The following is a 61,677-nucleotide window of genomic DNA, read 5'->3' as shown; positions in this document are numbered from 1 at the left end:
TTCTACGGAAATGACTGAGACACAGAACTGGGCTGCCTGCTGTGCCTCTGTAGTGCCTGAAAAGCAAAGGCAGGACTGGGCAGAGTCTCTGAGCTGCAGAGGCTGCACAGAGCAATTTTTAAATTCAGGGGTGAGCTGCAGCCCAAGAACTAGGGTTTGAAGGCCAAAGTATTCAGGGCAGCTTGCAGGAGACAGCAAACCACGTAGAAAAGTTGACCTGAGAGTGAGGGGCCACAGAGCAGGGACACTGGCCAGAGCTGTGTTCAGCTAGAACAAACCACTTGCCTCACTGCCAGCCCTCCTCTGTGATAGAAGCAAGCAAGGGTGGGGAGAGAAGCCTTCAAAGGTTATTCTACAAATGATTTGAAATGAGGAATATTTACGTTAACTGGGGCTGAGGGGTGGAATTACAGAGAAGTCCCAGTGATCCTGGACATGGCTGGGCAGTCTGATGTACACCCATGCCTGCTATGTGGCATGCCTGCTTCAATGATTCGTGCCACCCTCCCTGTGCTCACAGAGCTATTGGCCTGAACAAAACCTGAGGGGCAAATTCTGCAGCAGGAAAAAAAAAAAAAAAAAGCATCTGTGGGACGAGCATGGGCTGGCATGAGGGTGCTGCAAGGCTGTGATTGCTGGTTGCCAAGCCCATCACATATTGAGCTGGGAAGTGTCACCCACCTTCAGCAAAAGGAGCAAGGAGACTTTGATCAGTGATGCCCTGCAAATATGACTCCAAGTTATCTCAGATCACATCCCTCCATAGCAGAGCACCGCATGTTTCTCTTCCATGTGTCCTGTCATCGGAGCAGTAATGCCCAGCCTGCACTTGGCAAATAGGAGTAAGGAGGAATGAAATATTCCTCTGTGCTGCTCTACCAGATGCAAAGTGAACAGAGGGAAGTAGACATGTGATTTTAGAAAGGGAATTCCCCCCTAAGAAAAAAAAAAGAGGTTTTTTTCTTTTTTAATCCTTTATGTATTGCCCATGAGCTTCTCTCCACTGAAGCTATCTCAGTGGTGTGTTTGAATGCTTGGACACTTGTCTTTAAAACTTTATTAGACTGAAGAATATGATTCCACTCCCCCTTTATGGAAAATACTTGCACTCCTTAATGTCTTCGATGCTTTTCTCAGAAAGCTTAAGCATCTCATTCCAACCTGAAAGCTTTGGGTGGAAAATTTTCATTTGAGAAGTCAAAACTTTCCAGTTATCTTCATACTATGAATCCACTGTGTGTATGTGTGTTGAGGGGAACATTTTCCAGCCAGTTCTCGCTCTTATGCTGTAGTTTCTCTCCCTTCTATGGATTGATTAGAGTCCAGTTTCAAAGGTTTTTGCTTATACCAGCTACTAATATGTTACTGCATAAAGCAAACATCCTAGCAAATGGTGAACTGTTAATTTGGTATTAGAGACAGACTCCTGAGATGAGAGTTGTTCTCAAACTCCACAAAAAACAGGAACTGAAACTGTATCTGCTGTTGCATTTTGGTCCTCAGGGGCAAATTGGTTTACCCTGGAAAGGAGTGTAGACTAAACTAGTGACAGTGTTTCTGGGAATAAATTAAAGAGTTTTCTTCTGTAGAAGTCTCGCTAGTGTGGAGTATCAGTGTGAAATGAATGATGCTTATCTGTGCCTTTTTGGAAGAGAATTTAGCAAATGAGCAAAGTGTGGCTCTTTCTCACCACCATCCTGCGAAGTAAGTGAATTTTAGAGCTGGGAGCCTGCAGTATCAGGGAAGGCAATGATGTGACTGGATGACATCCACATCAAGAGCAGAATCTGTAAGTGATCTTACTCTCACCTCATTGTTGTAAGAACTGGCATGCCCCTCTCTTCCTGAGGCAGCAGCTGTCAGTGCTCCTGCCAGTCTACTCTTCCAGCCCTCAGCTTGCGACCCCTTGTATGATTAGACATTGCAATGAATATTACTCCTGAAAATGGATTTAGGTCTGGTGCCTAAAAGGGAAGTCCGTAAGGCAAAATAAGGCGAGCATTGCTTGGGGACTGGTACGTGGAGGTAATGCTCATGTTACCATGCTTCACCCAATTCTCATGCCCGTGCCCTAATGGGCTGGACTGCAGCAAGATCCAAGCATCTGTCCATCCTTCCCTCCTCCCTCCCTCCACCCCCAGGGAGGCTGTCCTAGTTTTTTTCTTTTTTTTTTTTTTTCTCCTTTCTCTTTTTTTCCGCCCTCTCAGCTGTACTTGTAACCCTTAATCTAGCTGGCCTTGCAACAAACAACAGCTCAGGAGAGGCAGAGCAGGAACTTAAGCACCATGATAGCTCAAGGCTTCTCGGGGCTCATGCGACCCTTGCTCAGTGGACTGAGTGTAAGCAAAATTCGCTTTATTTATCTCTGTGGGGTGTCTGAGCAGCATCACCCACCAGCTAAGCACGGGTCAGAAAGAGGCTTCAGCTCCACGCACAAGCTCCAGGATGCCCCTGGGGAATCGAGGTGAGTAAAATGCTGAACCCTACCTCGCTGTGTCCAGAAGGGACTTTTCAAGAGGGACATGCGCTTACCTCTTCTCCCACAGAAGGAAGAAGAGAGAGGCCAGTGCAGAACATGGCCCGCAGGAGGTGGTGGGTGAGGAAGTGCGGGCTAAGCAGATGCTGACAGGAGGAAGGTGGTGCGGGGAGCCAGGCTGTGAGAGATGCTGCTCCCTGGTTCTGGAGCTGTGGGGGCCACAGCTCGTGGCCCGGATACCGAGCACATAGATGATGACGTGGCACAAGAGTCCATTGACCACTGGGGCTCAGTCAGCAGCCTTTGAGGAATGGGGATGGTGAGCAAGGTGTGTTGGACAGCTGGGCCACAAGCCTGCTGTATTCCTGCTGTGCAGAAGCTGGGATGACCACTGGGTTGCTCCGGGAATTGCAAGTTCTCTTAAGTTTCTTGTCGCTGCCGCTGTAAAGCCAGAGTAGGGAGCTGATGATGTCTGCAGCTCCAGGGAGCAAAATGCTCTCTTTAGGTTATGTGAAGCCACGCTGCAAGCTCTCGTGCCTTGCTGGTGTGCCCTTCTTAGGGAGACGGGGAGGTTGGCTCAAGGGCTGCGATGGTGGCTGTAGATGCGAGGGGCTGTACGAGCCCACGGCACCGGTGCCCTGCCGGGCTCCTGAGCCAGTGACTTGTGCTGGGATTTGCTGAGAGCGCTTGCTCAGGACAGGATGCACAGTTGTCGTGGTGGCTGAGTTTGTGAGTTGAACTCTGGTGGGAATTGGTCAGAAGCTTGTGTTTAGAAATGCCGCTAAATGCATTTGGTCCCTGCCAGGGTGGAGGACTCCTAGCTGGTCACCTGAAAGGGCAGGCTTTGGCCTGTTGAGGGGCCTGGTTGACAGAGCCCTTTGGGAGGCAGTCCTGAAGGGCAAAGAAGTGCAGGAAGGGTGGACATCCTTCAAAGATGGAATCGTAAAGGCACAGGAGCCGGCCGTCCCCATGTGCTGAAAGGATGGGGCTGACAGAAGAGATGCTGCCTGGCACAGATTACTCCTCTGTATTTCTACAGCAGGAACTACTGCAGACTCACTGCCAGTCTTTGCTCTGTCTGTTCTTTAGGGATAATTCAGAAGGAGATTGCATTTCTCTGAGCAAAATAAAGGGAATTTGTAGATCTCCTAGACCAGTATGATCTGGGTCAGACTGTAATCTGCTAGACATTGAGAAAAAGACCCAACCAACATCACAGAAAACACGATAAGCCATTTTGCTATCTGACCTTAGAGAAAAGTTATACTGATAACCCTGCTTAGTGGGGTTTATGAAGACTTGTTATCAATGGGTTTTCTTTCTAATTGGTTTGTTGCTTATGAAGTTATCTCTGGCAGTACTTGTAGGCATCTTGCTGTTTTGTATGGCCTTGGAAAGTATCTTTTAAGGAAAAACACTGACAGGGAGATTTTGTTTGAAAGAGAATAATCAGTTGGCATGTGTTGAACTTGCTGTGCTGAGTTTGTCATGTCCTGATAAGATCTTTCTAAAGCTCTGACGGTGTGTCCTGTGACAGTAATGCCATTGTAAGATAGTTCAGCCTAAATGAAGCAAAATTAGCCTGATCAATTTTGAGTTGGTTTTAAAATCCTGGTTCAAAATTATTTTCTTAATAAAACATGAAAGGATTTTTTTCATAGTTTCAAAAGATGACTGAACTGAACAGTGAAAACAGCGAGTAATCAGGCTGGGTTTATGCCCTCAGCAGAGGCACCTACACAAACAACTTAAATTTCCCCTACAGCCAGTGAAGAGAGAGAAGCTGCTTACAGATGCTCTCTATGTCATGGTCAGGAGCACTTGGCATCATCCCTGCTCTTGAGAAGGGTGAACTGCTGCACCCAGGTTTGTCTGAAGTCATGCAGGGGGTCTGTGGCAATACCATCTGTACTTCCTTATATCTAACTGGATACCCTGTGTGCAGGCTCTTGCTGCAACTCAGCTGTCTCAGGGCTCATTTAACTGGCAGCAACAGTCAAAGCAGGGCTGTGTCCAGGAGGAGCCACAGGGAACAAATCCTCCTAGTATTGGCGGGAGCCTGGTGCGGGGATCCTCCTGGGAATGATGTCAGCTGAAGCTCTAAGTGCCTCAAAGACAACATGAATGAAGTTTTCTGTCAATAATCATCTGTGCAGCTTTAGGGATTGTTGGATCCAGCAGTGTCTGCTTGCAGGCAGCCAGCTCTCATTATCCTGTTGAAGAATGCATTGAGTTGCAGCATTAAGTGAAGTCCGATGACTTTACCATTTCTATTGTGTTACGAATTATTTCACCCATAACTGTAAAACCAACATTGCCAGGAAACCTGCCTATTTGCCATAAAAATGGACTAAATGGGTCTAATCCATCAAAATATGGAGAGGGGTGTTTTGTTTTCTTTTGACATTTGAGAACTAGTCTTTAAATGCTTATTTACAAAGAAATGTCTGTGGGTGTCTCTATGAAGGAGACTAAAATGTCTTAAAGATGTTCTTTGGCTGTTTGCTTTGGGAAATAGGGTGGCCCTGCTCGGCTGTGCATGACTGCAACATGGTCTTTCCATTCTGCACGTGGGAAACTCTTCCCTCTGCCGCATGGTCTCGGTGCTAACTTCACAGCTGTTTTCATAACCAGGGGACCCTGTTGTAGACTAATGAGCCAGGCATTGTTTTCTGCTGAAGCTTTCTGAAAAACAGGAAGCTGGCCTCCTCAGATGAAGGTACAGTGGCCCCTCTGTTCTGCTCCTGCTGGCTGAATCAAGATGCAACTAAAAACAAAAGAGCAGAGAAGGCAAAAAATAGTTTCATCTCTTTCTCCACTTCCAAATTTTGATGGGATGTGGGGGTTGGCTTTTGAAAGCGGTAATTGTTTGGAATTTTCTGCACCTGAAGTCTTGCTGATGAAGTCCATATGACAATTGAAGGAACAGCATCCTTACTTAAGAGATGTACTGCAATGACTTGTCAGCAGGTAAATGGGGTTAGATCTAGATGATGATTATGATTCATGTGAAGCAGAATGAACAAGAGCTGCAAACCTGAAAGAGGAGAACGTTTCTTCCCCCTTTTCCACCACATTTCTACAGGGACTCTTTCCTATCTCCTATTCAGCTGGATACATCCCCTGTACTCCACCTCTGCCTCTTGTGAGTTAAAAAAGAGCAAGGGAAATTGTCTAAACTTGATCCTTGTATATTTCTGTGCTTAACATTAAAAGGAAATCAGCAGAGATCTCCACACTGTTCACTTTCATCTGCCACAGAGCAGAGAGGGATGAGCAGACAGGGCAAGTCCAAGTCCTTTCAGCAGCTGGTGTTGCTATCCCAGGGACAACTACCATTTACCCAGTTCTTCCTCCCAGTCTCTGTGACTTTCCAAGAGGATGCCTGGCATAGAGGAGTGTAGGCACTGCAGCGCTCCTGGGCTGGTGGGTTTGCTGTAATGTGTGACTCTGGGGCTGTGACAGTTTGTATTCAGGGTATATTGCAAATACATTGCAAGAAGTCAGGAGATAATATTAGAAATTCTCAGAGCTCTGAGCCATACTTGCTGTTTGTTTCACCAGCCCCAGGGCTTCCAGGAGAGGTGTTACCAAACTGTATAACAAACAGCACTTTTGTTGGAAGACGCTGGATGCTGCTTCACTCAGTCTTGTGTAAGTGAGGAAAAATCAGGGGATTGTGAGCTTGGCCAGTTCTCACTGCGAAACTCACTCTATCTTCAAGGCTGTGGTTCTTTCATCCTATGCCAGAACTGAGAGCAGCAAGGCCACAGGGCAGCGCTGACATTGCTAGTGCTCGGGAGTTTATCAGAGCTGTGGGAGACAGAGGTGGGTCTTTCCAGAGATCTGGGAGAGCAGTGTGCGCTGTTGGCCTGACGGAGGAGAAGCGGGTGGACCCAGCTTCTGCCACTGGAGAATGTCCTGGACTTTGAGATGATGGGCAGTTGGGCAGTGCCACATGGAGAGGTACTGCGCAAAATACCTACTGCCTCCAGGGTGCTGCCTTGTTTCAGCACAGGAGGTGGGACCTTTGGGTAACTGCGACCTCCTGCTTCTAAGTGACCATTTGGGTATGTACAATAAGAAAAAACACTGTTTGCTCATGTGCTTCCCCTGGCAAATATAATAGATGGTCTCAGAATATACTGTCTTGGTGAGAAATCCCTGACACTGCTGTCAGGGTGGCAGCCTTCTCCGTGCTGGTAGGGAGAGCCTGGTCTGGAGGAGATGAAGTAGATGCTGTTTCCTTCTTGTTTGTAGATGCGGTTTCCACAAGTCAGCACTAAGAGATGCTGATAGCCTTGTTCTTAACTCTCTACCAGAATAAATCTTGCAGGCTGTCAAAATAACTAGCAATTTCTCCTGAGCAAGGATCACATCAGCTCAGAGGACATTACTCAGCAGGGTTGCTCTGTACGCTGGAGCTGAGCATGTCTCATCACAAGGCTCCCTGTGATTGAGTTCAGGGAAGGAGTGGGCACTTTGTGAAAGAACAAGCAGCAGAAAGAGAACAGTCATCAAGTAATTGCCTTGGGAAGGGAAGGGGAAACAAAATGCGGATGACAACAGCCCTTATTGCATGATTAGTGTCTGATCCTGAGCACTTTTGTTGTTGTTATATCACTCCATCGAGGATTAATATCCCAAGCCTGGGACCTGCAAATTCTTTACCTGCCTACAAGCACTCTGTCTGCCAGCCAGCCCAAGGAGAGGCAGCGGATGCAGAGCATCTCCACTTGTTCATGTGCAGCTAAGCGTTTATTCTGAAGGATGTTCCATAAAGTGGGAAATATTTTGGGTCAACTCAGATTTGCCTGCCACTGAGAACTGATAATCTGAATCTTTTCTGACATGCATGGTGTAATCCTAGAAAGGTGTTTGCATGCACATTTCCCTCCAAGTCCCATGTCTCTAGTCCTCAGCCAAAAGACCTCAACAGTGGGTGTGCAGGAAATGGTGGGCTCCTCTGATTTTTGCAAACTTTTCTTACAGCTCTGCTGACCAGGTGACGGTGCATTTTATAAATCGGGATGGAGAGCGACTTACGGCCACAGCTAAAGAAGGGGAGAGTTTGCTGGAAGTGGTAGTCAATCAAAACTTGGCCATTGATGGATTTGGTAGGTGTTGCACAAGGGTATGTGCTCTTAGGATTTATGTGTCTGTGCTGTGACTAGTGGGTACCTGGGAATAGTGCAGCTGTAGACATGCCACTGTGTTCTGGTGAGACCATGAAGCAAGCTTCTCTTCCCCAACAGCTGCTTGCTGGGCTGGTTACCACACTCAGATGGCAGTGTGACTCCACACCATCACTGCTGGGATTCCAGTGGCCTGTGTTGATGTGTTTGGCTGGTTAGAGCTGACGTACAAATTTGAAAACTGACTATGATCCTCCCAGAGAAGAGGCAGGCTGAAATCTGCATCCATCTGCTGTGTTTTCTGGCATCTCTTTTGACATGCTCCAGATCTGTTAAAGGACATTTCCTCACGTCGTTCTGGAAGATGATCTCTTTCACCCCCTTGTTTTTTCTGATTTGCTGTCTCCCCTGTGTTTCTCCACCAGGTGCATGTGAAGGGACGTTAGCCTGCTCCACCTGTCACCTCATCTTTGAGAAGGATACCTTCCAAAAGCTGGATGCCATCTCAGATGAAGAGCTGGACATGCTGGACTTGGCGTATGGACTCACTGAGACGTAAGCCTCCCTGCTGATCGCAGTAGATTCTCGAGCCCCTGAGGCAGATTCTCAGCACCTGGCATCTGTTTCCAAGAGGATAGGACTTATTCTGTACTACAGTTGTACCTCTAGAGCTGCTTTCTCTTGGGGCACAGGAGACCTTTAATAGGAACTTTAGTGAAAACCCAGCCTGGACCAGGCATCCCAATGTGGGTGGGGAATTTCTTCCTTTACTGTGGGAACAGATGAGCCTCACTTAATGTTTCCTTCTCAGATCTCGCCTTGGCTGCCAGGTGTGCATTAAGAAGTCGATGGATGGTCTGACGGTGCGGGTCCCCATGGATGTATCAGACATCAGGAGGCAGCTGGAGGTTGGAAAGCAAAGCAAACAGTAACTGGAGATGACTCCTGCACAACTTGTGTCCTCATTTTAGGTGTGGCAGGGTACTTTGCTTTTGGTTAACACTATTGCTTTACGTGGGTGGCTTGACCGTAGAGGTCTGATTCGGTATAAATGCCTGTTTGGCATATCTCTTGTTTAAACAAAGCTTAATGCTAGGGTCTTTGGTACATGTTTTAAGTTTAAGTGCTTAAGTGCTCTGCTGAACGCAGCTGGACCAAAGCGTATGGCTTTATTTCCCTGGGTAGGTGACGGTACACATCTGTGCTGTTTGTAACTCACCCTCTCCTTTTGAAATTTAAGGAATTCTGCTATTCTAAGTAACTGCTGGGATTTTTGCAAGGCTTGGCTCTTTAACCGTAGAGCAGACTTTTCCCAATTTGGGAAGCTTAAGAAGAGAGCTGTTCCAAATACAAGACAGTGTCCTGATTGGCTTGATGACATAGGCTACCTGAGTTTGGTTAGCAAGAACATACTGATAACCATTTGAATGCTGACATTTCCTATAAGAGGGAACCATTTGCTATGAATTTGAGATGTTACATGTCACTGAATTGTTACGTGCCATAATCTGCTACTTTCTCCAAATACTAAATTTTCCCATTGCTGTACTACCACATATGTCAAATAAAATTCTAATAAACAGGCTTTTAGACCTGTGAGATGCACTTTTCTGGTAACATGAGCCTGGCTGGAATAGAATGAGTTTGATGGAAATTTAGGTATAATATCCTGTTGCCCCAGTTTACTTGACTGGATTTTCCCCTCGTGTTTGAGTGAATATGTCAAACTTGCCATCTAAATGTCATGGAGAATCCATGATCTGTAACTGAGTTTTACAAACAGAATTCTGCACAGAAACCTTTCCTATGGGTTTAGTTAAAACCCAGGCTATGTTTAGCAACCAATTTAAAGCAACAAGTTACTGTTCTTAGGCAAGGTATCAACCCCATAAAAGACATATACATTTAAAAAATGCTTTTCTTATATTAGAGCATTCACAGTTTTATTTGGCATAAATTGCAGAGTTTTGGTGGGGGGGTGGGAGGGATGGGATGGGACTGCCCTGTGTGGGAGGCCAGGAACTGTTCTATGACTGTCACAGCCCCTTCCAGCTGGCTCTGAAACCAGTGTAAAAACCCCTTTGCACACCAAAAGTTAAATCAGTCAGAGGAGCATGTGGCACTTGTGCTCAAATACATTTAAGAAGGAGTGATAGCCACTAGGAGTAGGAGAGACAAGGAACATGCACAAAGGGAGACATGGGAGGTGACATGGGAGGAGGGAGTGGAGGAGGCAGGTGGAAGGGGGACAGTTCAGTGACCCTGTCATGGAAGGAGGTGCTCTGTCCCAGAGGAGGCATATCTCTGAAGGGAAGTAGTTCATAGATGAGCCATGCTGGAGCAGGAACAACCCTGAGGGACTGCAGCCCATGGATGACCCATGCCAGGGCAGGGACACCCCTGGGGGACTTGTGGCCCCTGGAGGATCAACACTTGAGCAGATGTAGTAATTAAGAAACCAGGAGCACTGGAAGTGAATAAGAAGCCAGGACTGGCAGGAAGGAACTGTTATGCACATACCCTGACCTCCTGTGCCACCTCTTCCCTCACTGAAGGGATTGGGAGGTACTGGTGTGTCCCTGTTTGTTTAATTGTTTGTCGTATTCCCCCCCTCCTCCAGTTACTGAATCGGTAATTAAAAGGTTATGCTAATCGGCAATAAATTAAGTAAAATTCCACAAGTTGAGGTGTTTCAGCCTGTGACAATACTACCTGATTAGATGGGTGAAAAACAAATTTTGTACGGAGAGAGATAATGTGTCTCGTTAGACTGAATGCTGTAGCTGGGGGCAGAGGAGGGTAAACACTTTCAGACGTACGCGTCCTCCTTTAGATTTGAAATAAGAGCTGCAAACTCCAAGTTTAAGCATCCTGGTGCAAAGTGAGCGGAAAGGATCTTTCCGAGGCCAGGATCTCTGCAGGCATTTTGAATGGTTTTGCCCGGCACCACCTCGCACCTCCGCCTCCTCCTGGAGCTCGTTTCCCCCGTTCCCCGCTGGCTTTGACCTGCGGTTTGTGTCGGGTTCGCCAGCCAGGACCCGCCCGGCACAGTTCAGCAGGACGAGCCCGTCACCTCCGAGCTCTCGGAGCGGCAGCCGCCGGCATCAGCCGCCGCCCCCGGGCGCTGCTGGGGGCCGGGGGCTTCGCGGGGACGCGAGGTGGAGCTCGCGGTGCAGCGGCGGGAGGAGGACGCGGCTTCGTCGCGTCTCCCTCCCTCCTCTCCTCGTCTCTGCCCGCGGCCGGCTCTGTCCCGGGGAGCTGGGAGCTGCTGTCCGTCTTCGGCGACCTCGGTGCTGCCTCCCTCCACACCTTCCTTTCGGGGAGGGGTACTGCTGGCCCGAGCCCTGCCGCTCTCAGGGTGGTCCCGTGTCCGCGGGGGGCTCTCGGGCACAGGTGAAGAGTGACGCCCTGTAACTCCCCACTACAGGCTTTGGCTTCCTCTCCGGTCCATCACGCAAACACCCGTACAAAACTATCCGGGGAAAAGAGCAGGCAGCCGTCTACTGGGGGAGTTTTCTGGTGTGGGCCAGAACCACTCGCTGTAGGAGGTGGATGCAGTAGGGTGGGTTTTTGCGGGGTCCCAGCCCTGTTTTGGGACCGTGCCTGTGGTGGTGTACTGGGGCTTCAGAGGCTCTCGATTGGCATTTCACATAAGCTAGTGCAAGGCCAAACCTTCTACAGGGTAGCCCTTTGTTAAACCTCAGGAACCTCTTCCAGGGTGTGCCTGTGTCTCCCAAACCTCTTCTCCTCCGACTTGCCCCAGGTTGCTATAATAAAGCAAAGAGAATAAAAAGGGATTAAATGAAAGCAGTAAAGCCACCACCTTCAGCACCACTTCATGTCTCTCCCCGCTCCCGATGCTGCCACTATCCCTTTGCAAAGCAGAGATGATCCGGAGCTTTGCAGTCCCGCTCTTCAGCCCCCTCCTGTTTGTGAGTTTGAAGCTGGACCACAGGTTGCTGCTGAAAGATGTCAGTTCTCTACACAGAGGTGCAATGCCATATGCTGGTGGGATGGCGAGGGAGGGAATAGCTGCTGTCTTGAAAGGGTGGGTTGACTGTAGCATTCCTCTTCAGAGCATGGGCGACCTTTGAAGAAAAAGTTTCCAGGGCAAGCTGTTTGCTGTGATACGCAGGTAGCCAGAATAGCTGCTCTTTGGCAAGGCTCTGTCCCTTGAAGGTGCTATGGGACAGCAGAGAGGACTCTGCACAAAGGAGCTACCTGCAAAGGATGGGGGGAAATATGTCTTGAGAGACTGGCTTTCCTGACTCTGTTGGGATGTCAGAAATGGGATTGAGATGGTTGAAATGAACTACAGCTGCCCCAGGCACTTCCATCACTGTTTCTGTCAGCCTGCAGGGTAAGGGAACAAATTGTACATGCCAAGCAGAAATGAGAAGAGGCTGAAGTGCATCAGTCATTGTCTCTTCAAGGCAAATGAGCTGGACTTGTCTGGCCTTAGTCTATAATGGGAGCAGGTCATGAAGGCTCCTCACTTCCCAGATGGCAACCACATAACATGTCTTCCTGAGTGACTGTGTCTGGTGGGGCACCAAGTAGGGCTTTCAGTATGTGTCAGGCCAACTTGGACTAAATATCTCCTTTTGATCTGAAAAGGGGCAGAGGGAGAAGGGAAACCTATTTGTGTCTGAGGGCTATACATTAAAAGACAGTGTGGCCTTTCTGGGGCAGAAAGCCAACTGTCTGTGTATTTGGTATTTCTTGTTATGAGCAAGCTGGGTGCTGTGGAACTTTTTCAGGACTGCTTGGTGACTTCCAAATACACCTCTGCATCTCAGGGAGGGGCCCATCCCACTTGAGAGTTTTGAGAAAGGAATTTTGATAGCAGTTGGATATAGTAAGTGACAGGAAAATGACATCAAGCAGTACCCTAAGGCATCACAGATCACATTCTCAGCAGGTGTAAATCAGTGACAAAGGCAATGACTGTGAGGATGGGGTACTCTCCTGTTGAGGAAAGGGGCCCTTATTTGAATGTTTTGTAATTGTCTTCCTTGGACTTCCCAGGAGTGCTTGTCCAGAGACTCCACCACATGACAGAAGATGAACTAAACAGGTATTTACAAGGAAGATAAAGCTAAAACAGTTGCACCTTCCTTCTTTGCAGGAAGGCAAAGAGCGTTTCTCTTTTTCCTTATCTTGACTTGTCTGCCGCTGTGCAGCTTTCCCCTCTGTGACACTGCACGGATGGGAGCACTGACAGCACATCTGCAAGCTGCTGTGGGAGCGTGGGGTGAATCACAGCCCCAGGTGGCATGGTGACCCATTGCTGGGTGTCTCCTGCCAGGGACTGACAGGAAAGCAGGGTGTTCTCACAAGAACTAAGTCAGAATTTGTGTTTTGGGCAATTTATACTTGGGCCTTGAGTTTCCTGGGATTAAAAGCAGTAGTTTGGCATTATTGTTCAGCAGAAGCCAGGAGCTCCAGGACCTTTTTGTCTTTATGTCTTATGTCCCCATGGGGACTGTGGCCAGGATTTGGGAGGTTTAGAGGTGGGGCATTATTATTAAGGCACTTACATATTCCTCAACTACACTTAGAGAATGCTGGATGGTGGCACAGCTTGCAAGTTTCCTGGTCTGCTATGCCTAGGAAATCTACGACTAATTTGCTACATGTATTTTGATGGCCTGGAATAAAGTGGAACGCTTCTGCTAACTTACTGGATGTAGGATTGGGTGCCAAAATGCGGGGAGCATCTTGGTCTCCAGCAAGATGGACTCTCAGAATTGCATTATTGCCTGGGCTCATGGAAAAGGGGGGGTGCAGGTTTACATGCCCAGGCCTAGAGGTAGCAGGTACGCAAGGTCTCTGTGCCTTTGCAGAACTCATCTCCCTCTGTCTTGTGTAGCACCCTGCCTCTGCTGTGCAGCCACATGCTCCCAAAGGGACCAGTGGATTGTGCTGTCTTTTCTGATAAATTTTAGAGGATTTTGTTTTGGTTTAAATGAAAAAAAATTATTAATAGAGACCTGGCTTAGAGCAACTATGCAGGGAAATGCGCCCATATTAGGCAGCCTAAGATGAGAAGATGACAGTGTGTGTTTTGCCCCGCCTCTCCCAGTGTTTCTATAAACTAATCTCTTTCTAACTTGCTTGTAATTTTTTTAGGTGACGCAACTCGTGAGCTCTTACTCTGCATTTGGTCCAGGTCCCTCTTGTTTCAACTGAGACCAGCCCAGCCACTAAGCCAGTTTACAATCCATTAGCATGTTTAGAATATTCTCTCTTCCAAGTACAGACAGACTTTTCTCATAATATTTAGTGCTGTTTCACCTTCCTGAAAAGACACAAATAAGAGTAATGCCTGAGCCGATTTGCTGGAGCAGGGCTCCTTGTCAGCCTTGCAGATCTGGGGCGGGAAGCACGTGTGTCTCACAGCATGGTTTGGTGTTTTGCAAACACCACCACCCAAGCACAGAAGAGAGGGAAGAACGAGCAAGGGAACAAAAGGTGATCACTGCACCACAATGACAAACAAACTTGTGTGTCTTTTATTGAAATAGTTACAACTGTAGTTCTGGAAAAAAGACTGTGAATGCCTCATCAGTGCTCATGTGTGAGGGAAATGATGGCGGGGGGGTTGTATTATGATTATATACACCTGTCATCGTACAAGGGCCAACGAGGTGATCTGGGACAGAGAGTGCTACATCTGAGAGTTAAACACCCTGCATATAACAAATCAAACTCTATACGCCTTGGAAAGCAGGCTCTGGGCTTCCACCTCTCTCCCCTGCCCTGGTATTTGATGGCGTGAATTTGGAGTGCTGGGCCAGTTTCCTGGCACTGACTGTCACAGGCACCTGGCAGATGAGTGGAGGCATTTGATACCTACTAGACCATTTTACAGAGGTGGCTTCCCCCTCTGTGCAAGGACTGAACCGTGGCAGGTGTCAAGCAACTCCTGGTATGGCTATTTGCAGACACTCAGGAACTTGCAGGGGGCACTTACTCCACAGGGACTACCTTTTAATTATTAGGATTCATGTATTTCTCTTGTCCTTCACCCATTCACTGTTAATTGGAGTGTCTCTGTAAAAAAGGAGTGTCTCTCTGAGAGAAACCACCTTAGAAAACTCTCGCATAACTTTCAAATGAAACAGCCTGAACCTTTTAACCTTTAAGACTTTTCCCATCATTTTCTTAACGCCTGTCAAACTAATGTGGTGCTCTCAGCTTCTCTTTAATGCTCAGCTGGCAGCACCACAACCCTCTAAGCAAGTCCCGTTATGGCTATGGTGCTTCTGAGCATTGCATTGAGTGGAATCATGGGGATGCTCCCAGAGTCTATTGGCTGCATTTTTTTAGTGGTGCAACACAAGCAGCCTGCTTAGCCCATCCCTGCCTGGCACTTCTCCAGACTTAATTCTGCTGGAGGACACTGGGCCATGTACTATGCTGAGTGGGAACTCAATGCTTCTCTGAGACAGCATCAGTGCTGTTGTAGCCTGGACAGTCTCAGCTTATGCACTGTCTGACAACTTTCTGGCCAGACGGGGCTTTGCTTCAGCATCCACTCGACAACATTCTCGACAACTTCCGCAACTCCTCAACCTCATGCTAAAGCCAAATCCTGCTTACGTCCTTCTCAGTGTGACTAGGAATTTGATTAGTTGCCCCATCCACACTGCCTCTGGAAAGGGCCTTCTGACATTTACAGAAATATAATGTCACCTTTTACTAGGACTAAAAGGACCAGCTACTCCCAGAGGATCCCAAAGAAGACAAATGTTCATAGCCCTGCCAAAGTGACAGTGCTAAAATCCTTTATAGTAACTGTGGCTCTGTCAAATGCTAGCTTTGGGGGAGGTATGAGAAGAGAGAATCAATGCACAATTAATTGGGGAAAAAAAAGCAATCTTGGGGTTAAAAAGTTATATATGCCATCTGTCAGTGAAAGCTGGGTTTTGGGCTCTGTGCTCCATTTGGTGTTTCTGGAACCCAGCCTCAAACAGTGATGAATGCAGCCTGTGAGCTAGACCACCAGGGGACAAAAGATGAGCAGAGAAAAGCAGCAGTGATTTCTGGGATGGAGGTGAAGGGTCTTTCTTTGGATGAATGTTGGTGATGAACAGTGAATAGTGGAGGATTTTGTGCAAGCATAAAGAGTTTTATCTAATTCTGATGGAGCATTAGCTGTCCCAGTTCTCCGGTCATCCACGCACATCAGCAGCTGACTGGAGAAAATAAAACAGTTTTTCCTTTCCTGCTTTAAAAAGAAACAGAGTCAGACCCTGTACAGGTCAGCTAATTCACGGACGGGGAGAATCCTGAGTGGCATTCAGCCCACTAGACACCCAACCAGTGAAGTGTCTTCCATAGAAAAAGGGTGTAAAGAAAAAACAAGAATAACCTCCTCCCCCCACCCCAGCCAAAATGCACATTAAACCCCAACATTACATACACATTAGTGTCACTTTACACTTATTGCCCCATGCAGCCTGCTAGATTCTTCACACCCTGATCATATCTTACAGAATATTTTCTGCTGCACATACACAAAAAAATACTCAGTTCTTCCACATTCATCTCCCTAGACAAACGTCTCTTCTGCAAATGCCACTGTATCACGCTCCTCTGTGGCCACTTCTGCCAGTGGCTGGCTCCTGAGCCACTCCACCCTGCTCCGAAGGAGTTCATTCTCCACTGCTTCTGCCTCAGCCGTGGGACAGGTCTTGGTTTCCTCGTGCTTGAAATACTCCCTGACGGTGTTTCGAATGGAGGCGGGGAGGATGATACGGATGGTGTGGCTGAATGTGTTGAAGCCCTTGCTCTGGGTTGGCGCCTGCGCCATTTCCACTGGCTTGCTCTCCAGCTCCTCGGGAGTGGAGGCACTTTGGGGGCTCTCTTTGTGCTCTGCCTGTGGGGATGGGATCACTGGTTCATGGTGGTAGCGCCTGGAGATGGACTGCAGGACAAGGGGAGTATTTTGCCCATAGAAAACTGTCTGGGGGATATGGACTCTCACAGTCTGCAAGCTCTTAGACAGGCTTTGCTCACTGCTGCTGCTGGGTGAGTCACTGCTGCTGGTGTTTGCCATGGATCTCTCTTCTTCCTCTTCCACTGGAGACCCCCAAGAGCTTTCTTTATTTGGGGCCATGTAAAAAGTTATCTTGGTGCGCTTCAGGCTTTCCTGGCTTGGAGGGCAGGCATCAATGCTTTTGATTTCTATGTTCTTCACTGCCTTCTCCCTATGCTGCTGGTGGCTGATCTGTGGGGATTTCTCACTGGCTGGGCCGGCAGCTGGCAGCTCAGGGTTTTGTTCAAACTCTTTGGTATAATCCCAGCTGCTGAGCCCTGGGCCAGGGCCTGCTACACCACTCAGCTGTCTCTCCTCTTCTTCCCAGTCAGTGTCAGTTAGTGGGCTTCCCACGGCAGCTCTGCTGACAGATGGAAAACTTTTGCTCTCTGCAAAGCAATGACTGCTCTCTACAGCCTTGTGTTCGTACTCATGGAAACTGTCCAGGTCACACAGATGTAAAGGCACAGGAGATGTGAAGGACTTGTGCCACTCTTTCAGGGACCTCTTGGCAATCTTGGGCGACACAGCATGAAGCCTGGCAGACGTGCCAAACATGAATGGCAGGGATGAGACGTCTGTGGGACTAATGGCTGATGACTCTGAGCAGTAGGAGAAAGCACTGTCTAAGGAGCTGAGTGAGGAGGCAGATGGGGAGGTGGTGGTAGAGGACAGGCTAGAGAAGCTGGACCTGTTGGAAAGGCTGGATTTCTGAAGGCTGAGCTGCTTCACCCTAGAGCTGGTCTGAGGCGGCTGCCACAAATTCTGCCTGGCCTTATTGACCCCAGGGCTTAGGCCTTCATCAATCAACTTCTGGCTCTCCACCTGCAGCTGCTTGAGCCTGTGGATATAATCTGTATGGCTGTGCATGATGGTGGCATCGCAGCTGGACTGGCGGGCCACCGGCTCATGGCTCTGAGCAGGAAGCTGGGAGCTGAGGCAGACGCTGGGCTCGGACGAGCACCGGTCCCTGGCCGGGCTGAGTGAGCGTATTGAGCCGATGGAGCAGAAGGAGCCCTCCTCTTCCAGGAGGTCATAGCTGTCTGCACTGGTGTTCTTCCGGGCTTTGCTTTGGTAGCAGGCTGTGATCTCACTGAACAAGTCCCAGTCTTCCTGATCCTCATCGAGTAACAAGCTGCTGGATGCTTCAAAAATGGCATCTGTTTCAGGTACCAGGTGGTGCTTTGGTCCTTCTGGGTCACAAGCAGAAAATTCCAGCTCATCAGAAGAATCATCATGCTGAGCCAAGCCTATGCCTGGGGCAGAGAACACAAATTAATTTGTTGCCTATGTCTCCTAACCCCATACAGTACCTTACAACCAAGGCAGGGGAATACTATCAGGTCCATGGAGAAGCAAAGATGATCCGTTATTTTCACAGGGACCACAGCAGGACTGGGAACAATATCAAGAATTCTGGCTTGATGACCTGAGCTTTCACCACTGGCCTGTATTCACAGGATAGTTAACAGAGACAACTTGACCTCTTTCCATTCAACCATCTGGTTTAGCTTTACAGAACTAATCTGGCAGAAAAGACTGCTGGGACATGGCATTTCTAAGGCTACACTAAATTCTTGTGATGGCTGGAATAGGTTGAACAGCAGCCACAGAGAAAGACAGCCGTCCGCAGGGACACATTTGAAGTGATGCACCTCAGCTCTCTGCTTTGCCCTTGCTTCCTGCCTATGCCTGACAGGCAAAGGGAAAACCAAAACCAACTGTTTTTCAATGTTTTTCCTTGAAGAGACACGAAGGGAAGGCAAACTCTTTCGCATGAGGAGTTTGCCTATTAAAAGATTTTAAGCATTTCTGGAAGATACAGTACCACCAACTTACCCAGAGATTCCTCTGAGTTTTTGGACTTCTTTTTGTCTGGTCTTTGAAACAAGGAAGCAATGTCACCTCCAAAAATCTCTCCTGAGTTTTCAATCAGGAACTGCACTAACAAGGCCACCTGGCAAAGACATGAATTTACAGAGTCAGTTTCATGAATATATAACCAGCTATAAAAAGCAAGTCAAGTCAGTCCCAGAATGTTCATTTTCCTTTGACAAAGATGTAATTTCCTACATAATCTTTTGCTCAAGAAGCTGTTAAGAACGTGGCAATGCATCTGTATGAACTACACCTGGGGCAAGAATATGAGCTACATGAACTGGTACAGTGAGGCGGGTACAGCATGTTCTACAATTTTCCTTACTATTGATAACACCTCATAAGCTACAAGCAAGCATTCCTCCCCTCTGATGCACTGTCATGGTCATTGCTTACTTTGTCTCTGCAAGATGGCTTTAGACCCAGCTGAAGTGGCCGTGTCTAACTTCAGCTGCTCCATCTTTCTTGTGCTTGCTTGACCATATAGGAAGTTCATCTGGTAAAGCAACCACCGCTTCCCTTTCCACCCTGGATAAACTGAGTGGCTAAATTCCCCTACCAGCAAAGGCGCAGCTGCACAGGGGAAAGGATGAGGCCTGGCTGCTCAGCCAGTACTATCACTGATCCTATGCTTTCCTTTAGTCTACAAAATACAGTGCCCATAAAAAGCATTAAAAGGGGAAAACAAGCATGAAGCCAAACCCATGAAAGATTACCTTCTTTGTAGACCTGCTCTCCTCTTCAGGCCCAGTGGGACTTGGTAGCCACAGCATATTGGGTGCTATGCAAAGAGCCAGGTTAAAGGCATTCATCTGATTCACGCCGGAATTCTGCTCAATATGATGGAGAACTCCAAAGAGGTGTCTGAGTAAGATGAGGTTGGCCTCTGGAAGCTGGTTGACTAGACTATTCAGGGAGTGGGAACAAAGGAAAACAGTGCTGTTCACAAAAATCTGCTCTTCAAATATCAGACGTTGCTTCCCAAAGCTTTTGCCCCCTTCTGCCCTTTTGCAACCAGTTTGAGACATTCACATTTGATAATAAAGTAAGACTGTGTCACTCCCCTCCACTAACTTATGTGAGAGCCACAACTTTACATCCATATTGCTTATCCCCTCTGGTCACAGACCCAGGGGGAACAAGGGACTTAAATCCAGAACACGTGGGCAGAAGTCTGTAATGCCTTAACAAAACAAGGACTGCCCAAAGGAGATGCATACAGCTCCAGGCCAGCAGCACAGGAGACAATGCCATTGCCTGTGCCCCATGCTACAGAGATAATGGAGGAAGGAGGCCCAGGCCAAACTGAGCTGAGCCATTGACAAGAAGAGGTTTGGTATACTGCATATCCCACAGGATGCTGATAGACTATTCTTGCTCAGGGCAGCAGTTTCAAGGCAGAAAAGCCATTTTCAAGATTCCAGTCACCATCTTGGCAGGGCTGTTTCTTCTAACTGCCAATATGACAACTGGCTTCATTTTGTGCACATAAGAAAAAAGTTACTAATGTTAAGGACCTAATTCCACTAACATTTGATGTACTCCTGGCGACTGAATTATTGTGCTTTTTCAGGTTGCTGGTTCTGGTAATCTGAACTGGTCATCAGAAAAGAATTTTCTAATGACATTTTTGGGGGTCAGAAATGTTAACAATGTTCATAAAAGACCATTGAAATGAAAATGTTCTGACCAGTGACACTGGCAATCAGCAATAGCTTTGCTGTGGTCTGGAGCATTGCCAGGAGTCTCCCAGAAGATGAAGTCTATGCTTAAGGCCATATGCTCCCCCTTCTCCCACCAAAAGAAGCTTTTACAAAGGCTTTTACGAACCTTTTGATAGCTTCAATCTTATGTGTCCGATTTTCCGTGTCCACAGCTTCCATCCACAGTCCGTGCATGTCTGAGGATAGAACACTGTCAGGTATATTTCGGAGAAAATCCTGAATTAAATATATATATGCAGAGCAGTCTGGTCAGTTTTGAATTCCTTATTTTGGTTTCACGATGCATATAGTCATTGTTTATTCATATTAGGCACAAGATAAAACAAGACATGACACAAATACTTTTCTCCTCCCCTCCCCACTTCCACCAAGCTGTCCTCCTCAGGGCTCTTCCATTGCAGCACCGCAGGACCGTGTTGCAGCTGCTGGCGGCATAGGGTGAACAGCCAGTCCTCATGCCCTTCTCCTTCACCAGAACAGGACTCATCTCTACTGCAGCAGGCAAAGGACTCATCCCTAAGGCTGTGTGCATAGTTCTGTGAAACATTTCTTTCTCAGCTATAAGGATTGCTGGTTTTTTTCTCAGGGGACTATTTAACAACTTAATATATGTCTTGCGTTGGAAAGTGCCTGAATATCCTCCCAGTCAATGGCTTTTTTGTATTAGGGCAACAAGAGCAAGGGACAGGGATGTTTTTTGATGCTTTAGGTGCCTGAGTTGTCCTGACCAGATTTAATTGCCAGTGCAAAAGATAGGCTTTTTGTTACTAAAACTTGGGTCTTATTGCAAGCTTCATCCCTCACCCACCCCAACCCCTCTGCTTGGATTTGGCAGCTGTTTTCCCTCTTGCTTTCTGGCTGATTAGAGGGTGGAGGCTCAGGGTCTAGATAGTACAGGCCAGATCCTTTGAGCAAGGCCTCTCTGTTTGAGGGGGATGCAGAGCAGTTGCATTTGAATGGCATGAATCATCCCATATCAACCTGCAGTCTCTTCTGTGTGGCCAGAAAGGACAAAGAGCATCTGTGCTGCTGCTACAAGAGGGCTTCATGCCTGTGTCAGTGCAGCATCTGAACTGCTGAGTCCAGACTCTGGCATGTTATTTGGCACTGTATAGATACCATGGTTATCTTGGAGGTAGACATTACTGTATCACCTGCTGGAGGCTATTTTGTACAGTGAGGTGCAAAATGAAACACTGGCCTGAGGGCCACTGCACATACCTGCATGTGAAAACAGGCACCACTGGGTCAGGCAGATGCCTTTGTGCACATAGATGGATCATGCCATCAGGTGAAAATGTGCCTTGCTGGAAAATGCTTTCTGTTCCCCCCCAAATCTTCCCTACCCATAAAGACTCATGTTGCTTCCTTAAAGAAGGAAGGTACCATTAGCCCAGACAGCTGAGTTACTTGGCCAAACATACCGTGATGACAGCTGCAGCCACAAAGACTGACTCTCCATCCACCTGGACATCATCTCCAGAGTTCAGCCTCTCTTTCAACTCCTTGCAAGTCTTGGCATTGGCAGAACGTCTGAAAATGCCCCTAGTAGAGGGACCTTCGTGGTACAGAAGGAGCAGCATATCCTAAGAGAAAGCCCAGTTGTACTTCAGAGCCTAACACTTTACCCTGTTGTTTGTGTATTTTATACCTCACATATTAGAACATGATTAGCGTAAGACTTAGTCAGTACTGGGAAGAGGACAGGCATACAAGAGATTTATCATGATTTAACCAGGGACAAGAGCCTATCAGCTAAGTTGCAGGTACAGTTCATGTGGGTACACTTATCCTGTGGCAAATGTAAGCCCAGTGGACTCTTGTAGTGAATGAGGTCTAGACTATGTAGCATGGCATAGTCCACTGACATTGCCCCTTATCAGCTTGTGATGACCCGGTTGGAGACACCCAATGAAACAGGATGGACATCTGTGCACAAAGTGATATGGATTACACAGGAGAGGGATGCTCTCACCCTTGTTACTGAGCTAGATCTGAATCACAAGCAAATGACAGTCTTCTTCCCCATGCAATCCTCGTAAATACCACAAGTGGCTTTAAATTCTGGGCTAAACACATCAAGTTTATGTCAGGATGGACAGTCTAGGCTGCTCCTTACCATGATTGGCTTGGGAAGGATCCCGTCAGGACAGACAGAGGACAGAGACAGGCCAAAGAGCTTCCGTGGGGTGGTAGGCGACTGCGAAGGAGGGCTGCCTGTTGGGGTGCTGGTGCTGCGGCGCAGGGCCCAATCAATCAAGGACTTCTTCCTTTTGGTGTGTTTCTGCAGTGACTCTGAAAGAAAATACAGACCTTCATTACACACCTGTCTGTCCTTCCTACTGGCCAGTGAGTGATCTACAGTGGAGGCAGAGTTCCCAGCAAAGCAAGGACTTTCTACCATTGCGTGTTTAATAACTACACTCTTAATGGGGACAGTCAAGATAACATACAGCAGTGAAATCACTTGTTCATCTCTCAACTGTCAGCAAAACTCTTATTCAATCACTGTTCTTCAGGGAACTTTGGTGTCTGTGCAATGTAAGAATGGCTTGGAATTGAAAGCTAATCCCAAACATTTGCACAGACAAATTTAGCCCCTCTGCAATCTCTTCCTCTTTGCATACAGTCAAGTATGAGAGCAACTCTGGGGTATGTGTACGGTTCCAGGAAGAGTTTGGCACTGCCATGGAAAGCAGCAAAGTCTCTGCCTGGTTGTAATGCACTCCTGCAGCCCCTACCTCTCCTCAGCTGCACTGGAGCTTGGAGCCTGGGTTTCAGGACAAACTGACACTGTTTTTCCTTTGGGAGCTGATCAAGGAAGGAAGACTCTGTCCCATCGGCCAGGAGGGTGTTATTGTTGGTTCCTTGCTGCTGGTCAGCAGAGTCCCGGAGACAGTTCAATGCGATGCTGAAAGGATGCTCATGCCCTGTTGAGCAAAGAGTTGCGTAAAGAACAAGCAAAGATGCAGAGCTATGTGAAAACAGCTCCAAATCTGGGCAAGAGGAAGCAGCCACATCCAGTGGCTCCCACTGCAGCTGGGCCTCTAAGCAATGTTGCTCAAAACCTCCATCTGTGGTCTGAAGAGGCCAGGGCACATCTTTGCATATATGTGATCATTGCTTTACAAATAAGTTCATCCAGTCCAGTTAAACCTGGCCAGCCACTCTTCATCAGCAGCTCTCCAGAACATTATGCAACAAAGCACTATTAACTGGGTTTAAGCCCTTATTAATAGGCTTATGGGCTCCACTGCGCCAACAAAATACTGTAAGCATTGCTCTGTGTAGGAGTTAGCTTACTATGACAGTCTAGTATGCATTGGATGAATACAAAAAGCAAGCATGTGCCATGACGACTTGGAAAACACCAATAAACACCCACAAATAAACACGTGCAGTCTAAAGAGCTCCAGAATAATAGTCTTACTACAACAACATGGTCTTTGGAGCAAGATCTCTTTAATAAACCAACATACATAAACTTCCTTGGAGAGCCTGGGGTTTGTATGTATTGGGTTATCACTGAAAACACAATGCAGAGTTAATGCAGAGAGTACTCATTCGGCCTAACTAAGCAGTATGCTATAGTGCAAAACAGTCTGAGCAATGGCTGCACCATTGATACATCCGTCAAAGAAGCAAGCTGCAGTTTAAATCCATCTAACAGCTTTGGTTTAGATGCTGCGTAAATCAGTGTATTTCCTTGCTTCCTCTCTGGCAGCTTGTACGTTTAATCTTATATTTTGCTGTCTTATTTTTGTCCACAAACAAAAACTATTATTATTGTTATTGTTATTATTATTGGAAAATTCCAGCTTTGGTGATCTCAATGATGAATCCCTAGCACTTAACAGACAAAATTCAGTGGTTTATTTTAAAATTTCTTGTATTTTTGAAATCACCTGCTAAAGATCTCCAGCACTCCACTGTTGTGACTGTCCTCAAATGTCTCTACATACACACCTACTTTCCCTCAAGCCTCCGGAGTTTCTAAAACCTAAACACAAATTGTTAAAAATTAAAGTTTTCAAATAAACAGCCTGCAAAGGGTGCCTCAAGTGGTCCACATGTGCTTGTGAGATGAGATTGGTACTGGATTAAGGTGGCAATTCGGAGGACAGCAATGTTAAGGAGCTGTATGCAACAAACTGAGTTTTTAATATGCCATGACATCTTGTGTGGAAAACAGTTTCCTTATTTGTGAACTGAAATGCAATGAAAACTAAATAAATACCAAAAAGGTAGGATAAACATGTTAGCTTCCTAACTGGAGGCTTAAAAGTCACCAATGGATCCATCTAAAAATTCTGCTTCCTGCAGCTGCCAAAGCGCTTTCCTCTGGACCTAGCACGTTTGTGCTGAACGACCACCTAACTGCAGCGACTTGTTTTGCTTCTGATGGAGCCTGAAGGCAAAGTGCTCAGGAGGTGTCCGGAGATGCTCTGTCTGATGGACATCAGTGGATGTCTCTATCACAGTTAGTGAAAGTGGGCTGAGGCTGCCCAGACCACAGGCACTGCCTGTGAGGCAAAGCCTGCAAAGATGAGCAGGCGAGGATGACCAGCCTCCAAGCATGCAGCCCTCCAAGCTCATTCCAGCAGCAACAGGGATGGGATTGGGCTTTGAGGCATGTCCTACCCTTGCATCACATCCGCTACATAGAAAGAACTTCTTAGACCAGCCTAAAAATCTCCCGTTTATTCGGAGCATCTGCTGTAAAGTGTCGTAGGCTCCCATCCAGAGATGCATATTTTTGTTTGGAAAAGGGAGGTAAGTGTGAAGATCTTCAAAGATGTCACCATGCATTGCTTAAATGTGGATCCTGAGACCATAAAAGCCAAGTGACATCTCACATCAGCTTGATGTCATGTCTCACATCAGCAACAGTCCCCCTACCATTGCCTTTTTAAGTGAAGAGTGCAGTGTTTGAGATGTTTCTCTGCCACACACATCAGTATCATTTATCACTTGTTCCTGTGGTGCTAGAATTCAGGGAAAATGGGAAAGCTCTTACCAATGAGAGGGTAAGCAGGGTCATCTTTTCCTGAGATCACCCAGAGGTGATGTTCACTTGTCCTGCCCTGGCAGTTGAGGAATGGAGAAAAGAAAAATATTAGGTGAAGGGGGCCAGGGTGAGGGTCCACAAGGTTGCACTCCATTCAGAAAGCAACAGACAGCAACAAACAGCTGAACAGGCCAAGGAGCCAGACATGCATGGCTATCTCCGGGACATCTGCATAGCTGGGAGGGATGGTGCTCTGGATCAGTCTGTCTAATACGGAGTGGAAGGGGAAAGGTTCAGGAGAAGAAAAGACTGAGAACCAGCAGGATGTAAACCCACATGATGGTTTCCCCGCCTATTTTAGCAGTATGTTCCACAACCTTCCTTGTTATTAAACTACTGGAACACTGTCAAAGCTACCTTTTAAACACTATAATGGGAAAGGCTGGACCACTGCAATGGGCCAGGCTGATCTGATAACATCACTGATTTGTTCAGTATTTCATGGCTATATTAATAGTCCTTTGACAAGCTTGGCTCAATCCTAATGCTGGATTGCAAGCATTGAAGAAGTGCTCTAAAGTCCAAAGGACTTTATTATACAAGGTTTGAATTTAATGTAGGCACATGAGCATGTCTATGTTTCTCATACTTGGCACCCACACAAATAGATTGTTTCTTCATCTTGTGGTTCGGAGAGTATTAATGCCTTACTGGTTAGCTACAGTAAATCTAGACTTCTCCACACCTGCACTGTCCTGTAAACCAGACGTTGCCAGCTTCCTTAGTTAAGATCTGGCAGACTTTGCAACTGCCACTTACAGGAAGTCCAAGCTGTAGAAGGGTCTTCTTCATCACACTCTCTGCAGTCTCCACATTGGACACATTGACTGCAGTAGTCTAGAAAGGAAAACAGAAAATATAGGAAGCTAATAAGAAGGCATGAAGTTTGGTTACAGTTTCTTGTAGCTTGAAAATCTGGGGAAACTGTCACTCATCTGCCTATTGACTGTCTTTTTACTAAATGTTCATGGTTAGAAAAGTTGTACTAATTTGAACTGCACTGGAATCATTGTTAAGGATGATGGCTATACATTGTGAAAACTGTTCTCCGCTACTTCTTCTATAATGGATTTATTATACCATCCAAAGATTTTGTCCAGTAGAAATCACAGGCAGTGGGAGGTGTTCAGATGCTGTATTTGGCTGATGGTAGTGCCTGTCAGTCCAAAGGGTGAACATGGCTTGATGCTAATAAACCATGAGTGTCTGGGGGAAGAGTCCCTAGGAAGTAAATGTGACCCAACAAGCTTGGAATGAAGCCTAGAAATCTATGCTATTAATGTGAAGAGGCTGGGACACATTCAAGTAAATTAATTCAGGAGAACACACCAGTGACTCTTTCATGATCAATATGCTCAACTTATTGCACTGAAAAGAGGAATGACTGGGCACTCAACCACAAATCATCACCTATTATGAACTGAAGCAGAAGGAAAAGAGAAAAGAAGCCAGAGGCCAAGAATAATCTTAAGAATTAACTGCTCTTTGGTAAAGGTCTGGCTACCTCCTAATTTCCCAAACCAAAATTCTCTGAGTGGGCTTCCAGTGGGAAGGATGCAGCTGCCCAGATGCACACCCTCTAAAACCTTTTCAGGTGGGACTTGAATTTTAAACAGGGATAGCAGCAGCAGCACCACAGCCCTGCCTTCCTGCTCCTACCCCACAGACCTCCATGTAGCGTTGGTCTGATAAGCAGGTTCTTAGCTTTACTTACAGAAGAACAGTTGTCAGCATCCAGCACAAAGATCTGAAGGGTTAGATTCTTCAGATATTCATTCTGTTTTACCTCATTGATATGCCTGAAAGTCAAAGAAAAGAGGAGGGAATATAGTTTCCTAACCAGACTTGAGAAGGACCCTAAGATTTGGATCCAAGAGGTCCAAGGGACCTGCTCCTTAGCACTATAATAAATACAGATTAATTACAACACTAACAATAACATACAATGTTCATAGTGTGGTCACATGCTCTTACTGGCTGCTTTATCTCTCTTGAGGCCCCAGAACAGCAAAACCCCACATGGCAGTACTTTAATGCAGATAGATGTGTCTAGCATAACACCTTCCAGCATCCGTAGGATCATTACTGTTCTCCACAAATCAAGAGACTTCTTCCCCTCTCTCTACCTATATAAATGCTTCTGCCTGGATGTTAGTGGAAACAACATATAAAAACATAACATGAAAAAGAAACAACTGTAGCCTCTAGATGCCACAAAATACAAACTTTGATTCTAATCAAAAAACATCTGAAGAATCAGTAACACTTGTGGCATTTCCATAGTTATTAGCAAAGTCAACCTCCAGCTCTAAAGGAAAAAAGGTGCTCCAACTATGTTATCTTCTAGTGGATTTAATCTTTTCTGGACTGTTAACACCAATTTTGCTTTCACCCAGAGGCTTCTACATTCAGGTTTCAAAGGTGGATTTTTCAAACAGTAGCTAGACACTTAATGTGCTGAAAATCAGAGGGCAATTTGACACCTAGTATGACAAATGTCTCTGAGGATTGTAGAGGAACCACCCAGCAGGAGGATGAAAGGAGGGTCACTCACCACAGTAATGCTGACAGCCATCGTTCTTTCACATCAGCTGAGCTGAAGACAAAAAGGGAGGCAGATCATCAAACAAGTGCTGAGTGGGTAACAGCCTTTGGAAACTCTACCCAGTTTCATTTATATATAGCTGTAAGTCAAAGTTCCTTCCTGCAAAGCCCTGGAACAAAAGCATAGTCCTTTCCTGCTTCTGTCCTATTTTAACAAGTAACAAAAATAATAATAACAAAAAAATCCCAGCAACAAACTGGACTACATTTCCTGCCCAGGCTGGCAAGTGTTCAGATAAGGGACAAATATCTTTCTGTGATGTCGGAGTTAACTCATCTTGTGGGCCCTTATTATTTTTGCAGTGACCTTTAATGGCTATTTTCTTTCTCCTATTATTTCCTTCCCTGTGTCTGCCATTCCTAGAAGCTCCTGCTGCCAACACGAGTTACCCAGGTCTCAGTGACGTGAAGGAAATGGAACTGCTGTTGAGTTTGGACTAAGACACAAACGGCAGCTTGCATGTCAGAGCATAAATCCTAATCAGGAATGCGTCACCTGGCAGAGACCATCCTGACCCTTGGAAATGATGAGGCAGCACGTATGAAACCATGGTATGGTTCCCATTTCTTTTTCCACCAAGGCAGCTGCCCCACAGAAGGAAAAGCATCTGGCCAGATCAGCCCTTCCTAGCTGTGCCAGCAGAACCCCTGAGGACAGAGCGACCCTTGAAGACTGCTGAACTCTGCTTTGCAAAAGAGAGCATGAAGCAGAGATGCCTGAGCCAGCTGTGATCTGAGCTCCCTGTGAATATACCAGCTCTAGGTTCAATTTAGCCAGGCTAGACTCAGCTCCAGGTAATAAAAAGCTCACCTGCTTTTTGGTGAGCCTTATTAGTTCAGGCACAACATTGGGACAGCCTTTGAGATGGCATTTGGACATGAATGGGCTACTCTCTAGCCTGCTCCACAATCCCCTGCATTTGTATTTTTAGGGTTAGCAAGGGCTAAGCAAGCTCTGGACCGTGCTGCTTGTGCAGACCCACCTTGAAGAACCTTTCCACTTTTATGGTCTGTTGCTGTGGGCTTGGGACACCCTGGCAGACAACTGCAGGAGGAAGGTTTGCCCAGGAGCTGTCCATGCCACACTAGGGGTGGGTAAAGGATTTAATCCTGGCACAAGGTCATCTGGCATTTTTCATTGACATAACTAACCTGTGCTTTGTAATGAAAAATGCTCAAACTAGGGCTAACCTCCTACAGAAATGGTTGCTGTCAGATGCTGAAACAGCATGCTGGGAGGTTATATGATGGCACAAACTGGTTTGCTATGGCAGATTTGGTTGTGATGTTTCAGGATGCTCTGCAGCAGGGTTAGCCCTTGCTATAACAACACTTGCAAGGGTTGGTCCTCTAAAAGGCTCTCAGAGACCAACCTGCAGGTATTTTTCTAAGGTGACTGTCTCCCAACATCTAAGTTTTTACCAAATGCCCTAATGTGAGTCAAAGTCCTCTACTCAACAGGGAGAAGGGTTGTAGTATAGTTCAGGGCCCTGTAGCCTCAGTCATTGTTTTGCTTGACACATGGGAGACTTGGACAGCTAGCTGCCAGGCTGCAGAGGGAGGTTTGGTGTCTGATGAGATACCTGAAGGTGACAACATAGTTGGTGGTAGGCCAGCCGATGACAAACGAATTCTCAGGACCCATCTTTTTCTCTGTCACTTCGCTGAGACAGGTGCCGGTCCACACTTCACTCAGATGCACCTGCTTTTTGAGCTTCAGGCTAGAGGAGGATCTGCAATTCAAATTACGGAATTCTTAGGCCATATCCTAACATCTGGACCTCCGGAGTCTGGTCATGCCACCTTCCAGGCATGCAGATGCAGTGACAGCAACAATCCCCCCAGAACTAAACATCTGGGCATGTGGAGGCACTACAAGAAAGTTTTGCAAGTGGATTTTGGGGCCGGTGGCTGCAGTGGGACAGCTGCAGCTTAGGGCAACGTGATTCACTAGAGCCACATGCAGGTAGATGGTGATTTAGGCTAATTTACTGTCTATGCTAATAGCTGAAGTCACCTAAGCTCTTAATTTATGTGTGGCAGAAGTAGCCAGACCAGGAGTCAGTTTTCTGTCCTTACTGCCTCTTGCCCTCATGCTATTTCTTCAAGAAGCCATACAGGGGAAGGGCAAAACCAATTAGACAACCTTTTCCTTCAGGAAAATGGAGTCAACCATTAATACCAAGAAGAATTTCTGGAGGTGAAAGGGGAAGGTGCCACTTTTTAGATCCACATTTGTAAAGAAGAGTTGTTTTGATGCCTGTTCCACAAGTAGCTCAGAGCCTAACTTCAGCAGCACATACTGGGGAGAAGGAGCAAGTGTGAATTCCTCTTACTTGGACTTGGCGATGACCAGCACATCACTGAACAAGATCAAATGTCTTTCCTGGGTCTGCAGGCCCATGGTTAGCTGTACTCGCTCATCCAGGATGAAAGTGGAGCCTGGGCTGCTGAACACCCCACTTGGCAGCCCATTGTCTGAATGGGAAGAGGAAAGGGTAGTCTCCCTGGAGGAGGAAGAAAAATCATAAGACTTTGTCAGAAGCTTTTCTCACAAAGGTTTGTGATTGGACATAGGCAACTGTTTTGGAACAGCCCGATAGCCCCGTGCTTCTCCCAGTACTGCCCTTATTGCTCTCAATTATGAACTGCATTTGCCTGCCTCTGCCCAATTAACTTTACCAGCCTTAGACAGATGGAAAACTGCCTAAATGCCCACACCAAATCCAGGGAGATTAAGCTGCTGAAATATTAATTTTTGAGTCATTTCTCACTCAGGTAAAACACTTATTTCCCGCACATGCGTGTGAGCTATGACTTGAAAAGAACATGGAAAACCCATGGCTCATGGCACTGCTCAGCCTAGTGTGGGGAGGGACTGCCATTTCTGCGCATGTTTTCCATCTGTACTGAACTGCTTGTCAATGCAAGGGTTGCAGCACAAAAAAAAATGAACTGCATGCACTCATCTAATTCCAGCCATCTGATTCTGGCTTGCCTGGCTGCAACCCAGCATCTTGTTTCTACTGAGAGTGATATAGGTGCTGACCATTTCCAAAAACCCTGATGGTTTTTGCATGTTGACTGCAGTCAGCAAGCCATCATCAGGATCAAACCAGCTCGGTTCTCTATGTTGTCCCCAGCTGGAAGAGCTCCACCAAGTACTAATCTCCCCACTTGCCTCTCAGCACCCTCCCAGAGCACCTTCTCAGCGCTGCTCCTGGCTCTGGTTGGCAGTGCTGGCAGTACAACAGGTCCCACAGTAATTTCCTGGCTCTACACTTGCTCTACAGGTGTGCTGAATGAACAAGCAATAGTTCTTTGCTGAGCCTTATTCAGAGACCGTGTTCATGTGCCCGATTCTGACTGAATTAGCTAACCTCTGAGACATGGCCTTAGATTTATGTAGCTGGAAAAAAAACCAGAAATCCTCCTGTCTCTACACATAGACAAAAATGTGTATCTTGCCCTGCAGGCAAGAACGCATGTGGAAGAGATACTTAACCTTCCCTCCACCCCTCAGCAGTACTACGCTAGTCTGAGGGCAGTCTCTACATGAACAAATGGAAAAACACATGAGCTTTAAGGGTAGTATTTTTGACATTGTTAGTCTTAACTCAATTTCCACTTTGATTTCACAGGAGTGAGGTTAAAGCTAGCCAGTAGCTGCCTTTTTAAAATCATCCCCGTCACAGGAACGCCCACACTCCTGCAAGCAGAAATTCCCTCTTCCCTCCTCACCACTCCGCAGCCATCAACAAACAAGTGAATTCTTGGCTTATGCAGCTGTTGCCTTTACAAATGAGAAGCTAAATCACCTTTAAACTTGATATTAAAAGCTTTGCATGTACGTCAATTGAGCAGTGGGAGCCACAATATCTCACAATCTCAGCAGTGGATTTCCTAAAGCTGGAGGAGTTACACAGCTTTGTAAATACGGCAGCAGGATAGCCAAAAAAAATCTCACCAATAATCTGGTGGCCTAAGCAAAGATGGCATTGTACCAGCTCCCTCCATAGCAATCCGTCACGAGAAACATTTAAAGCTTCCGTCCCTCACAAGGATATTCTCCAGCCAAATAAAGTCAAGAATTTCTTTCTCTTCTTTACTTTTTTTTTAGTGCAATTTAGAAGGGGGTGGGGACAATGACAAAGAAGCCACATAACTTGGTCAGAAGGCAACCAAATGAAAATCAGTCCTGTCCTTTATTTTAACTGATCCTACAAGACTGACCCCACACACTTGTTTCAGAAAAGCAAGATGTCCTATGCATCAATTACCTATGGTGTGATATAAAAGGAGTATTCTTCAGGAGGGCTGGTCCAGATCAAAATGTCAATCAATTCAGCTTTATCATCTCTTTCTTACAAAGGAAAAAACCCCAAACAGCAAACCAAACAAATCCCTCAGAAAATGTTATTTCTAAGATTGCTATCAGAGCAAGGCAGAAAGGAGCGTGGCGGTCCCTTATCTGTGTCTAGTAGTTACGCGGTGCTGCAGGAGGAAGAGGGGATGACGTTGAAGAGGGCTCAGCTCCCACTAAAGGACCAAGGAGCTCGGCTCATGGCTAGCACTTGATATTCCAGTAGAAGATTTGCATGTCTGGCATGTTTGTACCTGACTATCTGCTGACACTCCTGGTGCTTTACCCCTGCAGGAGCAGAGCGTCAGCAGAGCACTGGATGGCTCTGGAGTCGCAGGCAAGAGAGGGAGCTTTTCACCACCCAAGCTGTTAGTCAGGGAAGCCTGCTGTCACCCAACAGGGACGTGACTGTCCTGGAGGATGGCGGGATCTGGCGGCTCTCCCACCAAACACCTCGGGCTGATGCCACCCTGCGCAGCGCTGGCAGGGTGCGGGCAGGCTTCCCAGCGCTCCCTCCATCCCCAGCTGCAGCTCGCAGCCCCCTCACACGCCCAGATGAATCTGCGTCTGAGACGTGGCCAAATCTCTGGGACGGCCCTCCCGCCGGTGGTCCAGCAGATGGAGCGGGGGCCAGACAGGTCTCCAGCGGCGAGTCCCCGGGGGCAGCCGGGCAGGGACACGCTGGGCAGGAACACCAGGATGCTCCTCAGGGATGATGCCGCTGCAGTCCCAGCACGCAAGGTGGCAAATGCCACACCAGCCCGTGTCCTGCGTCCCACGGTGCCATGACAGGGCACCTCGTCCCTTCTCCGCCTGCCCCTGCCTGCAACAGGACCTGCGGTCAGCGCTGCCACCGGGCCTTCCCCTGCCTGCAACGGCTCTGTCCAGACCTGCTCGGCTGGGGATGGTTTACGGCCTCCTTCCCATTAATTAAACTTAACCGCAGCCCTTCACCGCAGTCAGAGCTGAGGGGATGGGGACAACGGTGCTCTCGCCCAAACCAGCAGGCCTTTGCAGCACACGGGGCCTTCCTGCACCCCAGTCCTCTGACACCCCCCAACCGCGTTGCTCACCCACAGCCACACACCACTGGGACAGAAGTCCCCACGTACTGGTCTGCACTGGGCAGCTTCCCTCCCACGGCTGCTTCTGTCTGTCCTTCCTGTGGCATGGGCTCTTTCGTTTCTTAAGACATCTCTGTTTCTGCTTCTCATACTGCTGCCTGTGGCAGGTGAGAGGGTAGACTAAACAGCAACGAATCCATCAGCCAAACACCTATTGACTGTTCAGCCAGAATCACACCAGGAAGCTTGTCTCACTTGCAGTCTGGCAAGAGAGGGGAGGATAGAGCTTTTTCTGCTGTTTGCAAGCATAGGGGACATATACATACATATATACACACACACATATATACATGTACACACAATATATATATTTATGGAAAATCTCTTATTCCTTAGGAGGTGTGGCCTCCCAGCGTCAAGACAGCCTGCCTGCGGTCATGAGCGACTGCATCTCAGGAGAGAAGTCCCCTGGACTTTGCATCTGTGAGCTTGGACTCATTGTCCCCTCCTGGCAGGAGCACACTGGCCGCCCTGCACTGGTTACGCTAGCGGGCAAAAGGGAGGCAGTGTGGGCTTCCAGCTGAAAGCAAATTTCGGGAAAAACTCCAGGCTGACAACTCAGGAAAGCAGGCCCTCTCCTTATGTAGAGACCGAGTGCCACACAGCACAGAGTCACAATATGTCCCATGCAAGCTCTGAACAGGGCCATGCCTTCACGTCTGCTAAGCGAATTGGCAGATGGGGGTCAGGACACAGGAAAGAAAAGCCAGGAGAGCTGTCAGGAAGAGCTGGAAGCTCTGCTACTCAATCCAGCTTGGACTGTATAGAGCATTTCATGCCCTGATGGCAGGGAATGGCTCTGCAGGGGATGGAGGAAGGGCACTCTACCAGCCAGTCCCAGCTCCATTCTCTGGGCCTTGCTGCTGAGGTCTGCACTGCCAGCACCGTGAATACCCCTCCAAGCTGAATGACACAAATGTCAGAGCTCATTTATCCCAACCAGGTCCACAGGGAAACCACACTACAGAAACTTACACACTCTTTCTCGTACCTGATTTTACTTGGGTGCCTCTGCACTGTGCAATATTGTCCAGGTGTACTTATACTTGGATATAACAGGCATCAAATACCTAGACCTAACACTATCTGCATTGAAATATACGCATTGAAAATAACCAGCTAGCCTTGCGTAGTGGGTTGACCTGAGCTGGCTGCCAGACCCCCATGCAGTGACTCTCTCAGTCCCTCCCAAGAGGACAGGAGGAGAAAATAAGATGGGAAAAAAGAGGAATTCATGCACTACTTCCCATTGGCGGGCAGATGTCTAGCCTGTGCCTGGGAAGCAGGGTGTCAGCACACATAGTTAATGTGTCTTCCCACACACTTGGGAAGACAAACGCCTTAATGTCAGTGTCCCCCCATCCTCCTCCTTTCCCTCAGCTTTTACTGCTGAGCACGATGCCATTCTAGTGAAAAAGAAACTTCTGTATCTGTCCACAAGCAAATTGCCCTTGACACCATTAAATGAAGTTGAAAACCAGTTTGATTACAGTCTGTATAGGCAGAAAGGTGGAAAAAGGAGTCAGAAAGGTATTTCCTCTACCTGGAATGGTTCTTTGACTTGCCGAGAGCTTTAGTAATGGCAGAAGGGGTAGATCGTCTTCTTTGGACTATGGGCTTCATCTTCTGCAAGACAAAAAGACATTCCAGTTAGCCTGGCCACCTTGGAAGCAGATCTCTCATTGCACTCTACAAGTTCTCTTTTTATCTAGTTAACACTCACGAAATCTCAGCACTGAGAGCCGTGATCTGTGCTTTCAGCCACGTCCCTCCCCTTCCTTATTATTAAAACACTTGTCAACTCTTACAATTATGTGGGACACTTAAAACTTTCCTAACTTGAATGCTTTCAGTTTTCACAGCCAAATTTACAAAGTAGAGAAAAAACCCACAGGCTGAAGGTCAGAAAAAACTTCCTAACACTCATGCCATGGAATAGTTTGTGAAGGGAAGGTATAGAAATCCAATTTAAAACCAGACTGGACAAAGTTATGAACAGCATATAATACTGTTGAGAGCCATATTTTATAGGCTGAAGGAATAGATCAGGTTACTTAGTAGATTTTCCTCTATTCTCCATGATTTACAGGTTCAGCAAATAGATTGTTATTAGGCCCCTCTCCAGGTAGTGTAACCTCAAGACACTTGTATCTTTTTCAGCAACCACAGCCACCAAGTCTTGTATAACACAGAAATGAGGTGACTGTAATGGTGAGACTTGTGAGTTAGACAGGATAACCATCCAAGTCAACATGTACACATGAAGGTCACAGGTCTCCTTTTATTTGCTAAATGAATTATGATAGATTTTAGCCTGGGGAAGAAATCCTTATGTCACTGGCTCTTGCTTAGTAAGCATGGGAAAATATGTCCCATGGCTCACTTCTAATTTCAGCATTTGCCTGTATTAGAGCTTTCAGTACCGGGAAGTTTAGAGTATGCTGAGAATTACTGATCTTTTGACTTCTGAACTTATCAAAATATGGAATATCCTAAGAATAAAAGAAACCAGGATTAATGGTTGAGGAGGGGTTCTACAGAGAAAGCGTTTTCCTTTTATTAACCATATACTTTCCAAACTCTGTGCTGAATGCAGAAATATTTGCTGCGTGTGAGTTCCTTAGTCCCATCTCTGAGTACACAACACTACTACAGCTCAGTACCTTATAACCACATTAACATGACATTCTTATGATGTTAGAGGAAGGTATTATCCTAATTTCACTGATAGAAAGGCCAAAGAACAAAGTGATTACAGTGAATTTGGGTGCCTGGTGTTCAACACATTGGACCTGATCTTTCTGAGCAGACAGACAGGTTGGCTGAGGGGGTTTGAAGCACTGCTCCTGCTCACTCTCGCTGGAGCTACAGGGGCTCAGCATGGCTATAAGTCTGTCTCTAGGGATTTACGTGAGGAATCCCAGAAATTAAGAACAGGGCAGTAGTGACCACTTCAAAAGCTGGTGGAAGTGATTTACCACACTTCAGAAAGGAAATCTGTGGCAGAAGCTGGCATTGAGTCCAGCTGCCAGGGAAGGTGTACTCCTCCTCATGTCCCATTTCATTTATGATATACCTTTTGACTTCTGCGACAAAAGACCAGGGAATTCTACAGGCAAGAGCTTTCTACAACATAGAATCCTGATTCTTTGCCTGATCAGGTCCAGCAGAGCCCTCCAAAGTACAGATGACCTCATGAAAAAGAGTGTATGATCATGTAACTCAAAAATTGGAGTGGGACTGCAAGCACCATTTAATCAAGTAATTTCCTAACGTATGAATATTCAGCTTTGCAACATCAGTAGTGCTCTCTAAGTAGATTCCTTGTGTACGTGTATATATGTAGGCAGTGACAGATGGACAGCAATTTCTCCCTCATTCCCTGACATGACCTTGCCAAGCAAAGATCTGTCTTTGGAAGTTTCACAGAGAGAACTAAATAAAAATAACATCAGCTCAAAAATGTTTGTTTTAAAAAAAGAGAGTCCCTACTGAAACAGAACATCTGGCTTTCAGAGGTGCCTTAATAGGATAAAATGTTCCTACAAAACATAGTACAGCAAAGCATCAGTCATGCAATAGGGTAGGAAGAAAGGATGGGTGTGGTTGCCGGGTGGAAAACCCCGGCAGGCTGTCAGCTGCAAAGGTCACCTGAATGAATACAGCAGGCATGCAGGGTGATCGGATGCATCTTCGCGCCAGGGGGATTGTACCTTGAATGGCATTGCAATAAAATCTTGCACATGATAGTATCTTCTGTGCTTAGGAATCCTACGGCACATAATAACCTTACTGTAGGTAAAGCAATCATTTTGGTCACCCCAAAACTAGTGTCTTCTGTGGTACAATGTGGTAAGGAGTACCAGTGACATACATGATGTGAGTGTAGTGTAGGAAGACATTTAACTCAGAATAAATTTCAGGGGAGACATCAGAGACTCAGTACTGGTGGATTTCTTCTCCTGACCATTAGGAATGGTTTCAGATTGTATCAGAATGGTGGCAGCAATGCCTTCCAAGAAGCCTTGTCTTTGCCCACCCATCGCACTTCTCCAGAGGAGTCTGAGGACCTGTTCACTAGCACCACTTCCAGCAGGCACTTGACTACCAGTGGAAGTTTCATAAAGACAGAAGTTTGGGTTTCCAGAGAAATGCTGTGACTACAGGACACAAGGTATTCCCCATACTTGCTATCTCCAAATAAAATGCTGAGATCATCAGTTACCCAGAGGTCCAGTTGCCTGATCCCAAACAGACTCTAGGCAAACCAGAAAGTTTCCTTCCATGCCCTCAGCCAGTCTCTTTGACCCTAGCCAGTCAAGTATCCTTGGCAGGACATCATTGAGATGATGGCCACAAGATCACACGAGTGGCATCTTACTGAGGGAATGGGACACAACTAACTGGCATAATTTCACAGTTAACATACTTGATTTGCATATCTAATAGAGGAATAATAAATTGTTCTCCCTTTGGTTTCAGTAGCCATGCAATGTAAAACATGTCCTCCTTCCCTGCTTGGGACAACCTAGCTGTGTACCCCATTTTAAACAATTTTGGTTTGTATGGGCTAGCCCATGTACATGATGTTTCCTTAAGAGGCTGCTGGACAAGTACAGAGTCTCCTAACACCTTGAGTGTTCTTCCAGTGCCATGTAAAATCTGCTCTGGATCCTGCATGTTTCTAAGGTCTACAGTTTTACGGTTTTCTTGCAAAAAACCCCTCCCATCTCACTACACAGAATAAACACCACGAGGCCTCTGTCTCATGCAGGAGCTCTCTGGAGCAGCCACAGCCCCCTCACCCTCCTGCCCAACGGCTGCACTCGAGCTGCAGATCTGGCAGTGCTTGGAGGGGGTGGCCGGTGATCCACAGCCCGGGGCTCACCTGTGTGCCGCTAGCATCATGCAGCCTTTCCCCATGAGCATCGCTTTTGGATGAAGGGGGGACTTCGCCACGCTCCTCCATGTTAGAGCCAGGGAGTGCTTTTGCTGGAAGTCAGCTCTGCTCACATTAAGCAGGCTCTGGACTCAGAGAACCGCCACGGGGACACAGCATAATCTCTCTGCTGTTTTGATGCCATGGAAACAGATACTCGTTTACCCAACATACTCTGAAAGTGCTTGAACACTTGCAACACTCTGGACTGTGTTTGTGCATTACTCATCTCTGAGCTGCCAATTTTAGCTGTGTATTTCTTGGCACTGGGGAGGTTGTGAGTCTAATGCCCCTCATTCCAAACCCATGTATGGCCTACACTATCGGCTCAGCTGGCCAGCATGAGCGGTTTCCCCCCTCACCCCCCGACCTCTGCACTTGAATGTTGTTCCTCAGATAGTTAGGGTGGGATGAAGCTGAAAAATAACGACACCTGCTTAGAACAGGCCGGATTTTCTTCTGTCAATAGCTGGTCAAAGCTTGCAATGTCTGTGGCACTGGAATGCTGCTACTCGGTTTAGTTCACATTCAGAAATGAAAACAAAATTTTTTTAATAGTGCAATTTTTCTGCAAAACTTAAATTGAAATATTTGTTTCAGAAACATTGATACACTGTGTCTTCAAAAACACCATGTGCTTTCTTTGACCCTAGCATCTGCTGCAAGTTGACGAGACTCGTGCACTCTGCTAGCAGCAGCGGGAAGCTGCCTGGTCAGACTCATCTCTGTCAGTCAGCGCAAAGCAGCAGGGAAACACGTCCCTCATTCACGAGCTGCTGATGCTGTTAAAGACTGTAGGTTATGATGGCATGGACCAGAGACCCTGATGCTTCCAGACCAAATGTGGGAGGTAAACACAGCCAAGGTGCTGGTAGGCTTGGCCACCTGCAAGGCCAGGGCTGCCTGGATGCAGGACCACCTGCACAGTTAAGATGTGACAGATGTACAGGACTTTACATTTCTGGGTTAATCCATATGACAGGGCTGCTGCAAAGCTGCAGACCATGGGGCTGGGTGGGTAAGCTGGCATGAATCGAGGACATTTTCCAATGGGAACTTGCCTGGCAGGAGGCTTTAAGATCCTGTGGTGCAGGAAGAGCTCCTTCAGAGCCCTCCCTTCATTGTACTGGAAGGCTCTTCCAAAGCCATATGTTTTAATAAAATGTTTGTTTTCAATTAATCTGCATTTTTGAGGGGAAAAAGTTACACTACAAGAAGGCTCCTGGGTAGCTCTGCTCTGGCCATTAGGTATGTCATCACTGAAAGAGAGATTGAAAAGCTAGTCTAAAATCAATTAGCGGTGTAGAAATAGTAGGATGGAGCTCTGCAGAGCCTCTGCCAAGTAATGGGGCTAGCTAGCACGTTTAAAACTAGCCTGGTACGTCCAGGCCACCCTGCAGTCCATAGTGGAAACATCCTTCATGAGGGCCGAACACACAGCAAGGAAGATCAGTCAGTTAGCCTGTCTCCACCCCATACGCTCTCTGATGAGGCAAGGATGATAGCCATCCCCTCCCTTCTCTTTTAACAAGGGGAGAATTGTGCACTGATTTTATTAATGTTGTCCCTTGCTAGATAGAGATGGACATAATCTAAAATTTAACACGTGACTCCAGTTCTTGGACATTCATCCGTCAGTGTCTAATGTGTTGTGAAGGAAAAGTTCAGCTGCCCCAATGAGCTGTAAATTTAGCTTGAGCATTTCCCCTTCCATTCCCTCCTATGTGGCTGTTTAACGAGCCCCTGCACTGACGCTGTTGCTATCACAAGCAGGATTTAAAGAGGTTTGAGGCTGCATTTTATTACAAACCATCATATGGAAATGAGATCAACTTCACACTTCAGACCTGACACTGGACTGGCTTCCCTATGCCCAGGGGGGATGAAAAGCAGGTAAGATCAGATATAGAGAGAGGGTTAATTTAGGTCTATCCCTATTCTCAGCATACTGATGTTTCCCCATGAGTTCTTTGCACGCTGCTGAATGGAGCGACCCTACCTGCAGGCACCCAGCTCACACTTCCAAGGGAAATTCACTTCTCCCAATGCTCTTAGCTGCCACGTTCTGTAGCTCTTTTATGTGGAACATTTGGCTGTCAGTGTCACTCTCCCCACATTAAACAAACAGTCCACTTCCTACCTGTGAAGATGGTGAAAGGGTATCATATACTCTTTAAAAAAAAAAAAAAAAAGTAAAAAAAGCCCAACTATTTTTATAAATGTGGACTCTGAGTCAATTCCGTGCTGACATTCAGATCAGTTAGGGAGGCTTATGTTGCTAAAGGCCCAGTCGGAGAGAGTAAAACTTGGGCCACAATGTCTTTAATTATTTGAAGCATAACAGATTGTTCAGATCCAATAACATCAATATTATTCTCATTCTTGGATGGATCTTGTGAAACACTCTCTTCTTACAAATACTCTCATCACAGTATCAGTATGTTGTGTCACAGCAGATAGCTGATCACTGCTATTAATCAACCAAACCCAGTAAAGGCACATTTTTCAGTGGTCTACTGGAACAGAGTAAAAGTTACTGTAAAAATGTAGCACGTGGTTATTTAGCTCTCAGGTAACATTCAAAAAAATACTTAAGAATCCAGAATAACAGTATAGAAACGATTAACAGAGCACTTGGGCTTGGATTCATCCACATGAAAACAACTGCTGCTGCTCTTCCATCCAATAATGAGTTTATGTTAGCAGCAGCACTCCTACAGAAGTATCTTAATGAGATAATGCGAGACGCTTCTGCCTCCTGCTCTGTTACGTCTCTTGTTTATGTGAGCGCAGGATGCTCTTACAAAGTGCCTGTACAAGACTGCAGTTGTATGTCTAGTTAGAAAACCCAGTTAGAGAGAGACAAAGAAAGAGAAGAGGAAATTGTTCACTGCATAGAAGGGAATCGGGCATTAGGTTACACAAACTGGGAACAACTGGGCTTGCCATTTTATGCTGGTTTGCACTTAAAATGAGTTTAGGGAAAAGTGCACTTGCATGGCTGCTGTCTCCTTCTCCCTTTGTTCCCAGACTTCACCTGCCACTTGAGAAACTGTACAGACTTGAATGTGACCCCATGACCGGGAGGAGTTTTAGTAGAGGCTCCAAAAGCTGCTGTCTTGCAGCCATTCCCCCTTGCCCCCGAATGGGGAAATCCATTGCAGGGCACTTAGTGTCACCTTACTGGGAGGCAGCCTCAGCTGTGCCTACGTGCCCTGCATCTCACCCAGATGTGCTGTGCCACTGTCTGCCAGCCGGATCTTGGGTGATACCGGCTTGAAAAGCTACACTCCTTACTACATCATGCCACCAGCTCCTTGGAAGACAACTTGTTTTTCTTCTCAGCCTTGATTCCCTGTCCAGCTTGCCACCCAGAATAAGATAAAAACCTCTCCAGTTCTCCTCCAAGTGTCCCTTAAAAGGTGAGTGTTTGGAGTTCTAGGACCAAGACAAAAGCCTGAGCTGTGACTTGGTTCCCGCGCTTGTTTCCCCATCTTTGCCCAGTTCCCAGCCAGGGGAAGATGCTATATATAGCAGAGATCTGTTGTCGTGATGGTGATCATGACAGGCATTGTTAACCAGCTTCCTTCCAGCTCACTGCCAGGTGGCCAGGCCAGCATGACCTGACAGGGAGAAGGGAGAAAACTCCAAAATGGAGCAGGCCCTCCTAAAAACATGCTCTTTATGAACCACCTTCCGAGAGGAGCAGCTGCTTCCCACAAGGCCCCCCCAGCCCGAGACCTCCCCTGCCTCCCACTGCCCTGGGCACCCAGCACAAGCTAACCCCACCAACAGTCCCAGGGGAACCTGGCCTTGAGTGGTGGGCTGCAAACACCCCCCACTCTGACACTTGTCATGAGGTTCCAGGGGCATGCATGGAGGGGAGGGGAGACAGGAGGACAGGGGGTTGTGACAAACCTTGCTGAGTACCACTAGGACTGAGCAGAGTCCAGCAAAGACAACCAGATCCTCAGCTAGGGTAAATCGGTGTTGATCCACTACATTCCATAGCAGCTTTACACACATATAATGTTGGGAAAGAGCCAGGCCAAGGTCACTGAACTTTCAGGGCAAGTTTTATATACTGCTTGTATAGCAACATACTGAATCTAGCTAGGATTGTAGCATGAAATATGTATAGAATGAACTATTTTAGTATAAGAGCCTTGTGTCTCTGCTGCTGGAGTAATACGAATAATTACCCTGGTGGAGCACTAGTTTGAAAGGTTTGCTAAGTAACAGAGCTGTTCAAACATTAGATGTCTGTAGAAGACATCTAGAAATCATGCTATGCCTAAAAATGTCATCTCTAGAAGTGCAGTGCCTATTGACTTTAGAAAACAGGCACAATGATGTGCACAGACGCACTAGTAGTGCCTGTGCCGCGTGCTGTAAAGGCGTGAAGCTGAGGGGGTGAGTCTGCAGATGTAGACAGTGAGACACTCAGGAGATGAAAACATTCTTGAAAGGATTGATCTGACAGAGGTGGAACTGATCTGACAGAGGTGTGAAGTTTGCCTACAGAGCCTGACTCTGCTCGGGGCAGAGAGCTCGGAACAGCTGCGGCTGTGGATAACACTCCTAGAGGTGCAGCAGGCCAGGCACCCCAAGACACCAGATGGGCCTTTTGCCCCTACGCAGAATAGCCAGGAGAAGATGAAGCAGGCTACGGTATCCAGTTCACAGCACTCATATGCCAGCCGTGCCAGCAGGTTTCTCATCCCAGGGACAGAAATGTCTTTGGCAGCTGTAGGAGCAGCTCCACGCATTGTGCTGCGACACCACCCCATTCCCAGCTCCCAACCAGCTGCCACGTGAGCATCCCTGCGGTACACGAGGCCTTTGTGGCTGCTCTAGAGACATTTCAGGGCAGGTAATTAAGGGAAGAGAAGCAAACCCTACGTGTCTAGAGGAATGCCCACCACTGTATGTGCCCCTGAGCAGGTGGCCAACGGAGGAGCTCTGTCGGGACCATAATTAGCTGCCAGTGCAGCCAGGGGACTGAGACAGCCTGTTTCCGAGACAGTGGTGGCCTTAGCAAAGTGACTTTCTGCTTTTCCCTCTGTATAACTATTGTGCTTCACCATGACATCTTCCAGCTGATGGGCTCTAAAACACATTACAGCCATTATTCAACCAAGCTCTTCCTTACTCTTATCCCATACATGTCTACTCCAGCTTCTAAGTAACTGCTTGGAAAATGGAGAAACTGAGGCTCAGAATGGATATTTAAGTAACATACCCTCAGTGATGCAGAAAAGCAATGGCAGAGCTAGGCTTGGAAGCTAGGTCTTCCTTCTGGAAGAGGTCTAAGCTAGGTGTCCTTTCTCAAATTATAAGGTATGCTCCCCCAGAGTCATTGTTGCAACACTTTCATTGTGAAAACAAGACAGACACAGTTCTTGCCCTGGGAGCTTATCCAAAAGCACAGACCAACAACATCTGTGAGCAGACAGAATCAGACCAGATCAAATCTCATGGAATATTACCAGGAATTCCTGATACCTAAACATTTGCCATCATCTACCTGTCTGAAGAAACAGATCCCTTTGCTACCACTAGGGCTACAAGAAGCTTTTCCGCAACACAGATGACTCACCCCACCTAATAAGGAGCAGTATTAACTGCTCATGCAGCCCAATTAACACTATGCTAACTGCCCTATGCCTCCTGCCACCCTGAGACTCTGGCAGTCCATTCTGTTTTCTGGCTAATGCAACCCTGTTCCAATCCCTCCAACCTCATTTTTCCATATTCCTTCATGCTAGGTAAGGACATGTGTGTCTGTCCATTTATATTTTAATAGTTCACACTACTTTTTGCATAGGATGAAAATTCAGTGCCCAGAAGAGAGGAAAAAAAAGTGCAGCTGTTTTACGAGCTCTTTGGGGTAAATTTTGCCAGCACAGGCATATGGTAAAGCAGTAACATTTCCTTGCAAATGCTACAGAGAATCTTTAACTCTCCTGCCACCACTTTAACCCTTTGAATTCCTTAAGATCCATAATTAGCCTAATTAATCAGAGGAAGAAGTCTAAAATCATGTTGGGTGGCCACAGCCCGCAATTTTATTTGTGGATGCGAGTCCCTTCAGAGAGACAGGGCAGGGTTTAATGTGAGCTCAGAGCTAAGAAACTTGGTGTAAATATTTATCTGAGCCGTTTTACACAAGTTCATCTTCCCATGTTGTTTCACTAATTGCTTCCCTCTCCCTTACTGCTAAAACGCAGCTCCAAACATTTCTTAAAATATGCAGAGCCTGATGGCAGTAAATCAGTTTGCAAGGACACACTTTGAAACATTTCCTTTTCCTTCCAAGAAATGGAGCCCTGCTGGTTTATTTTAAAATGTCCCATATAAGGGGGACTGGGAGAAACAATTCTCAGCTGCCAAAGGCCGAGTGGGTTTTCCACTCGGAGGTGGCTGGGGATTAGTTTGACTCACACTAATCTGTTCCATGCCACATTTTTTCCCTGCTCCCATGGATTACTTGCGCCTGCAGGGCCTGCCTTCCTTGGGAGCCTCGAACAACATCAACAGTGACAGTGGATGGCAATGAGAGAGGATGTTCTGAAAAGCACAAAGGGGACTGCTGTCTCACAGAGCACCAGAGGTCTTCCCAACTGAAGTGGGTCTTTCTGAACAGCTGATGTAATGTTCCATTTTCTTAAATGACACTGGGCTGGACCCCAAATCAGGACACTTGGAAGTTGTCAAGGCTTGGGTCTGTGTTTCTGGCTGCTGAAGACAGCCTTGCCCACGTGGCACTGTCCCCCACCAGCAAGGAGTATCCCTGCCTGGGGATGAGCACAAGGGTTTTGTCCCCTGATACGGCACTGCCCGGGGTCCTAAAACAAACTGACACTGTCAACTGTCACTCAAGCACCAGGAGAGGTACCTGAGAAAGAGCCCAAAAGCTTTAAGCAGGAAGACAAAGCCACAGCTCCTGTTCATCAGCTGTGCCCCAGTAAACACTTGTGTGCCTACCTGGAGCTCTGTGCTTCCTCACTGCAGCAATCCAGTACTGGGCAGAGAGGTGAAAACTGATGAATACAAGAATAAAAAAAAATCCTGCTATTTCCAAGCCTCAGCCCACTGATACAGTGTTGGTGGACAGAATCTGCGAAAATTATGAGCAACTGCTGCTGAAAACACCCATGGGTGGCCTTTTCTCTGCAAATCTGAAGGATCAGCAGGAGGGGGCATGTCTACGTATTCTAGGACAACAACCAAAAAAGCACTGCAAGAAAAACACTTACTGCCAGTGAGATGATTATTAGCCATCACCTTCAACATGATGAGGCTCTGAGGCTCTGAACATCTGAAGGGTGCACTCGGACAAAGTCTTTTTTGCATCGATATCAATTTGAAAAACTCTGAGTAACACAAATGCAAGTCTATTCTCTTGTAGCCAGCACAGCAAATTGCTAATTGATGGAAACTGAAGAGATCAATAAATATTGATGTCAATTTAGAAATACTTCTGTACTTCGTACTTCTGGCCTGGAGAGAAACTAACAGCAGTTAGAGGAAGCACTTCCCCTTTCTAGTACTCACACAGGAGGCCAAGAGCGATGGGAAAACTAAAACCTTGTTTTGTAAAATTTCTTCACCTTTTCCTGGAGGTCCCGGTGGTTTGGTTGCAATTCTGATCTCCAGGGCTGAGTAAATTTGAAATATTTGCTGACAATGGATTAGACTAAACAGCTGCTGCCTTTTGGGATTTTCCTGCAATGCTTATTCCCATAGTGAAAACCTACTGCAACAGATTCCCCCTGTATGATTTGACGGAACTTTATAGCGGGACTCTTTCCTCATGCTTTTCCTTCCTTTGAACCAATGCTGAAAGCTACCCCAGGAACCACTTACGAGAAATTCTTGCCTCTATAGCTCTAAAGAAAACCTCTACATAGCTCTACACACATAGAGGGTCTCTGGCACCAAGCTGCAGCATGCTCTGATTATGAGCATAGCATCAAACAATTATGGGGTGACTACTGATAAGACTCATGTGGGAAATAAGTGGGGGCACACTTTTATAAAGCCCTTTAAACCATTTAACTCAGGCTGGTACTTTGGGGCAGAAGTTTCTGTTGTAAAGTTGGATGTATATATAACATTGGAAGGAAACTTGCTGGGTTTCACAGTATAAAAATCCATCACTGAGGCCAAAGTAAATTAAGAATCATGCTCTTTCTTTAAAAATGCAAATAAATAGTTCACTGAATTGAGCTTTGGCAAAATGAAAAACTTGCAGAGCAGCCAAAGCTGAGGAACAGAAAAATGTAACACATTCCTTCGTGTCTTTAAAATAACCCCCTTCTCTTCCCCTCTCTTGGTTCAAAACTCCTCCTCCTGCCATATTAAAAATTAAAAACTCATAGACATCTGGGTCTGCCCAGCTACAGAATTACTTCAGCCTTTCCAAAGCAGGGCCTCTGAGCTTCAGTGTGCTGGTCCAGCCCCTGCTAGGGCCCAGATTAACTACCAGTGCATGAAATCCACTCGGTGTGTGATACAAGGAGATATAAACTGCACAAGGAAGAGAAAGTGTAAACTACAGTTGATGAGGCAGTAACGCTTCAGGTCCACTGAGCAGACGGCGCACCTAGGCTTGAATGCTGTGTTATGAATCCTCACCTCTCCCTGGACACACATCCAGTGCAAGCTGCTAAGTTGCTAGTGGTCCACCAACACGCCCCCGACAGAGACTGACCAGACACTCAACACCTTTATACCTGCCTTGGCTTTCTCTTAGGGATAGAAGCAGGCTTGTTTCCAAGCCAGCTTCCCCCAGCCCTAATGCAAACACGTGCATGAATTGTGCTCCCCTAGAAAGGTCCTGAGTTCCTACCTTACGGACGATGTTGCTGCAGGCAGAGGGTTGGTGCGTGACCCCATCCTCTCCAGCAGGTAACTGCCAGCAGCCTTTGCTGCCTGTGAGTTTAAGTACCTAGTGCATGTTGCAAGTCTGGTGTTTCTCATCTATTTACAATGACTAAATCATTTTATTTGCAGCTTGGCCATGGAAAAGACCTTGAAAAGAGGCAGCTCTGTGCATCTGGATTTCATTAGAGCTGAACATTAATCCCTTTATGCCTTATAAGCATCCTGTTAGCATTATACAGGCTTGGGGTTGTTAAATGGCATTCTCAGAGCTGGCTGGCTGAAAAATAGGTTAATCAACAGCACCTCTGCTAGCACACACACCATGAAAGGCATTTTCCTCTTTCTGTTGCTTGCTCATCTGCCTGTCAGCATCAGGATGGGTAACACACACTGATTAGTAACACTCACTGCTGAGCTCCTCCTCAAAACTCATAGGTTTGTGCTGAATTGTAGGATTTAATCCCATAGAATTTTGCAGTTGATGGAAACAAAAAATAGGCATCCCAGCCTCAAATGAGAATCCAAACATCATGAATTTCAGTGGAGCTGCAAGTCTAAAGTTACACAAGATGGGCAAATAAAAGTAGACTTTGGCTTAAACAATTGCACTTTTTTTGCCAGTTTTTGGAGTTGCAGGAAGACATTAAGGGTTGAACAGTGACAGAGGCCAAGAGAGAGACATCGCTGAGCAGCTGGGCAAAGGTCAAGAATGGAAAGGCAGGCAGGAGCAGCATTGCGAGCTGAGCCCATGTAAAAAAGAAGGTGTGAAGGAGGGGCCTGAAAACACAGCCTGAAGAGCTGCCAGTGGGCTGAGAAACGGAAGGAGAGAAGCTAATCATGGAGGATGAAGAGCTCAGCGACCACATAACCTGGAGGCTAGAGGATAGTTTGCCAAGTGAGGCTAACAAAGAAATATGCACATTCTTATTGTAAAAAGCTGTTGCTATGAACCAATGCAAGTCAAGTTGTGTGGCCTTAAATAACATGTCCCAGTTCTGTTGATGGCATGAGAGGTGGAAAAAGATAAGCAGTGGAATCAAACTATTCACATTAAGTTCCTAAACCGAGGCTGTTATAATTATTCCATAGGAGCAACTGCTGCAAGCTACCGCAGAAACTTGTAGATGAGCCAAGGAGAACAATTAAGGCAGAAAAAATCTTGTTCCACTGCAGTCAATGACAAAATGCCAGTGCTTTGCAGAGGCTAGGATTTATAAGAGTGGGTACAGCATCTCCAATGAACCAGATAAAGGCTAGATAGCATAATGACTCTTCATATCCCACGCAAGGGCACATGCTGGCATCAAGGAGGTGTTTTTGCTCTGTAGGACAGAGGGGCAGAAAGGAGGCACTGCCACACAGAGATTGCCCCTTCTCCTGGGAGCACCCAGCCTGCGCCAGCAGCGGGGACAGCAAGTGGCCATGGCGCTTCTCGGAGATGTCACTCTCTGTGCCTCCATTTCTGGTGCAGCCTGAAGGGGCAGGCAGTGGAAAACTCTGAGAAACATTCTATTTAAAGACACTTATTCTGATTCATATATTACTTCCCGCCTTCATTTCTCCCAGTATTTCTTTTTCACTTTTGCCTTAACCTCTAAAGGAACTAGTGCAAAAACTGTATCAGCTGAAACTAGACCAAATATAGGACATGTTATGGGGTACGGACAACCCCAAAGGCTTCCTAATGTGTCCCTTTACACCTCATTTCCCATTACCTGGGTTTAACACACAGTTATGTGTAAACTAATACCTCCTGTCATGGGAGATATTTTTGTGGGCCTTTGATAAATACTTTATAATTTGATAGAACCTTTCCAGTTTTGAGGTGTTCAGAGCAGAAAACAATTGTCCAGCAAGATTTACAGAAGAGCTACATAGATGGAATTTATATTTTCCATCACTTGGCTGTTAGTCCCTATAGGTTTTATTAATTTTCAGGTAATTAATTGTCCTGAGACTGAATAGTAGCCTCTTCATTTGCTCTCCCTATGCAAGCACACGTGCACATATCACATCTGCATGCACATACACAAAGCTCTTTGGCTGAAAAATTTCCCAATAGAGGCAGCACGCAACTTCAAAACCAAACCAAAACAAGCCTTTCAAAAGGAATTATGAAAAATAAGTTTTAAATCACAAAAACATCCTGTTTTGCTTCAGCTTCTCTCTCGCATGCCACAAGCTGGACTCCACCCTACCTGTTTTCAGAGGGGCTAACTATGGGCGCCAGGTTTTGGAAACTTTCATGTCCTTATCTGTCCTGCCATTTGCTCTCAGGGGAACATGAGGAGGGCAGCGCTGTGGAGACAAGAAACGAGGAGTTGATCCCCTGCGCCCATGTGCACCCATCCCTGTGGCAGCCCTTTTTACCACAGCTCTAAGATCCCTCAGGAGAAAATGCAGAGAAGTGGAAGATGAACAGAAGTGGGTTTTATTGGTTTTCAGTTTTGTTTTGTTTTTTTCAATCACAGTGACTGCCAGTCTCAACCTCTGGCTGAAATGGAGAAGGTGCTGTTAAGCAGACTTGCTATTCGCTCTACTGGGCATAAGTACTCATATTGATGACACTTTCACAGACAAGTCAAAGGGAATATCCTGAGGAGATGCCAGGTGCAACCAGAAGCACACGGAGAGGTGGGGAGCTGGCAAGGCAGATTTCCTGCCTTAGCTGAGAAACCAGCCTTGCAGGTCAGATGTGTACCATACTTTACTTTAGTACCACCTCTAGATAACCTCTGCATGTCAGCTTCCAGCCAGAGGATACAGGTTGTCTCCTGAGCAGCACTGCCAAACGGACAATGTGCTGCGGGTGCTCCGGAGGCTGCTGGGGGTGTTCGTTTGAGATGGGCGCAGTCTGATGTAGCTCTGACCGTACGCAGCTGTAAGCAGGACACAGGCAAGGAACAGCGTGAGTGGCTAAGTGCTGCTGTAGGTGTTTTTGGAGATGCGTGTATTTGGATCTGCTGGGGAGCCACTTGCTATGGTGGTGGCACTAGCAAGGGTGGAAGAGCGAGTAATATGTGGATGAGGGTGAACAGAACAAATACAGGAGTCTGGGGGTGTTTGTGAGGCTGCTGGCATGACAGAGGGTGAAACAGCAGAGGGGTGGTGAACCTGTGGCAGGCAGGAAGGTGTGAGTACCATGTGCTAGTGTAATGCTGTCCGTGAGGGACTAGGAACAGATACACAAGAAGGATCTATGCATCAGAGCCACAAATCAGAATCTTCCATACTATATATTACACGCAGGAGAGGATCTGAGATCCTTCATGGCTAGTCATGAAAAATGAACATCCACTACATCTTCAGGCTAATTAAGAGAAATTGTATCAATGGTACATTCCTCAACGTCTCCCATACCTATGAAGGAAAATCAGTCTGACTACACAGATGCGCAAGTCACATCCCCTCGTTACAACCTAAAGGAGTTCTAGCCCCTGGAGCTGGCTCCTCTGCAAAGACAAGGCCACACACTTCCATTTCTGGGGCTAGTCTAGCTGAATTATAATGAACAAAGGTGAAGCACCAAGAAGAGTAAACGGTCGCTTCTGCAAACACCAAGCTCACCTAGACCAGAGCCACATTAAGCAATCTACATGTGGGTTCAGTCAAAACCTAAAGTGCAGCAGCACTTAAAGACAGGTCAAGAGGAAGGAACTGTGTGCAGTGCTGTTGATGGAAAGACCTTCACTGACCACCACTGAGAGTCTGCAGGGGAGGCAGAGACTATAATTACATCTCCATGGCTAGAGACACCTATTCAAAATTAGGTTATGTACCCATCCAAAGTGTGGTATTGTGTTTGATAGGGATTCCCTGAAGCAGCTGACTCTCAGAAAATGCAAATCTTTTTAAACCAATAAACTTTAATATTTGTTTTCCTCTGGAAAAGAATCTATGTTAATTTTTAAAACAGCACTAGAGGGCGTTAAATAAACAGGCTTCCCAGTCAAGCTAACTGCCTGTACAGGCAGTGAGATCTTTGAGAAAACTGTTTAGTTGCAAACCTTGGGGGGAAGGTTTAAAAGGTCTATGCATATCAAAACGGCCTCCTGACCACTTTCTCTCTGGCTCACAAACTAAATGCTTTACTTGTCTTTAGGTGTGCCCTGGAGGGCACCAGCCCAGGGGCCCAGGAAGCGTACCCAGGAACTTCCCTGCAGCTGGGCATGAGCTGTGCCAGGTCTCAGCAAGTCGTTGGGCAGCTGCCCCATGACCAGGAACACCACCATTTACAAACAGCCTATCAAGTACAAGTGGCTTAATCATCTTCAAGTCATGCTGGACAAACTGATGACCAGATCCTTGAAGAAATGACTGGGAAGGCTGAGGTACAGTGCCTGGTGGTGCTCTATCCATCCTGGGGAATACAACCCACGTAGGAGCTCCCTGCTCCTGCAGAAGCAGGTGTCTGTGGACCTGCTGCTCTGCCTGTGCAAGCTACCAACCAGCTGTGATGTTGAGGCAAAGAACATACTGTTAAAGGCCCTCATTTTCCATCTCTGCAGGTAACGTAGAGTCAGCACATCACAGCAACACTTTGTCCACGTTACACAAAGGCATCAGCAGAGAGAGGTCTGTTAGGAAAAAGAACGTTACGGAATGTTCTAAATGTAGAAGAAGATGGGAAGGCAAAGGGAAAAAGAGACACCTCTGTCTTAGGTAGAGCCCATAGGTAAAAACTGCAAGCGTCTCTTAAGAGCTGGCAGCAAAAGCTGCAATAAAACATCACTTGGGATCATAAGGATCTCTCTGGTCGTGGGCACCCTCCAGCCCCTGGCAAGCAGTATAAGTACTACAACTAGTTGCAGATTATTTTTTTTTTTTTAACAGAACTTGCTATTTATTCCAGTGGAAACTCCCTGCAAAGAAAATAGTTCCACTCAGCTACTGTTTGTTTTGGGTGATTTGTTTGAGAATTTCAAACTGGCATTTTGAACAATGTTTACAGTTTTCCCTCTTATTTTCCATTATTTCAGGCTAACCCCACGCTAATATGATATTCTATTGTTTGTTCTGTTGCATTTAAAAAAATCTCCAAGGGCAGCTGCCCATTCAGTCCAGACTGAGCATCTCTTCCCCACCAGCGTGCTCCCTGCTCTGCCGGAGCGAGTGCCACATGCTTCACTCACTCCAGACGAGACTGCAGTTTCCCCTGGCGAGTCTCAAAACACGAGGCAGTAACAGAAGGTCTGCTTTGCCTGTCACGGTGCCCTGGCATGAATGCAACTAAGGCGCACTTGACGCATCTCCTGGAATGACAGCGGGATGCAAAAGCGCTGGGATCCTGCCACCACTCTGGGACAGCGACTCGGGGAATACGCCTCAAGCAAAGCAGCTCCGAGAGCCCCGTGCTGCAGAGATTCCCAGGTCATCTCCTTCCTGACCCACTCCAAAGCCAGGCGGGTCCCCGCCTCGGGGACCACCGACTCCCCCCCCGCCTCGCCTCCCTCCCGCGGCCGGGCCGACGAGACCCGCCACCCCCGCCTCCTCCCGGGGGGGGCAGCGGTCGCTCCCCACCACTCGCCCCGCCGACCCTCCGGCTTCCCCGGCGCCGGCGGCTGAGCGACGCGGCCGCCGACGCGCGGCACCCCCGGGGGCTGTGCGGGAGGCCCCCGCGACAAGCGGGCAGCTCTGCGGAAGGGCACGAAGAGACGCCCCCTCCCCTCCCCGCGGCGCGGCGCGGCCCCTCCGGGGGTGCCGGCGGCAGACGCCCCCTCCCCGCAGCGCAGCCCCGGAGGAAGGAGAGCGGCGGCGCCGCCGCGGTACTTGCCTGGCCCCGCGCGGAGCCCGCGGCGCAGCTCGGGGCGCGGCCGCGGTGTCATGCCCGCGGCCGAGGCGCGGTGCGGCGCATGGCTGGCGGCGGCGGCGACCGGCGAGTGGGCTCGGCGCCGGGCTCGGGGCCGGCGGCCCTGCCCGGCCGGGCGGGGCGGGGCGGGGCGGCACCAGCCGGACGGCTCCGCCCGGCGCGGGGGCCCCGCCGGCCATTGGCTGAGCGCGGGGCCGGGCGGGGCCGGGCGGGGCGGGGCGGGGCGGCGGCGCCCCCTGTCGGCGCGGGGCTGCGGCTCCGCTCGGCCCGGCCGGAGCTGGTGGAGGCGGGAGACCGGGATGGGCGCCCGGTCGGCGCCCGCCGGCCCGCCCGTCCGTCCCTCACGCCCCGGGGAACACCCCGGCCTGCAGCAGGGCGAGGTCCGCCGGCGCTTCCAGCCTGGGCTCCCTCCCGGGAGACTCCGCCCGGGAGGGCGGAGGGGGGAGATTGGCCCGGCGGCCGGACGGTCCGGGCTCCTCCTGCCTGGGGGGGGAACAGGTCTCCCTGCCTGCTCGCCTGGGGGTCCTCTGAGCCTTGGGGAGAGAAGGGGCGCGGAAAGTGGCTTGTGCTGGGGGAAGAGGGCAGGACCTGCTGGTGGAGAATCGGCGTTTCTGTGCAGGGTTTAAGCGCGGGTGGGTGCAGGCTAGGAAACTGCAAAGCAAAGCAAACCTGGCATGGAAGGGGGCTCGGTAGATTTGCTCTCTGCCCCCGGTGGTGCAGAACCTCACTTTCCACGGTGGGCATCGCCCAAGAGCAGAGTCGGGGACTAAGTATGGGGAAAGAGCTACCCAGAAAGTCACGCTACAAGATAGCTTTTCTGGGCAAACTCAGTGGAAAAGCCAAGAACTGGCGGGACCTGAGATGGTCATGCTTTTGTTCTGGAAAGCAGTTGTTCCTGCAAGTCAGGGCACCTGAGCAGGAGGGCACGGAAGTAACTTCATGAGGTATCGTACACACTTCCCACACCGCTTCCTACCTTCACCTGCACCTCCAGCTCTCCTGCCCCAGCTACCAGCAATGTACATACCCACCTGGTTTTCCAGCTTCTCCTAAAAGCAATCAGTTTCCCGCTTTGCCTGTGCCTGTGTCATTCCTTACACCTGTTTCCATAGAGAGCCCCCCCAAAATCTTGTCCAATTTAGCAGTCCATCCATTCCTTTGGGAAGAAGATTCTGGTTACAACTGAGTGGTAGACATCAGAGCGTTTGGGACCATCAAACTGTAGCCATTTCCTCTACATGTTGTGATCTTTTCCTGATCCTTACTCTTACTCCTTCCAGATTTATCACCTCCTTCGTTTCAAACACCCCCCTTTTTCTGCATCTTTTCTCCAACTGGACTGCAGCTTTTTGGGGAAGAGACCACAGCCTACTCAGAATACTGACTACAGTCCATAGCAATACAAACATAAAAATAATGGTGAGAAATTTTCCAATGGAACTATTTTTTTCCCCAGTGGAAAGAGCTGAACAGTTCACATTTGGGGGAAACCTGTTAGTTCTGGCTAATCTTCTGATGGAACTCAGGCGAAAGCCCACTGCAGGAAGACTTTGGCATGGACTGGTTTGCTGCCAACACAGCTCAGCTCAGCTTCTCAGCAGAAAACCTTGTTTTTCGAGAGCCTGTGAGGACAGGCCAGGTCAGTTATCTGGGGGCTGGTCAGATGCTGGAGGCTTTGTGAGTGGGGCTCCTACTTTCAAGGAAAGTATCTGATGTCTGGCATCTGCATTGGAAGACTAAGGGTCTGTGAGAATGATGTCTCCAGGAGGGGCTTGTCTCTGTGCTGGGAGTCCTGATGGCTTACAGAAATGGACATAAATACTGCCAGAGCTACTGCTGCTACATTAACCAGGTGCTGCTGCCATTCAGTGTCCTGGGGTTCCTGGTCAGGTAGAAATTCCAGACATTAATTCCATAATTCTACCATGATTGCTGGACAGAAATTACTATGGAAAGCAATTAAAGCATCCACTGACAAGGTACATTCCTCTGAAATTATTCCTACAACTCCCCCTGTATTGACAAACCCCATGATTGCAGCACATTTCACAGGATCACAAATAACCTGCTGTGGCAGTCACCCAACTTTCCATTCTTCTGTGCCTCTCATGGAGAAGTTGGTACCCATTTGCCCTCCCTGCTATGTGAAGAAAACGCATGTGCCATGTTCACCACACTGTGATAGAGCCAATGGAAAAGAAACACAGTGGGTCTTAAAGGGAGTATTAGTAAAAGAGAAAAGATGTTTAGTACTGCAGATCCTTGTTTTGGAAAGATTTCCAGATTAGCCTATTGCTTTTTCCTTTCTAATCAGTATGAGGTGAATATTTGTGGGAAGCCATAATTTATCACCAGTTTTGCTAGACCTTTCAGCATTTTTTGTATGCCCTGACAAAGCCTGTATTGTTCCCCTTTGTATCCCTCTTCTCTTATTAAATATCTGCTTTGAACATTTTGTCACTTATCTGCTATGGGTTTTTTACCTTAATCTCTTTTTTCTTTTTTTTTTTTTTTAATATTTTTTTTTTTATTTTAAGCAATTCTTCCTGCATCATGGAAGGTAGCAGACAGATGACCTTGCAAGGGGAACTTGTGGTGCACCCACAATGCAGGTTGAACACATGGGCTTCTCCCATATCATCCTTCTTTCATGCTTGACCCTAGGAGGAGAGTCACTATCTCATTTTGGGAAAGGCTTGCTTACCATCCTTACTATATTTGTTTGACCTCTTCTTTGATCTTTCTGCAAGGAAGCCAGTTAATGGCAATTGTGCTAATAGATTTTATCACGAAGTTATTCATTAGTGTTACTATAATGTACAGGGCTGAAATTTTTTGAAAGAGCCCCCTAAGCAGGGGCTTAAGTCCCACTGAAAGTTAAGAGTAACAGCTAAAGCCAGTAGGCACTCTGTTAAGTTCTTACTCCAAGATTTTTAAAGCTCCTGTCATGGGAATGTTTTGCCATCATAAACAGAGTTGAGAGGTATGTAAATGCCCTCAGAGACTAGCCCAAACTCCTTGCAGTCCTCCATTACTGGCGGTGCTTAAAGTGGGATCTGCCTGGGTGGCTGTCTCACAGGCTGAAGTATCTGGGACCATTTATCATTGAGAAGACAGGAAAAGCAGTAGGGGCCAAGTGTATTCCCTTCCTGCCCCCCCCTCCTTTCTGTTGTTGTTGTTGTGTAGGAAGTTTCCTTTAGAAAGCTTTCTATCTGCACAGCAGGGAAGTTTTGTCTCTGTGGGGAAGTCTATTCGTGTTGAGAAAGAAGCCACTTGAGAGACTATTCCAAGGTAAACATGTACCAAGTCCAGATACTTTCACACTTCTGTCACTTTGAGAAATATCTGTGCTATAAAATCCTCTCTGGAGATGTGCTGAAAAGAATATGTTACACAGGGAGAATCTATGCTGAGATAGCTTGGTCTCTTTCACATTATAGGTTCAGTCCTGCAAACAAGTACTTAAAGCATTAAATAAACTGATGCATTTAAAAAACAAAAGTGCACCACATCTCAGTCACACAGGCAGTGTTGGAAAGTCAAGTGATTTTTGAAAACTGTAAAGAAATATGAGGAATGCTTTATTTGCCACCTGGTACACTGTGGTCTGAGCTTTGTTTTCTCTATGAGTACAAGATTTGAAAAGTTGTGATTTTTCAGTAATGACATCTCCTGTGTCTCTAAACAACTCTTACAAATTTTTTGGAACATAAGATATGTAAAAGATACTTCTGGAAAATGAAATAATAGCCCCCCTCTACCCCCCAAGTGTATGTGGTTTGTCTTTAAAAAGACAAAGCATCCATCCTCCCCCCAGCATACTTTCATGGAGAATTACAAACCATGCAGTCCCTTCTCATCAGTTCTCATTCTCCTGGGAAATACCTCAGGAGGCATTTCCTGTAAGCAAAAAGGTACAAATGGGCCAGACAAATTTAAGATTGCAAAAAATACTTGTACCTATCAGTGCTTTTCATTCGTATTTTTCCATGTCTGGTGAAGTGGATCCACATCCTGATATGGCTCTGCCCACTGCCTTGTTATAGCAACAATACTGTAAGTAAAATGGCACAGCCTTTTCCAAAGGAGCTCTCCAGGTAAAATTTCTTGAGCTTTTCTTTCCAAAGTACCTCTTTCCTAATCTAGTGAGCGGAAAAATTTTCCTTTGCAGTTGCAAGGTCCTGTGAATTCTGACTTTAACAAGACTCATATTAATTGAAAATGCTTTAGAGCCTCTAAGCTTATTACACTTCCGCTGGTAGTTTGGTGGAGTTCAGCTATGTTTCTTTATCTCCATTGCATGGGCATAGAGTTTCAGGATATCTGTCAAAAACCAAGACAACATTTCTCCTAAATTTCTGAGCAAACTTAAGACAGAGTGTCCTCTTCCCACCCCTTTGTCTCCTGCCCAAGAAATCCAAAAATGATCATTTTCTGAAGAGCAGTTAATCTTCATAAGAAAGGGCTCAGAAATAGCTTTCTGTTTTCTCAAACTAGTTTGTTTCATGGTATCACAGCAGCCATGCAGAGGATCAGATATGGAGACAGGAAATAGTTGTATCGTGCCAGGTTACAAATGCTGAGGCACTCTCTCCAAGGAGCAGAATTAGTGATATGGAATTCAGGAGGGTCATCTCTGCTTGGGTTGTCTTTGCTTGTGACTTTGTTGCTCCACTCCATCAGCTGCCTATCTTTCTGAATCACTCTGCAATGTTGTTTTTTTTTTTTCCTTTTTGAAATGTGAATACACATCAAGCATTTTTTAAAGAGACAACTGCTCCCAGCCAGTCAAATTGGCTGTGAGCCTGGATATTATAGGGAGGAATTCAGTCTTGGAAATCTGACAGCATCAATGGTCTTTAGGCCCCTGGTGTCTTTCAAAGGGGCGCTGAATATCAGTGCTCCACTGAAACAGTCTTTTCTAGGAGGGCAGCCCATTTGCAAACAGATCAAAACCAGCTTATTCCAACTGTAGCCCTTAGAGTAAGTTTTTAAAGAGCCCTTAAGAAAAAAAGACACCCCCCACCCCCCCAAAAAAAAATAAAACCCCAACAGTTGGGAATTTGTTTTCAAAAGGGCATTCAAGATAAATTCCTTCACAACTGTTATTCCAAATCATTGTGCTTTGGAAAGATGCAAACTGCGCATTATCACATGGGAGGCATCTCAGATGGACCCAATTCCACACTTCTGGCCCCATCTACATTAGAAAATAAAGAATCAGCCAAGGGATTCTGCTCCAGTGCAGTTGTTTCCTTTTCTGGTTATGGATTTGTTTCAAAACATAGTGCAGTCCAGTCCTCACCCTCCTGTGCAGGTGAGGAAGGGCTTGGAATACTTCCCTTGTTTATGGGACATGGCTGAAAACTTTGCTCTGCTGCTGTCAGGTCTCCTTGACCCTGTTGCATGAGGAACAGTGATGAGGTCTCTGTCTGACAGGAACAACTCAAACAGAGACAGGCCAGTGCTGAACAGAATTAAATTTCTCAACAGATAGGAATATTTTGTTTTATTTTTTTTTTGAGTTATTATTTGATGATGCAGAGAAACTATTTGAAAGAGTCTGCCAACACACAGGATCAACAAATAAGTTCACTGTGCTCCTCGGTTTGCTTTCCATACTACAGTGCCGCAGAAATACTACCTGAATCACGATTTGCCATGCTGCTGACATTGCTACCTACATTTGTAATGCACTGGTGTCCAGCAGTCCTAATTAGATGTTTGCTGAACAAATGTAGGCATCAGCTAAGAAACTTTTCCATGTCTAGCACTGCACTGTCAGTGAGCTGAAACCTAGGGAAGTTCCTCCTTCCCTTCAAGCATTAAGTCATAGGCTGTGGCCAAGAGCAGGAAATTGGGTTAGCTGGGGCATGTATCAGATCTGTACAAAAATCTGTGTTCCTGTGCCGTGAATTTTGATGATACCCTTTGATGTGTGAAAGCTAGCCCATCACATCCTCCCCACACAATGTCATTTAACGTGGTTGCCCGGGCTGGATCTTGTTCTCAAGCCAAAGGTTGAGCTGGCCCCTGCTATAGAAAGAATACATCCTATAGGCATTGTGTACTCCTCTCCCTGATTTACATCGTGTTTCCTTTAGCAGGGCTCGCTGGCATCCTGTTTGCCTAGTTCCTTTGTCTGCTGTAGCTTCATTCTGGGCTGAAAATACCATAAGGATGTCTGTACAATGATTTGGCATGTCTCAAGAGTATGAAGGCTACTGAAAGGAATATGTTTCCAAATGGCAGATACTCCTTTCTCTTTCCTTCCTCAGGGGCAAAAAGTCGGTTTTATAACAGCCCTTCTTGCCATAGTCCTCTTAACCACCACTTCAGGTATGCATTTCCCATGCAGTTTCCAGTCTCTGCCCTTTCTTACCCTCCGCCTGATGAGCCTTACCTCTCATGACTGACTTGCTGCTTTGTGAAAGTTTTTTTGCCCAATTAGCAACAGGTTCCTTCGCTGCTTGGCTAGTATTCATTAGTCACATAGTTTTGCTGCTAGGCCAGGAGAAAAATGTGTTTACAGCATATGTAATGCTCTCCCATAGGTACCCCACCCCTACCGCTTCCTAGCTTGAACACAATCAGACAATATAAAGAACTTTTAAAACCACCTCTAACTGGAGTTGTGCTCCTGTTTGCAATATAAACATGCAGTGTGTCTTGCCACACCATTAATCAAGCAAAAAGGATTAGAAAACACCTCACTCGTGCTATTTGGCCAAGGTGTTGTTGCTTTTGGAATCTCATCTTTTGCATTTCCTTGCACACTAGCCTAGCCAGTTCCAGTGTGGTTAAACCTTCATTTAGCTGTAAGAGTAGCTGGAAATACCCATGCAAAAATCCACAACCCTCTGAAATCAGTGGGATAACTCATCGTTTGCTCCCTGTTCCTCTGTTTGAATGAAACATTCATCGCATGAGTAAACCCAGTGAGATTTGGGCCATGATTTTAAGCAATGTGATTAATTAGGTTTTGCCTTGCTTCTATTTCATACTTAGAGCCCTGCAGACTCCGAGGAGAAAGCCACCAGCTTAGAAAAGCTTTATTTTCTAAACAGTTTTGCAGAGATGTGGAAGAGACTGGAAAGGGAAAGAAATGGAGAACAGGTCTTTAGATCTTTAATAGTGATGACATGAGGAAGGCTCTCTTCCCATGCCTGTTCTTGTTACTGCCTGTCTGGAAATAGCTTGACACAAAGCTGGTTTGAAAAGGCAGGAATATGTCTATTTACATCGTGACTGCTTTATCTCAGGTAGAATAAAAGATGAAAACTCAGGGCTTGATTCCCAACTGAAACGAGCATCTCTCCATCATTCTGTTCTCACACGCTGTTTCTTGTTGAGTGCAGCTGAAATGCAGGAGTTCCCTAGATGCTGGGACACATGTGACTTTCTTTGATTCCTGAATAAAGGACAGGTCTTCTGAGCATTCTGCTTTGTGAAGCTGAGGTTGAAGTCTTCTTCATGCAAACTATCCCAGCAGAAACCCTGAAGCTGCAATGACTTGGCCTGTAAGCTTTGTTAAGGTCCATTACAAAACTCTAACAGATGCCTCAAAGAACACTCAGGGAATTTTCAAGTGCTGGTAATAATTTCACTTCAGGTTCCACCCTCCTCCTGTCTGAGTGTAACATAACCTACATCGCAGCCAGAGATTTAGTGGCCTTGGATAAGTCCTATTTCCAGACCTGGTCCTGAGCACTGCCTTTCATCTCTCCATGCTGGGGGCCTGTTGGAAAAAGTAAAGCCTCAATATTTTTATAGAGGGGAGGATTGCACACTGGGGTTCGGGTTTGTTTCTTTTCACTTCCCTTGAACTTGAAAATACCTACTGGGATTTTGTTCCCAGTTTCAAAACAAAACAACCTCTCTCAAGAGAGACCAAGTATGGGAAATGTGAGGTCAGATACTCACTGGAAGCGTCCTAAGCAAACTTAGGATGACAGTGGATGTAGTTGTGCAACCTTACCTTGGTGGTAGCTGATATCTGCCATACTAGCACACTGAAATACCTGTCACTTTGAGAGAAAATATGCTGAATGTTAGAAGGCTGAGGGAGCCTTTTCAACACTCACTATGCGCCAGAGCTTTTGAGAAGGACTTTAAACAGGTGATTAAAGCTATGCATTTTCTAAAATAGTTTAGAAAGGAGTTGCTATGGTTGTTAGAGTATGCCAGTACCTTCTAGCTACTTAAAGGTGGTTTGTTTAATTCGAGGGATACCATCCGACACTGTCAGTGCCCGCAGGAGGCTGGAGTCCGAGGTGTGCACTGCTTGGCCTGGACATTCAGGGAGTTGCTGCAAACCTGCGTGTGCTAAAAAGGGTCTCTAACTCGACTGCCTGTGAATTACTCCCCGATACCTTCCCCAGCTGCTTTCACCCCATGGTGGGCGTGAGGCCGCCTGTCCCTGGCGAGGGTGGTCAACCTACCCCCATCTCCCCGGGGAAGAGCATGCTGCCAGGGCCCGCAAGTCACTGACCGGCCATAATGGCCCCCAACAGCCCCGTCCGGGGCCTCCACTGCCACCTCCCCGGGCCCCCAGGCCCCGGGCCCCCGCCTCAAGCCCAGCCCAGGACCCGCAGCCCAGGACCCAGCCTGCTGCAGGACCGCCAG

The 61,677-nt window shown here is 47.0% G+C and overlaps 2 protein-coding genes across 4 annotated transcripts; one reads left to right on the top strand and one right to left on the bottom strand.

The window, feature by feature from the left end:
- Positions 1-1,444: 1,444 nt before the first annotated feature.
- On the top strand, positions 1,445-9,205 carry LOC142043043 (adrenodoxin-like). The gene is made up of 4 exons (XM_075053714.1): positions 1,445-2,464; positions 7,469-7,593; positions 8,037-8,166; positions 8,423-9,205. The coding sequence occupies exons 1-4, from the start codon at positions 2,286-2,288 to the stop codon at positions 8,541-8,543; spliced, it is 555 nt and encodes a 184-aa protein (XP_074909815.1). The 5' UTR covers positions 1,445-2,285; the 3' UTR covers positions 8,544-9,205.
- Positions 9,206-14,103: 4,898 nt separating this feature from the next.
- Positions 14,104-53,160, bottom strand: LOC142043054 (rho GTPase-activating protein 20-like). 3 transcript variants are annotated; one of them, XM_075053729.1, is made up of 16 exons: positions 53,017-53,160; positions 49,442-49,541; positions 34,959-35,041; positions 30,265-30,435; positions 29,512-29,661; positions 27,879-27,920; positions 27,039-27,123; positions 26,084-26,161; positions 25,274-25,340; positions 22,998-23,186; positions 22,376-22,551; positions 21,681-21,842; positions 20,363-20,472; positions 19,249-19,438; positions 18,494-18,611; positions 14,104-17,910 (listed from the first exon to the last, which is right to left on the bottom strand). In XM_075053729.1, the coding sequence occupies exons 3-16, from the start codon at positions 35,036-35,038 to the stop codon at positions 16,169-16,171; spliced, it is 3,360 nt and encodes a 1,119-aa protein (XP_074909830.1). In that variant the 5' UTR covers positions 35,039-35,041; positions 49,442-49,541; positions 53,017-53,160; the 3' UTR covers positions 14,104-16,168. The 3 variants fall into 3 exon arrangements, with proteins under 3 accessions (XP_074909830.1, XP_074909829.1, XP_074909831.1); XM_075053728.1 differs by lacking the exon at positions 49,442-49,541; XM_075053730.1 differs by lacking the exons at positions 49,442-49,541; positions 53,017-53,160 and adding an exon at positions 51,721-51,738.
- Positions 53,161-61,677: the final 8,517 nt, after the last annotated feature.

This window comes from Buteo buteo, chromosome 22 (assembly GCF_964188355.1).
Source record: "Buteo buteo chromosome 22, bButBut1.hap1.1, whole genome shotgun sequence".
Taxonomy (NCBI): domain Eukaryota; kingdom Metazoa; phylum Chordata; class Aves; order Accipitriformes; family Accipitridae; genus Buteo; species Buteo buteo.
This window is presented reverse-complemented; position numbering and strand designations above follow the sequence as displayed.

Excerpts from the sequence above, each read along its gene's own strand:
- LOC142043054 (XM_075053729.1), bottom strand. The coding sequence starts at position 35,038 with ATGAAGCCCATAGTCCAAAGAAGACGATCTACCCCTTCTGCCATTACT. Across the intron at positions 27,921-29,511 it reads AACTATGTTGTCACCTTCAG|CTCAGCTGATGTGAAAGAAC; the intron begins GTATCTCATCAG and ends TTTTGTCTTCAG. Across the intron at positions 23,187-25,273 it reads CCCTGCTTACCCTCTCATTG|GGCATGAGCATCCTTTCAGC; the intron begins GTAAGAGCTTTC and ends TTTGCTCAACAG.
- LOC142043043 (XM_075053714.1), top strand. The coding sequence starts at position 2,286 with ATGATAGCTCAAGGCTTCTCGGGGCTCATGCGACCCTTGCTCAGTGGA. Across the intron at positions 7,594-8,036 it reads CTTGGCCATTGATGGATTTG|GTGCATGTGAAGGGACGTTA; the intron begins GTAGGTGTTGCA and ends TTTCTCCACCAG. Across the intron at positions 8,167-8,422 it reads GCGTATGGACTCACTGAGAC|ATCTCGCCTTGGCTGCCAGG; the intron begins GTAAGCCTCCCT and ends TTTCCTTCTCAG.